At 40.8% G+C, this 72089-nt stretch overlaps 1 protein-coding gene and 1 pseudogene across 2 annotated transcripts in view; both read right to left on the reverse strand.

Moving 5' to 3' along the window:
- Positions 1-25306, reverse strand: part of YES1 (YES proto-oncogene 1, Src family tyrosine kinase) — a 48127-nt gene extending 22821 nt beyond the window's left edge. The window contains exons 1-2 of one of the 2 annotated variants that reach the window (XM_054724556.1): positions 25085-25306; positions 606-878 (exon numbers count right to left, since the gene is read on the reverse strand). In XM_054724556.1, the coding sequence (XP_054580531.1) occupies positions 606-870 (265 nt within the window). In that variant the 5' untranslated portion in view covers positions 871-878; positions 25085-25306. Of the gene's footprint in view, positions 1-605; positions 879-16474; positions 16655-25084 lie in introns of those variants that run through there. The other variant, XM_054724555.1, reaches the window with a different exon arrangement.
- An 8978-nt stretch (positions 25307-34284) lies between these two features.
- LOC129150957 (zinc finger and SCAN domain-containing protein 4-like) lies at positions 34285-35923 on the reverse strand (annotated as a pseudogene).
- Between the last annotated feature and the right edge of the window lie 36166 nt (positions 35924-72089).

Genomic DNA, 72089 nt, shown 5'->3' on the forward strand with positions numbered 1-72089 from the left:
CTGTGAACAACTTCGTGGAGAATCGCACTGTTCAAGATGGGAGATGTTCTAGAAACGAGGTTTGACCGTAATTATTAATAGAGGACAGCACTTTACAATCCTGAGAAATTGCAACATTCTTGAGGGAGAGGTATGTTTTTAAAATTTATTTTTCAATTACAGTTGACATAGTTTTAGGTGTACAACATAGTGATTAGACATTTATATATCTCATGAAGTGATCACCCCAGTTAAGTTTAGTATGCATCTGACACCATACATAATTATGACTATATTCCCTATGCTATATTTTACATTGTTTTAAATCTTTATATCCTCAGTGCCAGCCACACAGTAGGCATCTAATAACTTGAAAAATGAATTAATGAAATTCTTAATGGTGTAACCTAGTACATAATCACTATCAGTTTATTACCAGATTTCCCATAAAGATATCCATGTATACAATAACACTTTAATTTTTATGTTAAGAGACTTTAATTTTAACAAACTTATTTAAAAAGTCAACCAGTAAATTATTTTTCTTACAGCAGGCAAACCTTATGCACGTATTGCCCAAGGTCATATTCTCAAACTTACAACAGAATTGTCCATTTAAATCTCACCTGTTAAACCAGCAGGATATGAACTTGGCACCACTGAGAATGAGGAAGATGCTCCTCCAAAAGGTGTCACCCCTGAGGATCCTCCAAATGGTGTCATGGAAAGACTGCTAAAATTAACAGATGTTCCCTTTGCTGAAGATGATGGTGTTGCTGGAGTGTGTTCTGTTCCATAATGGCTTACACTTGTACTCACAGGTTCTGGAGTGTTTTCTGTTCTATATTTAATTGCTGGACTTTTATTCTCTTTACTTTTAATGCAGCCCATTATAAAATCTACAAAAGAAATAAGGTAAATACTTTGAGAAGCACTTAACATTAAAAGATATGTCAAAAAGATGCAATTCAAAAGTTAACTTTAAACAGAGCATTTTTCACCTGCAAAAAGTAACATAAAAAAAACAAACAAAAATAAAAACCAGACAGCTAAGGATGATATCTCTTCCCCTCATTATCTGCTAAGGCATTATTCCAATTATGTCATTCTCCAACGCAACCACTTTTAATGGTCCAATGAAAACATGCCTCAATGAACAGGGAAAATCATGGGCTCTCAAGCCAGAGAGACCCAAGTTTGAATCTTGGCCTTCTACTTACTAGTGGAGTCATTTAGATATGTTGCTTAACCTCTCTGGACCTCAGTTACTTGAAAAAGAAGGATAATAATATCACCTACTTCATAAGGTTTTCTGAGGAGTAACTCGTTTATTACGAGTTCTAGATAGCATCTGACACATAGTAGGTACTAGCAAATACTGGTTATACTCCAACCTAAACCAGCAGTATGTAACAGAAATATCATCTGAGTCACAATATAAATTTTCTAGGAGCCACATTAAAAATAATAAAAAGAAACAGGTAAAATTTTAATAAATTTTATTTAACCCAATACATCTAAAATATAATTATTTCAACATAACAATATACAAGTTTTTAATGAGATGTTTCATGTGGGTTTGTGTGCTAAATCTTAGACTCTTGTATGTATTTTAAACTTACAGTACATCTCAATTTGGGCCAGGCACAATAGCTGTATGTAGCTATAGGACAGTGAAGCTCCACATCTTTCACATCTTTCCCCTTCTTTATTGACAGACACTGCCCCAATGCTTACCCAATTTGACCCCAATCTATCCTTCCAACTTCATCTCCTATTTTTTTTTCAAAAATTTATTTTTATTGATTTCAGAGAAGGGAGAAGGAGAAGGAGAGGGAGGGAGGGAGAAACAGCAATTGGTTGCCTCCTGTACTCGCCCAGAAGGGGGATGAACTCGAAACCTGGTATGTGCCGACTGGGAATCAAATCCACCACCCTTGGGTGTACGGTACAATGCTCCAACCAACAGCTACATTGGCCAGGGCTTGAGAAGATTTTTCTATAGAGCCATGTTGGCCAGGGCTTGGGAAGATTTCTATATGAACTCTCGCCTTATTCCTTTTTTGGGGGGTGGGGGAATGGGGGGGGGGGGGCTTACTGGCCTAATTCCCACCCTACCTCCAAATTACTGGCAATACATTTCTTAAAAGCAAGAATTACTCGTTTCTTATACACTATACAGCCTATCAATGTGACATACATATAGTAGGTTTACTAATATAACAAAATCTGCATTATTTTTTTCCACTTCCTGGAAAGGCAATAATGGAGATTTCATTAATTCACTAACATTTTTTAAAATCTTTATTGTTCAGATTATTACAGATGTTCCTCTTTTCTCCCCCCATAGCTCCCCTCCACTGGGTTCCCACCCCACCCCAGGCCCTCGCCCCTCCACTGTCCTCGTCCAATCTCTTCCCCCTGAGAATTGTCAGTATGCTCTCTTTTCATGCCCCTGATTCTATTATATTCACCAGTTTATTCTGTTCATCAGATTTTTTATTCATTTGATTTTTAGATTCACTTGATAGATATGTATTTGTTGTCACTTTGTTGTTCATAATTTTTTATCTTTACCTTTTTCTTCTTCCTCTTCTTAGAGAATACCCTTCTGCATTTCATATAATACTGGTTTGGTGGTGCCGAACTCCTTTAGCTTTTTCTTATCTGTGAAGCTCTTTATCTGCCCTTCAATTCTGAATGTCAGCTTGGCTGGGTAGAGTACTCTTGGTCGTAGGTTCTTGCTATTCATCACTTTGAATATTTCTTGCCACTCCCTTCTGGCCTGCATAGTTTCTGTTGAGAAATCAGCTGACAGTTGTATGGGTGCTCCCTTGTAGGTAACTAACTGTTTTTCTCTTGCTGCTTGTAAGATTCTCTCTTTGTCTTTTGCCCTTGGCATTTTAATTATAATGTGTCATGGTGTGGTCCTCTTTGGATTCCTCTTGTTTGGGGTTCTCTGCACTTCTGGACTTGTAAGTCTATTTCTTTCACCAGGTAGGGGAAGTTTTCTGTCATTATTTCTTCAAATAGGTTTTCAATATCTTGCTCTCTCTCTTCTTCTAGCATCCCCATAATTCAGATGTTGGTACGTTTGAAGTTGTCCCAGAGGCTCCTTACACTATCTTCATATTTTTGGATTCTTTTTTCTTTTTGCTTTTCCGATTGGGTGTTTTTTGCTTCTTTGTATTGCAAATCTTTGACTTGTTTCTTGGGATCCTCTGGTCTACTGTTGAATTTCTGTATATTATTCTTTCTTTCAGACAGTGTATGCTTAATTTCTGACTGGTCCTTTTCTATGTTTTTGGCATTCTCATTAAGATCCTTGAAGGTCTCATTAAGTTCCTCGGAGGTTTCTAGAAGATTCTTGAGTAACCTTATAACTGTGGTTTTGAACTCTATATCCAGTAGTTTGCTTTCCTCCATTTCTTTCATTTGTGACATGTTTCTTTGTCTCCGCATTTTGGCTGCTTCCCTGTGTTGATAGAGTGGCCTTGTGTGGTAGGTGTCCTATAGGGCCCAGTGGCTCAGCCTCCCCAATCACCTGAGGTGGACACTCTTGGTGCACCCCTTTGTGGGCTGGGTGCACAGTCTTGTTGTAGTTAAGCCTTGATTGCTGTTGGTATCACTGAGAGGAATTGACCTCCAGGCCAATTGGCTGTGAGTAGCCACTTTGTCTAAAATGGAAGAACTGCTGTGCTGGAGACACCCTTATGGGGCAGGACTTGCTTCAGTGGGGCTTTGGTGCTCACTGAGTCTGACTCTTGAGTGTGTCACTTATGGATGTGAGGAGTTGCAATCTGGTATCGTCTCACACTGACCACTAGGTACACTAGCTCGTGGATCTCCAAGGAGGTGCAAAGTCAACCACTGCCTGAGGCCATCCAGCAGGAGCTACAGCGAGATCTGCAGATTTCTCCTCTTTGTTTGGGGCTTGGAAGTTTTGGAGCTCTCTGACCCAGCTGCAGTTTGTTAGGTTAGGCTGCGAAAGGACACGCCATTCAAATACAAAAGCTGCTGCGCACAGCTTGGGTGGGGTTATAAATGGGGTGGGGTGGGGTCTCAGGGAGTCACCAGGGCAGAGCAAACAGCGATGGCTGCCAGTCAGCTGTCTCCGTATCTCAGCGTCTCCGCGCCCCACACCCCCACGCAGTAACAATGATCCCTGCAAGCACCTCTGCGAGAAAGCCACCCTTACTTTATGACCCGATGCCAGACAGTCCAGTTTCTCCCCATAGGAGTCTGGCTCCCCAGAGTCTCGCCGGAAACTGGAGTTCAGAGCACTCGGGAGCTTAAAAACAGCGCACCCAGTTGCCAGCCCGGTTTGTGCACCTCCGTACTTCTGCTTTTCCGTGCCTCTGCACCTCCTACCCAGTCTCAATGCACTTTTTCTTTCCTTCTAGTTGTAGAACTTCTACTCAGCCAGCTTTCCTGTGGTTCTGGATGATAGCCGTTTTGTCTTTTGGTTGTAGTTTTGGTGTGATTGTGAGAGGCAGCACGTACAGGGGTATATCTTATGCTGCCATCTTGGTTTCTCCCCTCCTACAAGTCTCAAAGCGCTTTTTTCACCTCTCTGGTTATAGTACTTCCACTCAGCCAGCTTTTCCGTGGTTCTTGATGAGAGTTGTTCTGTCTTTTAGTTGTAATTCTGATATGGTTGTGAGAGGCAGCAAGTACAGGTGTTTACCTATGCCGCCTTCTTGGTTCTCTCTACTTCACTTACTTTTAAAAGTTATTCTTATTTTACAAATTTTCCCTTCTTATATGGCATTCAAAGGGAAGTGAGAAAGGGATAAGATGTGTGCCTCCTAAATTCTGAAAAACAACCTAGGCTATATAACATTAATAAAAAATCTATAATAATAAAAGCATAATATGCTAATTAGACCAGACAATCTTCCAGACGTCCTTCTGGGGCTGCCGCTGCGAGGGCCAGGGCAGCGGCCAAGGCTGCTGCCTTGGCCCTAAGAGCCCCTTGCACAAATTTCATGCATCGGGCCTTTCGTATAGCTATAAATGTTAAAATAGAATCTCAGAGTTAGGTTTTTTCAACTCATTATCTTAATGGGTATATTCTGAGGATGTGACAGCACTGAAACATGATTAGGGTGGAAATCTAAGTATCTACTGAAAACACCATGAGAGAATTATAGCTAAACATATGAAAGGGAACTGCTTCTGGAAGTGTTACTAGAAATTAAAGGTAAGTCATTTAATAATCTAGTGTTGGAAAACTCTATTAAAGCATAATGTAAAAGCAGAAACTTTAAAAAAAAAGATGAATACACATATGATTATTTAACTTTCATGTGGGAAGCAGAGGTGGGGACATACACTCTTAAGTGAAGCTAAAGATATGAGAAATAATTATCTGTACTTTCTAATGCTCTTACTTGCTCTCTCAACACACACATGAATGTGTATATATGAAAACTGGTTGACCTTCTTAACATAGACAACTCTTACACATGAAAAAAAAAAACAACCCTCAGAAAAATAGGAAAGCTTATCAAAAGGCAATTCACAAATTAAATACAAAAGGCCAATTAGCATCTCAAGATATGTCCAACCTTCCAAGTCTTCTAATAAATGCAAACTTTTAAAGGTACCAGATTGACAACTTCTGACTCAATACTCAAAGTTGAAGGATAAATTTTAACCAACCATCATTATATATCTACAAAATATGTTAAATGCAAAAATATTTAAAAATCCATACAAAGTACTTTCAAGATTACCTATATCCAAAGTCTAAATATTAATTGAACATTGTTAACAATTACATAAAATTAGCCTTTGAAAGAATAGCAGCTGTATGGAGGAAAAAATATGAAAACCAGTATTTTTAATTTGATAACAGGCCAACTGAAATACATCAATTCATAACACAGGGTACTATAATTATTCACTCAACCCACATTTCTATTCCTAGCTTCCATAATCTCTCCTTTTCACTTTTTTGTCCATTCAAGACCCTTGTTTAGGCCTTTCTCTCTGCAAGACATTCCTCCTAACTTCTTTTCCTTTAAAAGTCACAGTTTTTTTTTCCTCACCCTGCTAGTTTTTCATTATTCCTCTTAATCTGTCCTCCAGCTTCTTTTTCTTTCTTTTTTTTTTTCTTAATCTATTTTATTGACTTTTTTTTTTTTTTTACAGAGAGGAAGGAAGAGGGATAGCTAGAAACATCAATGAGAAACATCAGCTGCCTCCTGCACGCCCCCTACTGGGGATGTGCCCGCAACCAAGGTACATGTCCTTGACCAGAATCGAACCTGGAACCCTTGAGTCCGTAGGCCGATGCTCTATCCACTGAGCCAAACCGGGAAGGGCTTTTTTTTTTTTTTTAAATTGATTTCAGAGAGGGAGAGGAATAGAGAGAGATAGAAACATCAATGATGAGAGAGAATCATTGATTGGCTGCCTCCTACACGCCCCAACTGGGGATCGAGCCGGGAACCGAGACCTATGCCCTGATCGGAAATCGAACCATGACTTTTTGGATCATAGGTCGACACTCAACTACTGAGCCACACCAGCCGGGCTATTTAATTTTTGCTGAAAGACAATGGATTGTAACTTGATTCTAATTCTTTCCAATAACCTGCCTAATATTTATTTCTTCCCAAAGAGCCAAGTATATAGCAAGAGTTCTAGAAATACTTGCAGATTTTCTATTTCCTAAGTTATCAATTCTGTAAGTCAAATAAGTTTTTCAACTTTCTATCAAGTGACATTAGAATTTCCTATATTGTTATCAGTATAGGATACTTTGTAACAGTATATTTGGTAGTGCTGAGACAAATTTGAAATAATTTTTTAAATGCATCTGCCTCAATCATTAGCTGCTAACATTTTACACTGTACTGGGTGTTAAAGGTATTTTGCTTTTAAAATATTTTACACTTTGACAGTGCTTTGTTTCCAAAGTACTTTAATATTTGACCCCATAATAATCTTAATTTGTCAGAAGGAAAATTCCCTGCATATTATATATAATAAAGAACCTAAAGCCTGGGGAGGGTTCAGTCACTTGCTCAAGGAGATGAGGCTAAAAAGTAAGCACAACTAGGGAGCTGGGTTTTCTGAGTTCTATGCTGCATTATTCCCAGAAAGCCTTTAGGGAAGCCTTGCATATAACATTGTCTGTTCTTTAATAAGTTATGAAATATTAGCTCTTCAGAAAATGTTACAACATGATAACATTATTGGCAGTGGACTTCACTGCTCCACCTACAACACAAATCTAACTGAAAGCATCATCCTGTTCTTCTCCACCCTGACGATTTTGCCTTATCAGTAGTAACAGTGATTAAAAATTCTCAGATGATTTAATATACTTCTGAACTCTTAAAAAACCTTTAAATGTACTTTATTTCTATAAACTAACTCTAGCAAGCTAAATAATTGTGACTTTATATGCTGTATCCAGCAGGGAAGAAAAGGCTAGTTTGGCATTTTGCCCAGATGGCTCCCATCTAAATCTGTAAGAAATTCTAGAGAAATAAATTTATAGACTTAATTTCATAAGATACAAAATGATCACTCTCCATAGGTCACGGTACTCTATAGGCCATAAACACAGCCAATGATTTTTCTCTTTCATTTTTAAATCCCCTCCTTTTAGCATATAGCACAAAGGACAGGCAGAACTATGAAATAGAAAACAGAGCAGAGAGGAGGAAACAGCAGACTACTAAAGGGCATGCACTTTGTCTTGTAAAAGCAAACAAAGAACTTAATTTTCCAAGGATAGAAAGAACAGAAAATGTGAGCAATGGAAAACTGAGTTGCAGGACTCACTGATAGTAATTTAGTAATTTTCTATCATCTTTTCCTTCTTTTTTTTTTTTCATTTTTAGATATACAAACAATTGACCCCAAAGAAAAAGTAAACCAACTCATTCTAAATTCCTGGTGGTTCCTCATAGTTTTTTCAATGAAATCTGGTATAGGATCAGGCATATGAAGGACCTAATATAAATATGTGAAAAATTCTACGGAAAGCTTAAAAATTTATAGTTAAAAAAAAATCACTTACAAATTAAAGCCCAAGATTTTAAAAAAAATTATGAAATTCAACATAGAACAGATCAATTATGAAGATCCCAGGTAAAAGTTGATTACCTTTAGCCATTATAGACAATTATTAAAACCAGTTTGTTTATAGACAGGCACTTATAAAATATTTATTAAGCATAATTTCCTGTACAGTCAACTCTTGACAAAATTAATTGATTTTATACCTATCTTAAATTTTTTATCCTCTCAGATTTTCATACTCTGCCTACTTTCCTTTATCAAGACTTGACCTGCAAATTACAGTAAACAATTTACTGTATTACTTTCAAGTCCTTATGTCAATTGCATGCTCCTCTGACATTGTATGGGTCTTCTTTAGGTAGAGTTTTAAACCTTAAAAGCATACCATGCAACTGTTTCTATAATAATGAATATATCCCTTCTGTTTTTATAAAATTTCTTTAAGACTAAAAAGCAGAAGAAATTAGACACATTTTTAAAAATATCAATTTATAAAATTGACCCAACACTCTTTGATTTTTCCCAAATTCCTGTGGTGTTTACTTTATTTCCATCATACTTTTACTCATTATCTTGAGTTTCAATGTATGTTTTAGTCAATAGATATAAACTTAATTTAACAGTTTAATTGTTATATAAATCAAATGTACAACTCTAAACATGAAATTAAATGCAGAATATCTGTGGAGAAGGAGCTTTTGGCAATAGCAACAAGCAAGGAACAACCAGGTGTGTTTCAAAAACCAAAATAAGTCACATGATGGGGAGCATGGCTGGAGATGAGTTTAGGGAAGCAAGGCAAGAAGTAAATCAGTTTAATCTATTACAGCTTTCAGAGACTAGGAACCTTTCTGATTTTTTATACCTTTTGGTACAGGTACAACCACTAGCCTTTTCTCAGGAAATTAGCAGAACCTGTATCCTCATCTCTCATACTTAAGCTAATATTTCTAGTAATAGTAATAAGAAAAAAAATTTTTAAATAAGTTTTGATTGGTATCCAATAACTTAATTGTAACTTATATATATTATGTATGTTTAAAACCACTATCTTTATTCCAGTTACAAAAAAATTTAATTTTGAAAAATTTTAGATGTACAAAAGTTATAAACATTTTCTTTTAAAACACTGTCCTTTTAAGTTTATTTTGCTATCTAATATCCTTTCTCAAGTAAGAAGTTATATTACTACATGAAGTAAATAGATTATTGTGGTTTTGTTAGAGTTTAATACAAAGTCTTAAAATGTTTGTTTCAAAAATGTAATTGCCAAATATGTTAAAAGATACCTTTATTTTAATTTTTAACTTCAATTAAGAAAATTCTGTCCTGTCATTAATAATTTTAAAAGGCTTTGTTTTTGGTATACAGTAGGTACTTAGATGTTTATTATTTAACTAGAGGCCTGGTGCATGAAATTCGTGCAGCGGGGGGGGGGGGGGGGTGTCCCCTCAGCCCAGCCTGCACACTCTCCAATCTGGGACCCCTTGGGGGATGCCTGACTGCCGGTTTAGGCCCGATCCCGGCAGACATCCCTCTCACAATCCGGGACCACTGGCTCCTAACTGCTCACCTGCCTGCCCGCCTGGTCGCTCCTAACTGCCCCCCCTTGCTGGCCTAGTCACCCCTCACTGCCCCCCCCCCCCGTGCCAGCCTGGTCACCCCCAACTGCCCCCCTGCTGGCCTAGTTGCCCCCAACTGCCCTCCTGTCGGCTTGGTCGCCCTGAACTGCGTACCCCGCCAGCCTGGTAGCCCCCAACTGCCCTCCCCACCAGCTTGGTTGCCCCCAACTGCCCCCCCTACCAGCCTGGTTGCCCCACACAGCCTATTGTTCAGTTGTTTGGTTGTCCCTCACTAACCCCCCTTGCCGGCCTAGTCACCCCTCACTGCCCCCCCTGCTAGCCTAGTCGCTCCCAACTGCTCACCCTGCCAGCCTGGTTGCCCCACACAGCCTGCTATTCAGTTGTCTGGTCATCCCTCACTAACCTCCCTGCCGGCCTGGTCGCCGCATGCAGCCTGCTGTTCGGTCGTCCGTCTGGTTGTTTCGGTTGTGACGGCCCTGGTTTTTTATACAGTAGGATTTTCTTAGTTTTTGTTTCATTTAAAATTAATGCTAATATAACTCCCTGGATATCTATTATGTAAAAAGATATATGAAATATCAACTTTGCCTTTAAATAAGCCTGTTTTTCTTCTAAAAATAAAAGGCTACAGAATAATGGTAATTACACAATAGAATGGCAAAGACAAGCAATACTTTCTAGCAATTTGACGGAAGAGAGAATGATTTTACTTTTCAATTTGATGAGAAGTCTCTCAGACCTTTTAAAACATCTTATTACATATCTACAGATATTCTTTCCTAGAAACATAAAGGCTGAAGATGAACCTTGTTTTTCAAAATATCCACTCTCTAGAAGAGGCTCTTTTAGCTGGTACAGCTATTTATTGGTAATCCACTGGAACATCTTCTAGGAACCTCAAATTTACCAAGTCCAAAAGGGGTCATGTCATCTTTCCCATCAAAATCCACTCTTCCTTCTGCCACCCATGTCTCAATGAATGGTAAGTACAGTGTTCCCATCCACCTTGCTGCCTTAGTCTGAAACCTAAGAGTCATTCTGAACTCATACCCTCTCCCATGTCCCATATATCTAGTCAGTCACCAAGACCTAATTATATTATCCTGTAATTCCAAAATTCTTCTACTTCTCTCAACTAACTACTACTTCCTGTGACTACTAACCATTTTTGTATGGATTACTGAAAGGCTTTTTTAACTAAGCTCTATGACTCTAGTGTTATAGTTTCTCCAGTCTTTTCTAAAGGCTGTGGTGTGAAGAGTGTGTTTTTTTAAAAAAAATCTGATTAGGAGCCTTCAATGTCCCAGTCCCCGCTAGCTTCCAATATGAAGTCTAAACTCTTTAATGTGAAACAGAAGGCCCTGCATGATTTACTTTATTTTCCTCTCTTGGCTCCTCTCTTTCCATTCATCTTCTTGTATACTATGCTCCTTGCATACTGAATTTGAGATCTTCATATGTACAACTAGTGGCCCAGTGCACGGATTCGTGCACATTGAAAGGAATCAGGCTCCCTCCTCTCTGGTTCCAGGGTGCATCATCCGAGAACCGCTGCTGCCAAGTCACCGCAGCTTGGCAGCTCCTACGTTGAGCGTCTGCCCCCTGGTAGTCAGTGCACATCCTATGTATGGGCCAGTTGGCCGGTCACTTAGCCTTTTATATATATAGACTAGAGGCCCAGTGCACAAAATTCCTACACTCAGGGGTGGGGGGAGGGAATCCCTCAGCCCAGCCTGCATCCTCTCACAGTCCGGGAGTCCTTGGGGGATGTCTGACTTGACGGCTAGGGCCTGTTCCCCATAGGGAGCAGACCTAAGCCATCAGTCGAACATACTTAGCGCTGCCACAGAGGCAGGAGAGGCTCCTGCCACCACCACTGCGCTCACCAGCCATAAGCCCAGCTCAGGGCTTCTGGCTGAGCGGCGCTCCCCCTGTGAGAGTGCACTGACCACCAGGGTTCAGCTCCTGTGTTGAGCATCTGCCCCCTGATTGTCAGTGCACATCATAGTGACCAGTCGTTCCGCCATTCGGTCCATTTGCATATAGGCCTTTTATTATATAGGATGTTTTCAAGTTAGCCCAGAAGACATTCTGCATCATTCATTACATAAGAATATCATTAATAAATCTTCATTATCATGATTTCATATTTGCAAATTAGCCTGCTTACTAAGATTTATTTTTAACACAGCAACCCACACCACCCACAAATCAATGCTCATGGCACTTTTATGGTCATTTGCACAAAGCTATGAAAAATTTGAGTTGCTAGATCCACACATCCCCAGCTCAGGTCAAACAAGGCTCTTATACTCTAAACAAGTGTCCTTCCCACAATCTATCTAGTACCACTTTTTTTTCTTTTGCATTTTTATGCTTTTTGTTGGTGATGTCACGATTTAAAATGGTCCCCAAGTGTTAGTGCTGAAATGCTGTCTTTAGTGTTCCTAAATCAAGAACGCTGTGGTATGCCTTACAGAGAATATATGTTACACTAGAGGCCCAATGCATGAAAATTCATGCAAGAGTAGCCCTTCCTTTCCCCGGCTGCCGGTACTGGCTTCCCTCCGGTCCCTGGGCCCAGGGCTTCCCTCCTCCGGCCGCCAGCAGGCACCCGAGACCCGGGCTGCTTCCTTCCTCCAGCCAATGGAAGGCACCCGGGACTGGGGCTGGCTTCCCTCCAGCCCTGGCTTTACCTGGAAGGACGTCCAGTCTAATTAGCATATTACCCTTTTATTATTATAGATAAGCTTCATTCAGACATGAGTTATAGTGCCCTTGTGAGTTCACTGTTAATGAATCGACAATATGTATTAAATAAGATGTCTTTAAACAGAAGCACAAATAAAACAAGATTATGTATTGTTCAACTGATGAAAATGTAATAAACAGAGGCTTGCAGGAACCTGACCTTGTATTTTCTCTAGGAATAATGGTTCAGTATTCACTAATTCAGTATTCAGTGATTTGCTAACATAACTATGGCAAACAATGAGAATTGACTATATATGAATATTTTGATATAAAAGATTCCTATAAGTGAAGTCAAAGTTTACTTTTTGAAAATTGTGATTTTCACTGTCAAATTTCACTCTAATAATAAATTTTTAAAGAAAAGTCTAAAATGTACTTTTTAAATGTTTTCAAAAGTATAGCATTTTGTTCTATTTTAAAATTATACCTTTAATAAATTAATAAAACCCCTGATAATTTCTATACCATTTTTGCATTTTTAAGTGAATTAAAATTAATTCAAATGAATTATTATATATTGTTTTGTCCCAAATAGAAAACTATGAATTTGCTACTCATATATTTAGTTATCAATTACTAAAACAAAAATCAATGTGAGCAATTAGAGGACAAGTAGTTATGAACTTCATGTTTCATATACCTAATATTATGTACATTCACTACATTTCAAAATTTTTGATGAATAAATAATCTGAATAAGCATGTAGGGTAAAATAACTAACTGAATTATAATCTAGTAAAAATACATTTCTTTTAATTAGATGACAATAACTACAAAAATAGCTAACACTGAACAGTTAAATGGGACAGCCACTGTGTTTAGAACATAAAATGGGTAATTTCGCCCTGGCCAGTTTGGCTTCGTGGATAGAGCATCGGCCTGCGGACTGAAGGGTCCCAGGTTCGATTCTGGTTAAGGGCACATGCCCGGGTTGTAGGCTGGATCCCCAGTGTGGGGTGTGCAAGAGGCAGCCGATCAATGATTCTCTCTCATTGATGTTTCTATCTCTCTCTCCCTCTCCCTTCCTCTCTGAAATCCATAAAAATATTTTTTAAATGAATAATTTCATTAAATTCTCAAAATACTCTGAAAAGCAATTACTTTTTCCTCATCTACAGAAGCAAGAACTGATACACAGAGGGTTAACTTGTCCAAGGTGAGGCAGTTAAGACTTCAGAGCTCCAGTGGTTTACCACTGTGTCAAACTGAACACGTTTAAACCTTCAAGTTATAGAAATATGTCTCTACAATAGCCTGAGATATTTATTAAAAATGAAATACCTGGCTTTCAGTCCAAGACAAACTGAATTAGAATTTCTGGAGGTAGAACTTAAGAGGGTATATTTTAACAGACATCCCAGGTGATGAGCAGCCACAGTGAAGTTTGAGAGTCACCACTTTTAAGTATATATGACTGACCCCTTATTCCTATGCTCAATGCACACCTATTAACTACACCAGAAAACATCTTGCCTTCTCTATCTTTTCTTTCTCTTAATTCACATTATCAGCTACTCTGGAATGCCCATTTTATTTATTCTTCAAACCCTACTCAAATCCCACCTCCACCAAGCTTTTCCCGAATGTGCATTTCTCTCTTCTCTTGGTCTGCCACTGAACTTTAAACCTCCAATACAGTATTTCTTCAGGTTCTCTAAGGAAGCAACTTAATTGATAAGCAGGATAGGACAGAGTTTCCTTTTTATCTTCTAAAAAGCTTAATTAACATGGTGCCTTGACTTGAGTAGATACAATTTTTTAAAGGTTGAATTCAAGAATTGAATTATGAATCCTTTTATCCACCAATGTTTAGGATTTGACCCAAAAGATAAATATTAGTCAACAAATTAACATATGAATCTGGCTTCTTTAATACAATATACAGATGATGTGTTGCAGAATTGTACCCTTGAAAACTATATACTTTTATTAACCAGTATCACCCCAATAAATTCAGTAGAGAAAAACACACACACACACACACACACACACACACACACACACACCATGTTATAACCCCTCCAACCATCTGGAAGGAAGGTTGACGTCTCAATACTTGGAAGGAAAAAAAGGGTAAAGATCAGAAAAAATACAATGACTAATTTATACACGTTAATACTGACAATGGTTATCAGAATTGATGGTATTGTGGGTGATTTTATTTTCTTCTACAATACTTTCCTATGTATTCCAAGTTTCCTAAAATGAATATGTAGTTCTTCCAAAATCAGGAAAATAATCTCAATAAATATCTTCATTTAAAAAAAGACTAAGTAGACCTGGCTGGTATGGCTCAGTTGGTTGGAGTAGTCCTGTACACTAGAAGGTGGGGGGTTCAATTCCCGTTCAGGGCACATACCCAGGTTATGGGTCAATCCTGGTCGGGGCACATGTGGGAGGCAACCAATTGATGCTTGTTTCTCACATCAATGTTTCTCTCTCCCTCCCTTCCTCTCTCTAAAATCAATTTTAAAAAATTTTAAAAAGACTAGGTAGAATAAATTTTATCCATAGTAAATTAACATCAGATTAATTTCCTAGTTATCTACAACTTCTTAAGCTGTAAATACTTGATAATGCTTGATTTCAACATCTGCTCTAGCCTCAAAATGTCCATATAAGGTGAGTAACAAGAAAACAACAGCTATATAATAAAGGCAAAATGCATGTTAACCATTTCTGACATCATCTTATCAATTCTGAAATCATTTTATCAATTTAGAGTGGCAACAATTGATGCTATTAGTTTTATGCATTATTTATTACTTATTAACTGCTATATTTCCATTTAGAAATAGGTGGGAACCTTATAGACCAGGGATAGAGGAACCTTTTATCTGCCAAGGATCATATGAATATTTATAACATCATTCTCAGGTCATACAAAATTATCAACTTAAAAATTAGCCTGCTGCCCTAGTTTGACTCAGTGGATAGAGCATCGGCCCATGGACTGAAGGGTTCTGGGTTTGATTCCGGTCAAGGGCACATAGTTTGGTTTGCAGGCTCAATCCCGGCCCTGTTCGGGTACGTGGGAGGCAACCAATCAATGTGTCTCTCTCATATCAATGTGTCTCTCTCTCTCTCTCTGTCTCTCCCCCTCCCTTACACTCTCTAAAAACCAATGGAAAAATATCCTTGGGTGAAGATTAACAATAAATAAAAATGAAAATAATAGCCTGCTATAGTTGATCAAACATTTAATTAACTCACCCCTAATGCCTTGTGGCAGGGCCAAACCAAATGATTTCACGGACCTTATACAACCAGAGGGTCAGACGTTCCCCACCCATCATAGAGACTCAAATAAATAAAAATCTATGAAAAAATAGATTTTGGTACATACCAAATTTTAGTAGAGTTGTGTTCCTAGGACTATATATCATAAAATCAAGTATGTTCTACATGATCTATGTTCTGAAGGATTTCATTCCATTTATAATGTGAATCCCCCAAAAATATGAATTTGCCTGTTTTGGTTATTTTGGAATAAAAAATTAAAGTGCCAATAGTGTGAATTTTTAGTGAATTCCTTTCTTTCATGCCCATGGTAGGCAAACACTGCCAACAGACTGTTGCACCATCCTATATTATAAAATATTTAAAAAGTGCCTATTATGTGTTACTCTAGATACTTGGAATAACTTTCATAACCAAAACAAAGAGCCCTGCCTTCAAGGAACTTACATTCAAGCAGCAGATGTGGTCCCATCATTTAGACTTGGCACCACAGCTTTAAAGGTATTTGCCAACTCTTTTGTAGACTCAATAAACACAGTCAATGGCAGAACTGTTAAGAGTGATGTGTGCAGGAGTTGTACTGTAGATATCCTATGTGGGATAATAATGCTACAAAATCAAGCTAGTATGCCTACTAGAAAACAATGCTCCAGCTTATTAGAGAGGACAAAGGGTACATTCTTAGATACAACTAAAAAAAAAAAAAATCAAAGGAAGCCAAGAAGAAAAGCTTCTAAGGTGGTGAAGGAAATCACTGTCAATGGAATGTGACACAGTGACAATAGTAGCAAACAAAATTTTCATTTGGAGCTTTAGATGAGGCTCTTCATCCAGAGAGTACGATTTTCATGTAACAATAAGATTTATAGGAACACACCATTATGGAAGAATCCTACTGTTTCCTCCAGAAGGAAGTGAAGGCTGGTGAGTCTGTACCAAGGTGTAGGAAATTCCATCCTACTGACAGGGCAAATTAGCAAGGGTGCTCTCTTCTTGCAGCATGGGTCGAAATATGATGGAGGACCATTAGCCAATGCAGACCTTCCATTTATTTTTACTAACTCATCTAGGAATAAATGATGTCATTAGTAGAAATGAAAACAATATTGTACAGAAGTTTGAGCCAGTCTTTGAGCCAGAAAACTCACATTTGAGCATGGGGGTTGGGGAGCTGACTATATACAAACAGACTGTATAGACATCTTACAAACCCAAACTTACAAAAGGACAGCATTTGCTACAGTTTAGTGTAATAATCCATCTTTTGCATGCTCCTTTGTTTGTTTGTTTTTAATTAAATGTAGACAAAAAAAACAACAATGGGTAAAACACCTGAACACTGTCAATCTAGAATTAACATCTTATTTTATAAAAAGATAAATAATGCTTTGGAATTAGTATATCAATTTTCCATTATAGACCCAAACCTACAAAAGAAAAGCATTTGCTAGAGTTTAGGTAGTATAATAATCCATCCTTTTCAGTTCATATAATACCTGACTTTGACACCTATTAAGAAATATGCACCAGAAAGCTACTTCCATTAAAAGAAAAGTATAAGTGGTTGAAAATCCTCAGCTCCAATACAAATGTACAGTTTAAGGGAGAAGGAAAAAGAAATGCCCCTTTCTAGCATTGCTCCTTATTCCTAAGGAAGTTGTCTATAGGGAACAGGCTTATTGTCAATTAGCCTTAGATTCAAATTCAGTTCTACCCAATCATTTAGTCATATGACACTGGCAAATTACATATACTTTCTGATTCTGTCTCCTCATGTATAATTAAATACCTACCTCATCCACAATTTTTCTGTGTATTTTGGAAAGGCATTTCAAAGATTTAAGTTAACTTGATAATGCACATGAATGCGTACCATAACACCTGTCACAGAACAGGCTTTTTTCAAACTTAACCAATGCCTAAGAGAAGGAGTGACTTGGGTGAAAAATAGAAAGGACACAAAAGGGAAAATTATAAACTCCACATAGAGTCCTTCCCTCTTTTCCCCAAACCCTTCTCTACTTTCCTCATTTTTGTTTCTCATTCCTAATCTTTTGAAGCTTTCCCATTCTTTACAGAGTCCTATAGGGTTAGAGTAGGAAGCAGGTAGGATAAACTAGGGAAGCTCTGTACTTTAGCTTAACAGTAAGGCCTCATTGGGAGAGTCCTAGTATCCCAAAGTGGAACTCATAACAGAGTGATTTCTAGAATGAGACGCTAGAAAGGTGAGAAGGTATGGTGATTGGAAAGGCTATGAATTCACCCACTGTATAATCATAGCATCTATTTAGTAGGCCAAATATTTCATCTGTTCAAGAGCTAAGCAGGTTAAAAAAAAACAACACAAAAAAACACGAAACCTGAAAATCAGTTAGAACACATTTACCACTGAAACTGTTATACCTGTTAGGTTTTTTTTTTTTTTTTAATGTTTTTATTGATTTCAGAAAGAGAGAGAGAAAAATATCAATGATGAGAGAACCATTGATCAGCTGCCTCCTGCACGCCTCCTCCTGGGGATTGAGTCCACAACCGCCACATGTGCCCTGACCAGGAATTGAACTGTGATCTGGTTCATGGGTTGACAATGCTCAACCACTGAGCCAGACCATTAGGTTTTTTATAGGTAAACTCTAACAAGCTGCCTGGAAATCTAACCTAAAAGGCTAACCTTACAGAAAAGACTTTTTCTGGGAAAAGATTTTGATTTTCAAGTAAATGCCTGACAAACTTTGGGAACACAATCTGTTTGTTTTTACAAAATTATTTTGAAACCTTAAAAAAAGCTAACTATTTTGAAGTGTCCCATGCCTATTTTGTTCTAAATATTAACTACACGTTAAAGAAAAATATCCGGAACAATTACTTTTTGTCAATTAAAAAAATTAAATGTGTTAATGTGGCTATTTTCCTGATAAATTGTGGCAAAGCTGTCATCTAAATAATCATGATTCATAAATAATCATGATTACTGTTAAGTGACATCACAACTACCTGTGTTAATGAATAATTAAGTCCTTACCTTTCTAATATCACTGCAAAATTAATTGGAAATGGTTTTTAAAAGCCTTTCTTTCAAATGTGTCTTCTTATAGTAAAACTTCTAAATAGGTGTTGTGAAGCTTGTGTATGTGAGCCACAAATACCTGTAATGAACTATAATATCTAGAAAAACATCAAATAAAGTCTTTCTGCCCTGGCCAAGTAGTTCAGTTGGTTGGAGTGTCATCCCGATACACCAACTGGTTGCAGGTTAACTCCCTGGTCAGGGCACATAGAAGAAACAACCAATGAATGCATAAATGGGGACCAACAAATTGATGTTTCTGTCTCTCTCCCTTCCTCTCTTCTCTCTAAAAAATCAATTCCTTCTGCTTAGAGAATTAAATCAGTTTACTTGAGGCTACACTTATATAGTGCAAAGGGATTTATTAAGATTTCAGAGGAATCACCAGCTAATATGAAAAACCAGAGAAGTACTGCAAGGGACTGTCATAGTAAAAAGATCTCCAATCTACAAAATTTATAACAGTCTCATAACCATAGCCAGTTATGTCCAACTGTGAATTCTAAAAGGCAACAGTTATCTGCAATCATAACATCAAAACTAGCATAGTGTTTGTCACACCACATGTTTAATAAATGTCCAACTTAATGAATGATGTAATACTACATTTGCCTGAGAAAGGTCAATGCCAATTCTACATGTCAGGTTTTCACTATAACCTTTACTTACCTGTTATCTAATTTTATATCAAATACTAGATTCTAAAACATTTCCTTAAATTTTTTATCAATACAAAAACTTCAACTGTACTAGAACCACACATTTACATAAGGCTGAAAAGATACTAGAAACCATCTGACCTAACTACCTCCTATTTCAAATGGTGAAACTGAGGCCTATGGAATATACTGAATTGACAAAGGCCTCACAGCTCTTCATTGTCAGAAGTGGAATTAAAATACAGATGGTCTTCTGCCTTTTTTTAAAATATATTTTTATTGATTTCAGAGAAGTGGAGAGAGAAACATCAATGATGAGAGAGAATCATTGACTGGCTGCCTCCTGCACGCCCCCTACTGGGAACTGAGCCCACAACCCGAGCATGTGCCCTTGACCACAATCGAACCCAGGACCCTTCAATCCGCAGGCCAGTGCTCTACCCACTGAGCCAAACCGGCTAGGGCTACCTTTTAGTTTTTTTTCTTATTACACTACAGTTGGCTTCTCTGCTCCTTTTCAAATGCCTATTACTTTTAAAGTATTCTTATCCATAAAATACAAACTGCATCAGAATAAAATTTAGAAATCTATAAATTTCCCATGGAACAATTTTAAGTATTAACATATGCAGCAAAAGTCACCAACTAGTCCTGGCCAGGTAGCTTGGTTGGTTAGAGCATTGTCCCAATCCCTGGTCAGAATAATACCCTGCCATAGACACACACATACAAGAATCAACCAATGAATGCATAAATAAGTGGAACTACAAATCAATGATTCCCTCTCTCTCCCTTCCTCTCTGAAATCAATAAAAATATATTTAATAAATATATAAATCTTATTAAAATGACCCTAAAACTCACATTTGCAAGTGTTTAAACAGTTCTAGAAAATCTTTTTCTAGAACAAAACTTTGAGGGTAAAAAATATATATATCAAAAGAATTTGTTTTAACATTAGCTTATAAAAAAGCACCAAGCTAGTTTTAGAAAATTTTAGTAGAGGTGTTGTGTGTGGAAGAAGTCATATAACAGAACCAGATTTCTGTATACCATTAAAAAATTAAGTATTTATTCTACTAGGGACTCTTCTTAAAGACTCATATAAAAGAATTCCTTGCCACAGTGAGCACTAGATAAAATATATCAGTCATAGAAAGAAAAAAATGATAATGCAAGGAGAAATGCACTTTTACATCGGAGTTTTGTGGGAGCACAAAGAAGGGGATCAATACACAGATGTCTTGCTAAGTATGTGCCATAATGACAATGTAAACTGTTAATGTTTAACTGTGTAGTCTTCTATACCTCTTCCTTCCTTTTGGTTATACAAGTTTGAGTGCTGTTTCTCCCAATACTCTCTATCCCCCATCCAAAATTAGCCAGAACCCTGAACCACCAAGTTTCAAAGCCAGGATTAATATAAGGAATTGTCTCTGTAGATTTTCCAACAGTAGTGGTAAAAGAGAAGACAAGATAGGTACTACGGCTCTTTCTTGGCATGTTTATAAACTTAGCAACATTTCAGAAGCAGCAAACATTGCCTATGGCACATTCCAGTCTGCGGCTTGCCATATTTAGATGATATTTTACCTGCATTTATTGATGTCCATCTTCTCATATCCCATAAGTAAAAGAAGAATAACAGGAAACAGAATCTAGGGTTCCTACTTGCAAAATTCAGACTGCAGGGGATATGTAGTTCTAGATCTCTTTAAGGTCTTCTACTTCCTGGGAAAAAGTGGGGAATCCAAAGAACCTGCTTTATAAACTCTCCTCCCACCCTCAAACAACAGTAACAGTTACAGCATTTCTGAGAGCTTAAAGCAGCATGGAGTAAGTACATGATATATGCCTCATATATACACTCAAACAAGGGAAACTGAAGGGCAATGCTATCCCAGGCATAGAGGCTTAAACTCAGTCCTACGATACCTCACTGGTACATCATCCTGTACTCTGAAATTACTCTTTTCTGGAGTGAGCTTCAAGATCTTAAAAGTAACACCAGGTAAACCCAATCCAGACCAGGATATATTGCCATCAAGTCGGCTAGTTCCAAAACAGTAGTAGTGCTACTGCAGCCAATGATTCTTTGGAATACAGACATGTTAAAATTACACTGGCAGCAGCATTGGCTCTTCTCTCTCACCCTCTGCTGTTACTATACCTCCCTTTGCTAAAACTGCCTCTGAGTTTAGACAGGAGCTGGATGGTTCATAATCACCCAGCAGCTGCAGCTGAGCAATACTCGGGCTAATTGTGGCGCTGAAGCAGCTGAGAGGAAGAAAAGCGGTAATACATACCCCGCCATAGAAACACACAAACTACCGTACACACTACCAATAAGATAACGAAATACTTTAATAGGAACAGATTATTTCCTTTAAAGAAAGGCAGTTATATCTTGCTAGAGGAACTTGTATTTGTATTATAGACCTATTTAAATGTGAACTGAAGGTGACCTAAGCCATGTAGGGTTAACAATGGAAGATCTTAACTAAAACTTCCTGTAAATATTCATGTAACAAAGCCAGCACCACAAACATCACCTTCATAACATGACTGAAAGTTCCTGTGATATAAGAATTTGGCACAGATGTGATCCCTTCTTTCACTCTACATTACAAAATGCCAACAACTAAAAGCTATCAACAACTAAAACAGCAAGCCTTACATAAAACAAGAAAAGTAGCATAATGCAATGATTCTCAGCATTTTTGAAACTCCAATGCCATATTGTAATTTGCTTTCTTTTGAAACAAAACATACTCTTTTAGGTGTTATACGACACATCTTCATTTAACTTAAGTAAACACATATTTTATGCTCAGAATTTCATGACATCCTTACGAGTATCAAAACTAAGAATATCAAAACTGATCTAAAGTATTACTATGCCAGAAAACTGAATATGAATAAAAGTCAAGACTTTACTTTGATGCCATAGTTAATTCTGAGTTTTAACTGTTATATTATATAATTTTTTGTAAAATAAAATGTATTTAATACTTAATGACCCAACAGTATCCATTAGTTTAATAAACATATTTTGACACCTACTAATTGTCAAATATAAAAGCTGAAGAGGATTTAAAGTTAGTAAAAACCTGGTGTCTTCTCTCAAAATATTAACATGTTATTTATATGTCAAAGAAGTTGCATGCACTAGCTGGATATAATAGTTATTATTTAATAAGTCTAAACCTGTTTGCAAAGTACAATTTAAGAGTATTCTAAAGTCAGTCACCAAATGTTAAGTAATTTACCTAAATACCTTATATAAAATAGATTACACACAGGCTTTTTTTAAAAAGAAAAAAAGTTTTATGTAAACTACAACACAGATACAGACAAGCACACAGAACAAATGTATGGCTTAATGATTTATACTAAGGCCAACACCCTTGCAAACACCACCAGGTTAAAAGAACTTTGCCACCACTTAAGAAGCTGGGTCTCCAATCTCAACTTCCTCCCTCCTCCCATACATTTACTTCTGTAGAAATCACTTCCTTGCAGGTTTTAAAAAATACATATAGATTTATCACCCAAGTTTGTATTCCTAGGCAAAGTTTAGTATTGCTCTTTTAAATTTTTTATACTAGTATAATTAAGCTCCTTTTTAACATAATGCTAGTAGAAACTAATGATGTCTACACTGAACATGAGATTTGAGAGTTAAATATATTTATAAAGAAAAATTACTCACATTAATAAAATACTATCTAAAAAGACACAGCGTTAACCTTTGTATAAACAAGTCTTATACCAGGGGCTGGTAACATTTCTCTTATACTGGGTCATTGCTAGTCATTTAGAATATTTATTCTTCTAACACTACATACCACAAAGGAAATTTATTTGCATGGACACTGACTTTTGTTTGTTCTTTTGTTTTTGGTGATGAAACCAGGGAACAAACCAGGGATGCCCAGTCATTGATTTTGTAGCTTGAGAATTTCCGGAATTTAAAAAAAAACCCAAAAACTGAAACCATGTATTAACATTATACTTCAGTCACAAGACAAATTCCACCTATCCCAGGAAGATAGGTCAAAGCTGTAATTTCACTTTCGGTTGAACAGAAAGGATTCAATTTTGTGGTTTATGAAGTCAGCAAGAACATACTGCAAAATTAAAGCTAATATAACATTATGGTGGCTATAGCAGACTACATACTTTAAGAGCCCTTTTACCTTTATTATTCCGAAAACATAGATACGAACTGTCTTGTATTCAGATTCAGATAAAAGGCAAATGGTTTTGTTTGTGTGTTTCAAATTTAGGACCCTAGGAATTGTCAACCAGCATTCAAAATCTCCACTGAGGTTTAGCTAATGTCCAAAAGTTAAAATGGAATTAAATTTCCTTTTCTTAAGCATCAACTATGGCAGGGGTCTCATTCAAACACAACAAGTGTATGGTTTAGTGAGAAACAACTTTCTTACAGAACAATATGTGAAAATCACGTATGATGTAGACAAGATCCTTGGCTTCTAACATAAGGCGCTCCTTCATTACCTGTCCATTCAAAACGTTTCCTGGTCCCCTGTGTGCCAAGAACTGCAGCTAGTGAAGATATTAAATTCACCATGCTTGCCTTACATGCACAGTCAAGCGTACACATTGAGTAATATTTTCCTCAGCGTGTAATTTGCCGTTAGAAATTTAACTAGATGGTTTAAATACCCTTAGAGCTACCAAGACACCGTTAGTCCTGCGATCTCCCAGTTACCATACACAAATACACTATAATCATCATACATGTGCGTATGTGAAAGCACCTATGGGCGCACACACACACCGGTGGGACCTACAAACATAATAAACCGCAGGGACATAAAGTTGTGATCCCACTCGAGGCTTTTCATTTATAAATTGTCAGTGCATCATTCCAAGCCTGTTTCGATTAATTACGCAGGAAATAATGCCACCAAACCCAAACGGCGCTGTTAATCTCCTTCACTACAAAACCAAATCACAGCGGTCCCTACACATCGGGCTTGATTTTCGGAAGAGCTCCTTAAGCCCACGCTGCCCTCCCCCCAACACAGCAGAAAAGCTGGAAGCAATTACCAAGAAGGAAAACACACTTTAAAACAACGTTTTCTGTAACCTGTGGGCAGAGGAGACGGGGTGGCGCGAGAGACGGTCCGAGGGGACGCTGAATGGCAGACCTCCCAACCCCCCGCACCTAACAAAGGAAAACTTTCCCATGTTGTGGTTTTCAATCAAACCGAGGGAAGCGAGAGGCTCACCCACTCGCCCCCCACACACACACCCTCGTCGGCGCGCGGCTCTCCCGGCGCAGCTGCCGCCGGCGCAGGGCAGCCCCGAGCCCCCCGACCTCTGGGCCGCTACCCGGGCCGCTCACTCCGGGGAACGAGCCCGAGCACACCTCGCCTCACCTCGCCGGGCGGCCCACCCGACCCTAAGGACGCGGGGGCTCGGGGTCCGAGCGCTCCCAGCACCTGAAGTCGGACTCGGGTGGGGAACGGGACGGACTGGACGGGGCGGAGACCGAGGCTGGGGGCGAGCAGGTAGCGTCGGGAAGGAGACACGCCCGCCGGACAGGCCGGGTCGGGGGAGGGGAGAAGTTTCTCCTCAACTTCCCGACTCGGAGCCGGCGGGGGCGGGGAGCGGCGGCGGCGGCGGCGCCTCCGGGCGCGGGCGGGCGGGCGCGCGGGCGGGCGCCAGGGCCTACACTGCCCGGCCGGGGTCGGCCGCCTCCGCCCGCGGGGCCTCGTCCGGTCCTTACCTGCCCTCCGGTCGTGCTCGCATGGGTCGCTGCTCCTGGGGCTCCGGTGGTGGGGAGCGGGCGGCGGGCGGAGGCGAGGCCCGCGGGGCCCTCTCCCTCCTTCCACCTCCTCGTCCCGGCGCCCGGCGGCGGCGGCGGCGGCGGCGGCAGCGACGACAGCACGGTCGACCCCAGACTTGTTACTTCAGGAGGAGGGAATTCCCGGGCTCCCGCCCCTCGCCCGCCCGCTCCATCTCCTCTCCGCGCGGCGCCCGCCCCGCTCCTGGCGCCGCCCCTCAGGCGGGGGCGGGGCGGGGGCTGCGGCCACCTGCGCGCGGCCGCCCGCGACCGGAACTCGCGCCGCGCCCACCGGGCTCCCGCGGCCCCTACCTTCCGGCGCCGGCGCGGAGCCCCGCCGCGGGCCTCCCGGGTGGCGGCGGGTCGGGAGTCACTGATCCCGACCCAACATGGCGGCGGGGTCCGAGGCGGATTCCCGCGGCGGCGCGGGGGGCGTGGAGGGGAGGCTCTGGGCACGCGGAGAGCCGGCCCGCCGCGCTCTCCCGACCCGCGGACCCTGCGGCCGCCGCGGAGACGGAGCCGGGGCCGCAGATCCCGCCCCCTCCGCCTCTGTCCTGTCCCTCGCCCGGGTCTCTGAGGTGCCGAGGGCTTTGGGGCTTTGTGTGTTTTGGGGGGAGGCCCGGGTTGAGGGCTCTGGGTGGACGGTGTGCTCTCGGTACCGTGCTTCCTTCCATGTTGACAGTAAAACCTGGGCTCCGCCGGGCGCACGGGCGTGGCGGGCGTTACGGACACGCTCCTCACCGCCCGGTCGCCGTCCGACAGCGCTGGCGGCGGGCCTCCCCCGAGCCCGTCCAGCCCCCGGAGCTTCCTGTTGACTGGAGGCTGAACCGGAGCGGAGCGGAGCGTTGTTGGCGGCGCTCCCAGCGAGGAGCTCTCCGGCTCTGCTCGGGGCAGCTTATTTGTGCGGGACCCTGGCCGGTCCCAGGCCGGGCACCGGGACCGGCCTCCTCTCTCCTGCTGGACAGCTGTGGAGGCCGAGGCCGCCACCCGGGCCGCGGCGGCGGAACCGGAGTCCTGCTCCTCCGAACCCGAGGACTTCCTTCCTTCTTTCTTTCTTTTTTTCTTTTGTTGCCTTGTATCCAGTCGCTGGGGAAGGGAGAGGATCCAAGAGGAAATGGGATCAAGAGGAGGGTTAGTCAGTCAAGAGGGGAATGGGCTCTGAAGATGGAGGCTTTTCTGATGAAATCACTTCTGCGCCGTCACACGCTTGGATTAAGTTCCTCTTCTGTATTTCTCCTTCGGTGTGGTGATCCAAGCTATTCATGTGGCATTGTTGGTTTCCTTTGTGGTTTTTTTTTTTTTTTTTTTTTTTTAGCGAAATTCAATCATCTTGGACAGATAAGAAATAGCACGATCAAGTGTCAGTCTTCTGGTATTCTAGGAACTCGGGAGACGCGTAGAAGGGCTGGGGAAATGTTTTCCTCAGCTCACTGCCCCACAGGTAGGCAGAGGCTTTCGCGTGAGTAAAATGGTACACGTGACATGGAAAGGTGCTTTTATTCGGTTTAGCTGCTAAGACTTCATTTGCCATTGACTGTCGCAGACATGAAAATTTCCATGTAGGTTTATATTCAGGGTGGTTTGTTTTTTTTTGTTTGTTTTTTTTTTTGTAACTGGAGAATTCCTTGGGCTGTTTCTTTTCTAAACTAGTAAATAAAATAGAGGTAATATTTTTGTTGTTCTAAACTTTCAGCCTCAAAGAAATCAACTCTAAAATGCTAGTTAACCCTAGTCTATCCCAGATTAAGGGATAAAGTGGCTTTGAAGATGTCCTGGAGGTAGTTTTAAAGGTGAGAGAGTGTGTCAAAATCTCTTTTACATGTTATTTGTTATATTAAGTCACCATGAACTTTTCTTCTCTCCACCCTCATTTTGATTATTTTGATTACCTTATTCCCTGTTTTCTTCTTTTGGATATTCATCATGCAATCCCAAGCTTCAGTCTGTAAATCTTCGACTCAATAGCTCACCAAGGAACAAAACACAAAAACTAGAGAAAGAATCTTAAAATCTCACTGAGTTTGGTAGAATAGAAATTGTTTTTAAGTGAAAATCTGTTCATTCATGAAATGGACAAAAGAAGCAAATCTGTGTATGTCCCACACAGCCTAGAGATCTGGCAGGTATGTATGTATTAAAGGGTGATAAGGACCTAAGTCTTGGAATTCCTGGAAGAATCAGCTGGATGAAAAACGCAGGAGAAAAATTGAAACAAACAAAATGAATGAAATATGTTGTTCCTACAAAAGTGAAATGCATTATTTTAATGCTTTCAATTTTTTTTGAAAGTTAAAAAAAAATTGCCGTTTAGTTGGGGCATGCTTGCTCTAATCCTGGAACATGTGATTTTGCCAGGAAATGTTTGTGTTTAGGATAAACCTCTCCTACCAGCTGTCAGTGATCTGCTGCTTTCATCACTGAGGCTATGACGATTTCCCCTTCCTGGTAACTACAAAGTCTGCAGTCCTACACGGTGCATGCACTGGTCTTTACTCCTTCATGACTATTCCACCCCCAACATGCCTTCCACCCCACTGTGCTGACCACTCAAAGCCTGCATCTCCTCACTCCATTCAGTACCCGAAGTGATTTACACCACTGCAGCCTTGCCTCCTCCACCTGGCCAGAACTGCTGGTAATCCAGTTGGGAGGAATATGAGGACCCCTCTAAGCAAAGATTTGGAGGATCAGGCAAAAGGAAAGTATTCATCCTAGAATGTTAGGCTCATTGTATCAAGCTTAGTGGAGAGGTACAGTAACCCATTAATTTCTGAGTGTTCCCGATGCCTTCATTGCCTTAAGGGCTGGTGCTTGTGTATTGCAGTTTACTTCCTCCTCAACAAGGCTGTCTAACAACCAATTCATTGGATGTATAAGGACACAACCTACAAAGTATACATGTAACAAATGGCAATCTTAAACGAGCCCATCTTTTTGCTCTTTTCTTGTTGCACTCTGTAGTTTTTAACTTCATGGCCATCTGGTCTACAATCTTAGGATTTCACCTGTGCTTGTTGTGCCTTCCTAGCTCCAGGACTACTTTTTGAAAGTTTAGACTTTCATGTCTTCAGTTCTTTCTGGTTCTTCTGTAATTTGGTCCCAGCCCTGTTCTATCTAACGAAGTTCTTGATTTCAGTTCTAGCTCTTCCTGGTATCTATTTGCCTATTCCTAGGTAACCTTTCCCATCGATTCAAACTTTCATACTCTCCACTTGGTTCCTCACTCTCTTCTGGGACAGCAGTTTCTAAGCTGGATGGTACTTTGCACCTTCTCCCATGCCCTCTGCCTAGCAGGATATAGCACTCAATGGACACCTTTTGAGGGTGTCTGTTTAACGTGAGTTCCTCTTTGAAAATTGGTCCTGTACCAATAGCTGGACTGTAGCCCTCTGATCTGAGTATTGCTACTCTAAGGAATTTTGAATATTGAGGGAGTGGCACAAAGGTGACTCTGATTATTCCTGGTGGAAGGATAGAGTTGAGAGGCCAGTGGCGGAAGGTGAGTGTCCAGGCCAGGGGAGTCCAGTAGTAGTAGGCAAAGTGTGTGTTGATGGTGCCTGTGTCTCAGCAGACCATCCCTGTGGCAGAACCTGAACTCCGCCTCCCCTTCCTTGGTTCCTGCCTGAGCCTGCAGGCTCCACCAACCTTCCTGTCAATTCTCCGAACTCCCTCAGTTTGAATTTAGTAGAGACCGTCTCTTTTCTTTACAGATGAGAACCCCTACTTAGTTTTCTCTTCTTACTTGTACTGACATAAACACAGGTGATGCGAGGGCAGCATCTCCTGCACAGAGTAGGGGTAAATATGGGGTGGGAGGACCAGTTTCCACAGAGAGAATGAAGCAGATGCACAGCAAGAAGCAAGGCTATGAGATGGTAGGACCCCAGTCCTGAGACTAAAACAGAGCTGGCAAGTCAGTCCCTCTGTTACTGAACCCAAGGGGTTTGTTGCTTGGGGTGTTCTATTCAAGAATGAAACATGGTTGTCTGTCAGGAGCCAAGAGTTGGTCAAAGGATTAACTCTGACCTTCAGTTAGTTACTGAAACTAGGCCCACTTCCTCTTGCCTGAGGACAAAGCATTTCTTCTGTAGCCGCCCTTCAACTGCCACACCCTTTATCTATAGTTACGACTTTAGCCGATTATCTAGGTCAGCCCCCACCCCTCCTAGGCATCCACCCTTCTAGAAATCACATATAAAGAATGCTGTAAAAAATAAAATTTCGAGGCTTGATCAGAAACCCCTTTGTCTTGCCTCAATTCTTTGCGTCCCTTGTCTGTCTTTCATTCTCTTAGGTGCGCCGCCTCGGTACCCCCGTTAGAAGACCCCGCTGGCCGGGGCAGTTGTCAACAAGGTGTTTTGTTTATTTGCAGCAAGTAAAGGAAACGGGATTCATATCCAAAATTCTGTCTCTGAGAATGGAGGTTTAGCCACTGCTTATACATACTATTTGGCTAATTACACTTTGATTTCTAATTTGCAATTGGCTACCCTTACCCTGTTTATTTTCTGTGGAGCTTTTCCTGTTTACACCCACATCTGCAAAATACTTTGCTACATTTTAACGTTTAGCAAAAACAGCATTTAGTAAGAATTGACCACACTTGGAGACCTTTGTCTTTGTAACACCTCTGCCTCCTTATGGTAGTCATTGCATTTAGATCACAGCATAGTACACACTCTTTCTCTCAGAGCAACTGACTTAATCCTCAAACTTCTCAGTACAACAATTCAGCCAGCAAACATCTAAAATTGGTTTTATAGTGCCCATCAGTAGATGAGTGGCTAAAAAAGCTGTGGTACATTTATACCATGAAATATTATGCAGCAGTAAAAAAGAAGGATCTCTTACCCTTTGAGACAGCATGGAGGGACCTGGAGAGTATTATGCTAAGCAAAATAAGCCAGTCAGAGAAAGACAAGTATCACATGATCTCACTCATATGTGAAATCTAATGAACAAAATAGATCCAGAGACAGAAGCATAGAACAGACTGCAGAATCTCAGGGAAGGTAGCGGAAGGTGGGTGGGTGGGAAATGACCAACCAAAGAAAGAACTTATGTGCATACTAGAGGCTCGGTGCTCAAATTCCTGCATAGGTGGGGTCCCTTGGCCTGGCCCCCTTCTCACCTAGTCCTGATGGGGGCCGGCCGGCCGGTGGAGGGGAGGTATCACAGGAAGTTGGCCAGCCAGGGGAGGTTGGTGGTGGGAGTGCACTGCGTTGAGCGTCTGCCCCCTGGTGGTCAGTGCACATCATAGTGACTGGTCATTTGGTTGCTTAAGCTTTTGTATGTATTCTAGTAGATATGCATAATCCATGGACACAGACAATAGGGTGGTGAAGGACGGGGGCAGGCGGGAGGGGCAGATTAGAAAGGGTCAATGGGGGGGGAAAGAGGACATATGTAATACTTTCAACAATAAAGTTTTTTTAAAAAAATAAGATGCCTTTAAACAGAAACACACATAAAACAGGGTTATGCATAGGTCTGTTGTCAAAACTGTGATTAGAGGCTCACAGGAACCTAACCCTGTGTTTTCTCCAGGACCAGTGACTCATACTTGCTAATTCTGTATTTGTAGTGAATTTATAGAACATAACTACCATGAATAATAAGAACCAGTTGTATGTCATTTTTTAAAACGATGCACTAACATTGTTTGTCATTTAATAACTGGCAAAACAGTTTGTTGCACTAAGTACAGACAGCCAAATGCATTTTGACATAACAACTTTTAGTTAATTGTAATAAACATTCACTAACTACAATGGTCAGATAACGTACAAATACAATGAAATGCATCCCTGCTTTAAACAGCTTTATACAAAAAAACCACCCAAAACTCAAACATAATCACAAAAGTTATTACAAAGAGAAAAACTTTAGATAAAGGGAGAAAGGCTTCATAAAGAGCAATCAGCCCTAGCTGGTTTGGCTCAGTGAATAGAGCATCATCTTGTGGACCGAAGGGTCCTGGGTTCGATTCCTGTCCAGGGCACCTGCCTGGGTTGCAGGCTTGATCCCCAGTAGGGGGCATGCAGGAGGCAGCCGATCAATGATTATCTTTCATCATTGATGTTTCTATCTCTCCCTCTCCAAAATCAATAAAAATATATATATTTTTAAAAAGAGCAATCAGCCATCTAATTTCTTTGGCTTACTAATATATCTAATTTGATCAGTATAGTCAATGAACTGTAACCAGGATTCTATGCAAGGCTCTTTACTCATATTACCTTACTAATTATCACAACTCTATAAGATTAAAAAATAAAATAAAATTGGTCTTATGTTGACACCCATTTGATATCTTTGCCCTATAGCTTTGTAATTTCTGCCCAAGACACTATTTGCAATTCCTGCAGCCATTGCCAAGTGTTTGGCCTTCACTTTTCTGATATATTAAACTGATATGTGGTCATAATACGTCAGTGTCTCTGACATTGAGTTTAAACACCACTAAAATTGCTATCAGATTGCTACTTCCTGGAAATCTTTACAACTGGGTTATGAAAAGTAGAACGTAACTTTGCTTAAAGGCAAGAAGTTAAAGTTAGAATGTTTACCTACATCAAAGGTTTAGAAAAGAAACTATAAATCAGTCATGCTCTTATCTTTTAAGGTAACTGATGCCAGATCATGAAATATAAACGGTTGGTATTAAAGAACTTTATTATATTCTGCAGGCTAACATTGTGGGTGGGGTTTAAAGAAATGTGTTTAGAATAAATATATACTTTTGAAAACCCATGTTATTCTCCCTATTCAAGCTAAACCTATTTGTATTTTCAGTGATATGGATAATTATTTTTATGTAGATCATTATTTTATTATTAATATTCAGTGGTATAGATCACATTTGTGTTTAAGCAAACTAAAATCTGACCAGATCTTATTATGTGGTATAAACCATAATGCATTTAATTATTTAGCAGTATGTATTTATGTTTCTTTGACTGTATAAAAACAGGTCTTTTGATTACTTGAAAGAGCCACCAGATTTTTCTTCATTCTAAGGGAATAATATAGCAAAATTATTTAACATAAGATTCATGCTTTGATGAAACATTTTAGGTCATCTGAACAAATTAATAAGATTGGCAATACAGAACTAGGATTGACAGCAATAGCTATCTTTTCTTGAGCCCTTACATTTCAGGTGCTTTACCTACATAATTTAGTGAATCCTCATAATAATCCTGGGGTTGGTAGTACTATCCCCATTTACAGATTTGATTCCTCAAGGCTTGGATAGGTTAAGTACTGAAAGTCATTGTGACTACAGGAAAGACATTGTTTTGAAATGTTATTTCAATGGCCATGTGGAACAGCATTTATTTGTACAAATTTTGGAATCATTAAAATTAATAAATTGCCTTTATAATTAGGAATACATAAATAAAAATGTGAATTTCTAAAATTTACACAAAATTGTTTACTTTATAATTTATATTCCTAAAAAGGAGTTGCAGCAAACTTAAAAAGATATATGAGAGCCCTAACCGGTGTGGCTCAGTGGATAGAGCGTCGGCCTTCGGACTGAAAGGTCCCAGGTTCGATTCCGGTCAAGGACATGTACCTTGGTTGCAGGCACATCCCCAGTAGGGGGTGTGCAAGAGGCAGCTGATCGATGTTTCTAACTCTCTATCCCTCTCCCTTCCTCTCTGTAAAAAATCAATAAAATATATTAAAAAAAACAAAAACATATATGAGATATGCAGTTCAGCTGCTTGCTGGAATGAAAGCCAAACTGGAGACAGGTGCTGGCACAAAAGGAAAGAGGTACCGCCTGGGAGAATGGTGGACTCCTGTATCAAAGACCATCCCCGCTTCCTGCCCAAGCTCGTGGTTCTTATAGGAAGAAGGAGGGGGAGGGTTTTTTAATCCAATTATCTTGTTAGCTTGGGCCCTATCCATTCCTTTTTCTAGCTTTGGGCGCATGGGGTCCTATTCATGTGTCTTTCTAGCTTTTGGTGGGCTCAGTGTAAGACCCTCCCCCTGTGACCCCTTGGCCAATGGGGGAGACTCCCTGGCATTCCAACGAATATATTTTTGCAGCCCAGCCAATATAATGGTGTGAGCAGTTATTTACAATTACGAAAGGAAATAAGTCTCCTGTCAGATCCAGAATTACTGACATTCACCTTGGGTCAGTTTTGAAAGTAATCACTGCGAACATGCGAACAAGATTTCCCCCGAAGTATAGTAGCAGAGAAAAGATGCCAAATGTCAGGAAGAAAACATTAATTTTATCATTGCTCTTGTTCTTTTTTTATACTACACTTTTCAAAATAAACCTACGTTTCTATGAAAATTAAAGCTTTTGTTTTTTTTGTGGCCCACATAAACTTAAACCTTGTTTATTTGGCCTGTGTTAGCCTTTGAGTTTGACATGCTTGTTCTACAGTAACTAGACTAGGCTAAAAATAATTTAATTTAAAAAACCCAGCAAATATTAAATATAACACCCTGGAGATTGGAATTTGGCATCTATCAAGTCAGTCTTTCAATGACACCTTCCCTAATACATGGTCTTTAGACAAAGACCAAATATCTGAGAAATGACTATACATATGAACAGCATAATACCTTGTTGAATAAAACGTATTTAAGTCAATTAGGTAATCATAGTTAAGGCTTCCATGGTAATCATCAGTCAGTGATCATAAACAGTTAATAACTCAACACTAGGTAAGGTGATTTAATATTTATTTTTATACAGCAAGTATTTATTGGTCATTTGAAATGTGTCAGCCACTTTCTTTTTTTTAAAATATATTTTATTGATTTTTTACAGAGAGGAAAGGAGAGGGACAGAGAGCTAGAAACATCGACCAGCTGCCTCTTGCACACCCCCTACTGGAGATGTGCCTGCAACCAATGTACATGCCCTTGACCGGAATCGAACCTGGGACCTTTCAGTCCACAGACCAATGCTCTATCCACTGAGCCAAACCGGTTTTGGCATGTGTCAGCCACTTTCTAGGCATATGAGTTACTTTGGAGAACAAAACAGAAATTCCCTGCCCTCCTTAAACATACATTTTAGTGGGAGAGACAGTGAATGGGATATAGGGAAGTTATAAAGTGTGTTCTAAGTAGAGAAGTACTATGAAATATATGTAAGACATTTATATGCATTACACCGAGGAAGCTTCTGGTGTGGAGGAAACACGTCTGAAGGCAGTCCTCTGGTGGGTCCTCAGGTGGCGGTGGTAGGTGGATGACTGGTGGTAGTGTCTCCGGCACATGGAACACACATAGGGCTTCTCTCCCATGTGGGTTCTCTCGTGAGCCAGAAGGTTGGTTCTGTGGCTGAAGGACTTGGCACACGTGCTGCACCTGAAAGGCGTCTCTCCTGCATGAATCTTCTAAGGAACGTGTAGTCTAAGCTAAGGCCTCGAAGAAGCCTTTGTCACCTTGGCACAAATACATGTTCTTTCATTTTATTATTGTTTTTTTTTTTTCTGATGGATTTTTAAAAAATATGTTTTTACTGATTTCAGAGAGAAAAAGGGAGAGGAAGGTCTCCTGCACACCCCCTACTGGGGATTGAGCCCATTACCCAGAGACCTGGATCTCCTGGTTCGTGGGTCAGTGCTCAACCACTGGGCCACACCAACTGATGAACTTTTAATGGAGAAAATTGCCTAAAACTGGCTGGGTAGTTGGTTAGAGCATCATGACAGTACGCCAAGGTTGCAGATTTGATTCCCTGTCAGGACACATACAAGAATCAATCAATGAATGCATAAATATTGAACAAGTTGATCTCTCTCTCTCTCCTCTCTCTCTCTCATCTCTCTTCTCTCTTTCAAATCAATAAATGAAAATAAAAATAGAAAAAAAAAACCCCACAAACTGGAGATCTTGGGACACTCCTTACATTGGAATGGCTTTTGGGCTCTGTGGAATCTTTCTTGGTGTCCCCCACATGAGGAGTTTCCCTCATTGTTCTGGTGGGTAAGCAGGCTCAAGGGTGATCTGGTCTCACCTGGAGAGAAACACTGGTCCCACCTCCATAAGGAGATCTTGATTAGAGGGTCCTCTTAGGGCCTTACTGAGACCTGGAGGTGCCTAGACATGCTCTTCTGGAGCTGAGTGGATTCTCCAGAGAAACACCTTCCTCTTCAGGCCTCTCCCTGGATAACGAGTAGGGAAGGTGTTTGATTGCCTCGACTAGTAATACTGTCATTTACTTCAGTAGTTTTCAAAGAAATGTTGCCACCATTTTCTTTATCTTCATCTCCTTGTCCTTCATACTTTGTAGAGAAATATCTTGGGAGTACAGGAGGGTGTTCCCACATTTGCCTCTGTTGGGATCCTATTGGCAACTGTTTTGTTAGATGAATAAGGATTTCTCTTTAGGGCACATCCTCAGAAAAGAGGACTTCCTGTCCCTGCATGTGCACATGGACCAAGCCAGGGGGCTTCATGCAATCATCACTCACATCTTCCATGAATGTCCCCAGGTTTCTGCCACATGATTCCTATTCTTCCGTCAATGTGGACCTGTCACTGCAGTACCTGCTGATCATAAACTGTTCCAGGACCACTTGGAAAATCATTTCATTCTTGCTGTTTTTCTGGCTGCAGCCATGAGTGAAACGACTTATAGAGTCTTTGCAGTTTCTGCCTTGCACACGAGTTACTGCTGTTTTGAAATAAGCTGAGCTGAGTGATCTGAAACCCGGATACACCTCCGGCCCCCACCTTTTGGAGAGCAGGTCTTTGGCTAGGTTGAAAGTCCATGTTTTCTAACCGATAGTCATCCTGCATGATTCAGATAGAAATGAGGTTCTGAGGTCTAAATACATTCTAAACAATATTTCTCAGAGACTCAATTTCCAAGATTCAAGTCTTTAACTCCTTTGTTGATCGTGGTGGATGCTTAGAAGACCGTGAGCTCCTCGAGAAGAATGAACTTCAACTGAGTAATCCTGGAACAACAAAGGCTGAGCTGCTATATGACTGGCTGTCTGCACTGGGTTCATCTGACGGTTGTTTAATATTTTAAAAACCAGCTTATTTATTCATTCATAAAACACTTATAGACTATCTCCTGACAAATTCTGTATATTTTAGTTTATATTGTATTGAAAGGGATATGTTGACTTTTTTTAAAGTAAAGAATTGGCACTCGTGTTCATTTTATGTAATGTTAATTCCAACAAGTTAAAATCAAAACAAAGCTAGAAACCAAGGAATGGATGTTTGAAAACCATGGACTGGAAAATTTGTTTTATGCTATGGTGATGAACTTTTTTTTTTTTCCAATTTTTTTTATTAAGGTATTATATGTGTACATATTTTACCATTGCCACCCCCCACCCCACTCCCATATATTCCCTCACCCCCCAGAGTTTTGCATCCATTGGTTATGCTTATATGCATGCATACAAGTCCTTTGATTGATCTCTTATCTCCCCCACCTCTCCCTAACTTTCCCCCTGTAATTTGACAGTCTGTTTGATGCTTTACTGTCTCTGTATCTATCTTTTTGTTCAAGTTTATAATGTTCTTTATTACCCATAAATGAGTGAGATCATGTGATATTTTTCTTTCATTGACTGACTTATTTCACTTAACATAATGTTCTCCAATTCCATCCAGGTTGCTGCAAATGATGAGAATTCCTTCTTTTTTATGGCAGCATAGTATTCCATTGTGTAGATGTACCACAGTTTTCTGATCCAGTCATCTGCTGACGTGGTGATGAACTTTTAAAATTTATTTGAACTCTTGTTCAGGAAAATGTTTAGGTTCTCCTTAGATGCCTTAAGGACCAATTGTCTAGTTGTGGATTTTATTTGAAAACCATGGAATAGAAAAAAAAAAAACTTTCCTTTTGTAAAAGTCTCCAGAATAAATAACTTCTTTAAACTTTTCTCTAAAGTCTCACATATTCTCTGTAAAAATTACCAGTGTCATTTCTTTTGAGATGATGAGCTATACATCCAAAGGACAAAATATTCCCTGAGTCTGTTTAGAGTTCATAAGATCTGTTCCTAAGTGTTTGCCATGTATCCTCAAGAATCTGGTAGAGCCCTAGCCAGTTTTGCTCAGTGATAGAGCTTCGGCTGTGGACTTGGGTCTTGGGTTTGATTCCGGTCAAGGGCACCCTTGCAGGCTCAATACAGACGGGGTACCTGTGGGAGGCAACCAGTGGATGTGTCTCTCTCACATCGATGTTTCTCTCTTTTTGTCCTCCTTTCCATTCTCTAAAAAAAAAAAAAAAACCAATGGAAAAATACCCTTGGGTGAGGAGTAACACCAACAAATAACAATCTGGTAGACATTAAAAAACAAAAAATACAGAAATTTGTATACAACCTTGAGATGGTTAACAGCACAGAATTATGCCAAGTCCTAGCAAGTATTTCATAAATTTGATCATTTGGACATATAAACACTTAGTAAACTTACCTTAATATAATCAGGTTGAAAATCCACATAAAACTATGAAGTGGAAAGATCTTTGGTTAGGAAGTAAATATTAGTTCTGATTCTACTGCTAGAAGGTATTGGGTTTCTTTTTAGGGTGATAAAATGATTCTGTAATTAGTGGTATAGTTGCACAACTTTGTGAATATACTAAGACATAAAGAATTAACTCTTTGGTATGTAAATTATGGGACCAGAATTTTATGTTCATCGAGATATTGGGGGGTGGGGGGTTGGTCCCTCAGCCTGGCCTGCGCCCTCTCGCAGTCCCGGCTCTCCCAGTCCGGGACCCCTCGCTCCTTACCAGCTGCCTGCAGGTGAGGCGGGAGAGGCTCCCACCACCACTGCTGCACTCGCCAGCCGGGAGCCCGGCTTCTGGCTGAGTGACGGTCCCCCTGTGGGAGCGCACTGACCACCAGGGGGCAGCTCCTGCATCGAGCGTCTGCCCCCTGGTGGTCAGTGTGCGTCATTGTGACCGGTCGTTCCGCCATTTGGTCAACTTGCATATTATGCTCTTACTGTATAGGATAGTGTTGTTGGTGTGCGCTATAGGTCCTTTTGCAGCAGCATGAGGAAAGAATCCCAAATGCACACGTGTGGAGAAGTCTAAATGTGATGTAAGATTTTATTGTGAATTAAGGGGAATTAATACACCCTAGGGGACCTAGAAGGTGGGCAGACTCTAGAAGCACTGCCACGAGGCTTTTGTTAATCCTCCATATATCTTCTTGGTTTAGGTAAAGGACAAAGAACCATTGAAATTATCCAACACAAATACCTTACTTTTCGAGGGCTTGGATTGGGCTCTCCTCCCAGTAAATTCTATTGGGGTTTCATGCCCTCTATCCAACCCGATTACCTTTCTGATTGTCCCCACCCTAGGCCCTACCCCTCTATTTCGGCACCCTGACTCCCATTGCACATGTGCCCCAGCAGAGGAATTCCTCCCCCACCTCCCCCTCCTCCGGTACAGGGCTTTTAGCATTTCTAAGGTTTCCTGTCCCATTCTGGATGGTGGCAGCCCACCTAGAGTGTGTTAATGGGTCTGTTTATAAGTAAGCTAGATGGAAATTCTGTTCTGTCACGTGTTCCTTCTTCCCAGTTTATGAAAATTATTTTATTCTCTTTTGCTTTCTTCCTTATATCAATGACTCTAACTCTCTATGCTGACAATATGATAGCTCTTTTAATTTTTGAGGAACTTCCATGCTGTTTACCAATTTACATTCCCACTAACAGTGCACAAGAGTTCCCTTTTCTGCACACCCTTGCCCACATTGTTATCTTGTCTTCTTGCTGATACTCATTCTAACAGGTGTGAAGTACTATCTCACTGGGGTTCTGATTTCATTTCTCTGATGATTAGTGATGTTGAGCATCTTTTCCCTAGGGCAGGGGGTCATAATTCAATACACCTGGTCCCGAGGTCAGTCATGGGGTCACTGGTCTGGTTTTGCTGCTTCTCTGGACCTGGAGCTGAAATACAACTGAGGCCTAAATGTTATCTCTAGGGAGGAAAGGTCAGGGGGTCCAAACCACATGACCAGCGATATGCTACGGGAAGGAAAAGCCACCCTGGGGGCGAGGTCCCACCCTATAATTGTCCATTGCAAGGCGCCTGGGGCTTTCCACCCTCGTGACCTTCTGGACCTGGCCCATCATCCTTGCTCTGCCTATCACATATGAGCATAAAACATTTTTTCATTTATTTGTGTCTTCTTCAGTTTCTTTCATCAATGCCTTATTGTTTTCAATGTATAGATGTCTCACCTCCTTGATTAAATCTATTCCTAAATGTTTTATTGTTTTTATGCTATTGTAAAATGGGGTTGCTTTCTTTGTTTCTCCTTCAGATATTTTGTTAGTGCGACTAAATTTCAGGCTGATTTTGTGTCCTGGGATTGGATAAAAAGTAAGATGGAGAGACACACACTTCTTTTTCATTGGTGGGTACAGGATAGTTAATAACTAACGTTTACAGCACACAGAGATGTTATTCAGGGCAAGAAAACAATGAGGGGTGCGGGGGGACTCTTGCTCTGTTGTGGTGGCTGTACCCTAAGGGGCCTCGAAAAGGTGAATACGCTGATATTTCATAGGTCCGTTACCTTAGATGCAAAAAGACAATAGACAGTCTCACTTACGGTGCAGATTGACCTTTGTCAGGGAAGCTACACCCTCGGACAGTGATGGCGAACCTATGACACGCGTGTCAGCACTGACACGCGTAGCCTTTTCTGATGACACGCGGACGCTGAGGCGGCCACATGCCGAGGATGAAACATTTGCTGCTCCTGAGGATGGAACATTTGCGAAATAATGTTTTTTCCTCAAAGTGACACACTACCAGAGTTATGCTCAGTTTTTTGGCGAAGTTTGACACACCAAGCGCAAAAGGTTGCCCATCACTGCCCTAGGATGTGACTATCCTCCCTGACTCATTTATAGTTAGGAATTTTTATATTTATTTTTTAAAATATACTAGTATTTTCATTGATTTCCGAGAGGAAGGGAGAGGGAGAGAGAGGTAGAAACATCAATGGTGAGAGAAAAATAATCGATTGGCTGCCTGCCACTGGGGAACGAGCCCGCCACCTGGGCATGTGCCCTGACCGGGAATCAAACCGTGACCTCCTGGTTCATAGGTCAACACTCAACCACTGAGTCACATCGGCCAGGCAGGAATTTATGTCTAGACCACGCTGTGTGGTTACTCTCAGTCTCTGAGTTAGTAAGGCACATCATGCAGGCCTCCTCTGAGCTTGTCAGGTTTAGAATTTGGCCCCTTTTTCATCTACATTACAAAATGGGGTAGTTTTGCATACTTGTCATGAACAGAAAAATATTTAATCTCAGTTAGATGTTGATTAATTTCTTTATAATTATAAACAAATAATGTCAATCATTCTCATAACAACATTATAAATGACTTATTTGTAACTTATTGGGCTAAGTTTACCACTTGGAAACCGAAAATATTTTACACAAAATTTCCATTCTGAGGTATTTACTTCATTGTGTAGTCTATGAAAAAATCAGAACAATGAAACTGAGGCAAGAATGAAGAAACACAATGGAGGTGGCATAGCTGAGCTAACAAAGTTACTTAAGTCAGAATGGGTTGAAACATGAAGAATGGGTTTTATTTTACCTTACCTAGCCTGAGGACTTAAGTTTTTGAACATTTCAGTTGTGTCTCAGTGCCCGGAGATATGTACAAATCCTACAGATAGCACCCTGAAGACCCCTGGAAGGTCTCCGTCTCAGCCATTCCAGCAGCTGAGGTGCAGGACGGCTTCTTCTCAGGAATGTGCTTTTTACTGTCAGTGTTAGAAGTGCGAGGAGGAGACCTCAGTTCTTGTCTTCTGGAAGGAAAGATTTCAATCAAGAGACAAAATGTAGCAAAGTAAGTAAGAATTTATTGGCCACAGCAAAAATAGGTTTAGGACAGTGAAACAAGGAAGCAATCGGAGAGCCTAGCTGGGCTGAAGGTAAGAGTGCGGATCAATGCCAGAAGTGGAGGGTTTGTGCTGGGGTAGGGTAGGAGATAAAGGTGCCTGATGATTCAGCATTTACAACTCTTGAGAAGGAGAATTTTTCTGTGAAATGCCTCTAGCTTTCATTCTACTGGCTTTTTAAGGGTGGGGCCTTACTTACTCTGATATTTTCAGTGCCTCACACAGTGCTGGGATAGGGAATGTGGCCAAACAGCTGTAACCAATGAGGGCTGCGGGGAGGGCTCTATGCCTTAGAACTCGCAGCAGATCAGCTCCATCCAACACGGTGACTAATTTTACCTTAAGGTAACCCCTAGCCTCGCTGTAATACATTAGCATAGTAAACAACACCACCCACAGCTGCCGTGATCAGAAAGGGAAAGCCCGTATAAGCATACAACTTGGCCAGCAGGTCTCTTCGAAGTCTCCACCCTTGTCCTGGAAAAATCCTGACTATTCCTCCCCCTTATCGAATACCCTACCCCTCGATGACATCAGTCTGAATAAAAAGTAAATCCCACCAGGGAGGGGCTGCTCTGTCTGTGCAGTAGCCCCTCTCTGACTCACTGCTTCACTAGGGAACTCCCTTTCTCTTTAAGCTCTATGCTGGCTGGCATGTGAATTATTTCCTGTGCAAAGCTAAGAACCCACAGTGGGTTGCAGATCTTCTGGTCCCCAGACCTCCAGAATACCTCCATCAGTAATTTCTGAGCCTGGCACAGAGAAGGCATCCTGTATTTGTTGAATGAATGAATGAAATTCATTCATCAAGTGAATTACTCAAGATCAAACAACTACTAAGCGTTAGAGTTATGACTGGAACAAATCATTGTTTTTACCCTATTCAGACATGAACTATAAAATATTACAGAACCATAATTTCTCCATCTTAGCTTTTGGGTGGGTCTTAAGAAATTGGTATTAAGGCTCTCCAGAGAAACAGAATCAATAGGATGTGTGTGTGTGTGTGTGTGTGTGTGTGTGTGTGTGTGTGTGTGTGAGAAGAGAGAGAGAGAGAGAGAGAAAGAGAGAGAGAGAGAGAGAGAGAGAGAGAGAGATTGTAAGTAATGTAATTATGGAGGCTGACAATTCCCAAGATCTACAAGGTGAGTCTGAGTCAGTGAACTGGAGACTTAGAGGAGCCAATTGTGTAGTTCCAGTCTGAGTCCAAAAGTCTGAAAACCAGGAAGAGATGATGTTTCACTTCCAGTTCAAAGATAGAAGAAAGCCAATGTCCCAGTGTGAAGGTAGGCAGGCAAGAGGAATTCTCCTTTACTTGGGGAAGGGTCAACTTTTGTGTTCTATTCAGGCCTTCACTGATTGAATGGGGTCCACCCACATTAGGGAGGGCAATCTGATCAGTCTACTCAGTCTACTCATTTAAATGTTAACCTCATCCAGAAACGTCCTCACGGACTCATGGTCTATACACCAGTTCTAAGCATGTACGTATACACCTTCCTTTCCTTGAGATAGTGTGGCATGGGCGTGAAGAACACCTTTGCTCGGGTTCAAATTCCAGTTACCAGGTGTGTGAACCTGACAAGTTTCTTTTCTTAGTGTCAGTTTCTTTCTCTATAAACTGGGAATAAAATTGGCTGCTATTTGTAAAAAATAATGTAAATGGAGCCACTCAGAAATGGAGCCAGCGCTGCCAGGCCAGAAGAACTGACTTGCACATCTTATGCCTCAAACCTTCGGAATGTGAAAATGGGGCGAAATGAACTTTGGTCTGGGCCTAAAGCAACCCTGTGTCCAAAAGAACTGTTTGGAAGGGTAACAGGAGAGTAGACATTATGACTGTGGTACTAAGAATTAGAAACAACATGCTCCCCCTTGACCAGCATCGAACTTCAGTCCGCAGGTGGACACTCTGTCCACTGAGCCAAACCCCATAGGCCACGCTTCTCTTTCTTACAAATACCCCTTGCCTTTGATCTAATCAGAACACTTGGGTTTCTGCCTGAATCAGTGCTTCTCCAACAGCTTTTTCTTTTTAATCTCAAAGAATGCCTGTCGCCTCTTACTTTGGATTATGTTTAGGTTATCATATCTAATAAGAAACATTAGTACAATTTAATAAATGTGGCATACCAATACTATTTTATTTGATTCTATAGTCATTTAAAATATCAAATCATGTTTTTAATTTTAAACACTCAAGTAAAATAATAATACTCTTCTATGGCAGGTACCTTTCATTTTATTTCCATTTCTTTTATTTCCTAGTTTAATGCCTGCTACATAGTAAGCACATAATAAAAATTTTAAGAATAGTTAATATTATTGTGTCAGGAAAAATATGACAGAGAATTTGAATTCTATAATCCTAAAAATATACACATTTTGAGAATAATTTTTTTCTTATGCACAAATATTAACTTGATTTGAAATGAAACATTTGAGGAAGTTATAATTAGCATAGTAAACATTATGACTGTGGTACTAAGCAGAGGCAGATCATTTCATTTACTTAATATTATGTTGCCATTTAAGCCTGTAAGTCTAAAACAGTTTCCATAAACAACTAAAGATGGCATGAACTTTTAGTTGATACCCAGTCAATAAAGTATATAATTTGCACCACAACATCTTTAATCTCAGTGGCACAAATATAATGACAATATTGCCTTACTTTGAATAATACTTTATACTTGTCAAATTATTTGAGTATACTATCACATCTGATTCTTACAACAATCTTTTTTCTTTCTTTCTTTCTTTCATTAGATTCTTACAATAATCTTAAAGAGTGGGTAAGTAGATGTCACTATCTCCACTTTACAGGTGAGGAAACTGAGGAATGAGAGATGCAAACTAGTACACCAAGCACCAAGCACCAAAATAATGACTGACTTAGGAACTTTTAACTTAGTATGCTTTCTAATACACCAAATCTAATTAGACTAAATTCTAAACTCTTACATAAAAAATATCATCCAGGTCTTCAGTTAAGAAGTGATTTTCTTGCCCTAACCAGTTGCTTCAGTGGATAGAGCATCAGTCTGCAGACTGAAGGGTCCCGGGTTCGATTGTGATCAAGGGCACAGGCCTGGGTTACAGGCTTGATCCCCAGTAGGGGCTGTGCAGGAGGCAGCCGATCAATTATTCTCTCTCTTAATATTGATGTTCTCTCTCTCGCCCTCTCTCTTCCTCTCTGAAATTAATAATAAAAAAAGAAATGATGTTCTTTCAATACATGTGATTATTAGGCATTTTAAAATCTCAAAATTTTACATTAATAGGAATGCAAAATGGGCTTTGTATATATCACATCAATAACAGTAGGTTATAACCACAGTAACTAATTTTATACTCCAGCTTAGTTCACTAAATAATATCATATACTTTAGATAATAACTTTTCTCATATTAAAGTTAGAATCTTGGGTTTGACTCAGCTGCCTTTTTCTAAGGTACTATAATAAAATTTCTCTGTTGATATGATACTGATACACTGTCTTAAACTCACTCAAAAATATTTTTAAAGGCGTGTGATATGCAGTGGAAATAATAGTTTTTGTAAGTTGGTGTAGGATTTATATCTTTAACACCAACTTAAGACTCAAATCCTTTTTTTATTGAAGTTATAATCTTGATAAGATGATAAAATAATTAGAATTACCCCAAATCTGCCATTCTGATGGTGTAGTTATTTGATATTGAATAATTTTCTCCTATTTCTTCCATCTCTAAAGAAGAAAACATTCCAGTTGGTCTCCCAAAGCCCCTACTTGAATGGCTTGCTGGTAACTTTGAGTTTAAGGACCACGCCCCAGGACAATGCCACGCCTGTAAAAAGAAGGTGCTTAATAAGTTCTAGAGCAATGAATATACACAAGAAGTTGTTTTAGAAGAGACCTGGGGAAGTCTGGGATAGACACAGGAATACTCCCTTTGTTCAAAGTACAGATAAATAAGATACCTCAACTCTGAGACATCAAAAATAACCATCCTGTGCAGCAGTTGGTGAGAAGAAGCAGGTATAAGGGGAAAATGACATAGAGGAAGGCACAGCCACAGTCCAAGGAAATGAAGGCAAACTTTGATCATGAGACAAGGGTGAGCTAGGGAAGGGGATGATGTCATCAGAACAACAATAGAGGAAGACAGTTTTGGCAGCAGCTTTTGAATAGACTTTGAAGGAAAAAAATGGGAGAGAGGGGAAAAAGGAAACAGGAAAAGGAAGTCTGCTCAGAACTCAGCATGACATTTGCAATGGGTGGGGAGCTTCCTGTCACAAGTTGATGTTTGGAACATCTGGTCACCTTTTATAATGAGACCTTAGAAACGTCAGCTTTCTCAAGTGATCTGGTTAGAATATGTATGGATTGCGTGTCCTCACAGTCCCTGCCCGTAGATAAGCCTATTTGGAGAAAGAAAAGCAAACAAACAGATGGAAAACAAACTCTTCTCTTAGAGAACACTCCACTAGTTTTAAGATGTAAGTAATCATGTTTGTAAATGTATACGCATGCTTTACGTGTTTTTGGAATTTATTGGTGTTGTGTCAAAATTAAAGTATTGCGAATTCTTTTTTTATTTTAATGATCTCAAATGGCGAAATGTAGCTAACAGATTTACTAAAATTCCTCACCTTGCTTCATTTACAATCCAGGCCAAGGTTTTCCATAGCCCAATTGTGCCCTCTAGCGTTCTCAGTATTTAATGTAGGCTACTAATAATTTCTACTTGATCATCACTCTATGTCAGTAAAAGTGTGTGGCTATGTGAAGGTAACAAATAAACCCTCACATCTCAGTGGCTTAAGAAACAAAATTTTATTTCTCAGACAGTCCAGAGCAGGCTGGCAGGGTCTGTGGCCAAGCAACCTCTTGGGGATCTAGACTTCCTGTATCTTGTGATCTCTATCACCGTCTCACCTGCCAGTCATCAGGACAGGGTTATGGAGGGGGCCAGGCTCACTGGCTTTTAACTGCTTCAACCAGGAAGTGGCACCTGGCACCCTGCTACTTCCTCCTGGCCAGAACCAGTCAGGCAGCCCCAGCCCAAACCCTTGGGAGCCTGTGGGGGGTGGAGAAGCACATGGATGTTTTGGGAACACTAACTGCTCCCGCTAAAGCCTCTTCAGGAGGGCTGGGGAAGAACACATTGGACATGCCAACTTCGTTATTTTGGGAAATATTTTTGATTTGACATTTTCCAGTAGAAAGGAATTCAATCAAAAAGAGATTACAATGCAATTTTAATATTCATAGTTCTTCATTTTTCCATATGACACTCAAAATTAAATATCCCATTGGTATAATGGCAGAGGTGTAGGGACAGGTTTATATTAGAATTTCTGTTCTGATTGACTTTTGTGTTAAAATAAAGTGTCCCTTATTTCCCTGTTTGTTTTTTAAAAAGAACTATCCTCCTCCTGCTGCATCTATTTCTTAGATGTAAGTTATACTTCTATTTTTAATTATTTCTTTCCAATTTTAATTTCGATATACTTGAAAGTTGTTTCCCAAACTGTCATCCTTACTGATATTTCAACCTTGAGAAGTATATTACCTATATATGAGAATTTATAAATTATACCTATTAGTAGGGAAATATAGGGTGGAGCAATAAATAATAATATAAGGATAAACTCTGTGTTTTGCAACTGTAAAGCTACCTTTGCCCCACCCTATGTATACTTAAGGAAACTTTATGATTGTCTATTAACTATTGAGCTTAATCGGTCTTATTTTATTTTTTTTTTTTGTGGTAAAACATACATAACATTAAAGTTACCACCCACCTTAACCATTTTCAAGTGTGCAGTTCAGTGGCATTAAACACATTCACACTGTTGTGGAATCATCACCATTATCCATCTCTGAAGCTTCTTTATCTTCCTGAACTGAACCCCTGTGTCCATTAAAACTAACTCCCATTCCTCCCCCCAGCCCCTGAGAACCACCATTTTACGCTCTGTCTCTATGAATGTGACTACGTTAAGTACCTCATAGAAGTGAAATCATACAGCATTTGTCCCTTTGTGACTGGCTTATTTCACTTAGCATAATGTTTTCAAGGTTCTTCCATGTTGTGGCAGGTGTCAGAATTTCATTCCTTTTTAAGTCTGAATAATCCATTATATGTACATACCACAGTTTGTTTATTCATTCAGATTGGCTCATCTTTGGGGCAGTATTACACTTATTTTGTTTAGTCAGTTAATCTTAGCACTTAATTTGAAAGACATATAATCTATAGCACATCCCGATTAGAGAGACATCAAGTTGTTCAACCTTTGGCCTCCTGTGTCTTCTTAGTCTATATATCTGACATACATGCTTTAGTATTTCTATCTTTCATCGCACTTTCTGGCAAAGCTCCACTTTCCAAAGGAAGTTTTCTTCCCTGTACCAAGTGGTGCTCTGGGGATAATCTATTACAGTATGTATTTGGCCCCAAGCTACATTGCTAAGATTACCTTGCTATTCTGAGAGACTGACTTTTTAAATGTTATTTTAAATATGGAGATACTGTGGAGTGGTACGTACTTCATCACCAGTTTTACCATGTTTCTAAAAGTTTTTTTTAAAATCATATTTCTTCTGTTATAATTCTATCACTATTAATGCTATTAACCCCCACATTGTTGCAGAAGACCGAAGAAAACCAAAGACGCTTCTAAGAAAAAGGAGGGACACTCTTTAATACACCGGCGGACTCAGGGAACAGCCTTCCAGATCTGAGTGAAGGAACACGCGTGGGGCTTTCCTTTATATCTCCCTCCCTGTGGTCTTTGTCCCACAAACATGGATTATGCTTCCGGTCCTTTTCGTGGGCCTTGCAAGAAGGCCCCCAGGTGTCGGGGGTCTCCAGGCCATATCTGATGGCCCGGCCTGGCGTCAGCGTTAATAACCCTCCCTCCAGGGCAGTGCACTGTTCCCAGTAACAGGTTCTGCAAGACCAGTATCTGGGAAGGAGAGAGGGACTTAATTATAGGTTATCAGGAACGTACACTGAGCTTGCTGGCTTGGATTCAGATCACTAGCCCCAAATATCAGGGTTACATTGGAATTAGCCCCTTTTTGCCTTCTCAGCATAATAACAATAGCTCTAGGCACCATTCTAAGTATTTGACATACACAATACATGATGATGCTAATTTTTGAAAAAGAAAACACAGGAGAAAAAAGCAAGGTAGAAAGAAGGAAAAATGATAGATAACTCAAGTTTTGGACATGTTGGGTTTGAGATGCCAGAGGAAAGAGGGTGTCTTGTGTAGGAGAGCTGGTGGGACATGTGAATTTGAGTCGGAAGTCAGGAGCACTGCCAGGGCTGGAGGTGGATTGGGAATGAATGATATGTCTGGAAGAGCTGCAACTGTGAACAAATGAGATTGCTGAGGGAGAGAGAGAGAATGCAATGCCCAATTAGCCTAGCATCAGCCCCGAGCTGAGCCCTAGGGAGGAGTAGGGATAAATCAGGCAAGGCAGGAAGGCAGGAAAAGACATTTCAGGTGAAGGAAACAGTGATGGCATGGCGTCTGCATGGTCCTGGGAACCCCTGCTCTACTTCCCATCTCCATGAACTTGACTATTTGAATGCCTCACGTGAGTGGAATCATGCATACTTACCTGCCATGTCTGGTTTATTAAGGGCAGTGGTTCTTACCTTGGCTGTGCAGCCAGATCACCCGAGGAACTTTGAAAAAGCAAAAATGTCTGGGCCCCAGAATGAGATTCTGAGTTACGTGGTCTGAGGTGGGGGTCAAACTTCTGCATTGAAAAAACTGAGTGCGAACACCTGCCGTGGAAGGAGAAGACCAGAGGAGGATCGTGTTTTGTTAGGTGACGGACGGAGGCCGAGGGCCAGGGGACTGGCCAACAGGGAGAAAGTGCCCTGGGAGAGGGTGAGAAGGCAGAGGACTCGGGGCAGCCACTGCGTTTGTCAGACAAGTTTTCATTAGAAGCTTCAATGGAGCAGTTTCCGTAGAGGGGTAAGGAAAAATAATTGGTGGAGCAAGTTCTCTGGGGCACTGGAGAAACCGGGGTCAAAATTATGGATAGAAAAGGGAAAGATTCAAGGATGAGTGGAGCTGCAGATAAATTACTAGCTAGAAGGGATGCCTATGGAGAGACTGGCTGCCTGCTTGTTGCAATTTTCTTTTCTTTTTTTTTAAAAATATATTTTATTGATTTTTTACAGAGAGAAAGGGAGATAGAGAGTTAGAAACATCCATGAGAGAGAAACATCGATCAGCTGCCTCCTGCACACCCCGCACTGGGGACGTGCCCGCAACCAAGGTACAAGCCCTTGACCGGAATCGAACCTGGGACCTTTCAGTCCACAGGCTGACGCTCTATCCACTGAGCCAAACCGGCTTCAGCTTGTTGCAATTTTCTAAGCAAAGCTGCCAGCACACTCACTCACGGGAGGCCACAGCTTTGGGGATTAAGAACACAAGCTTTGGGGCCAGACTGCTGAGGCTCCAATTCCAGCTCTTCCATTTCCCCGCCCGCTCTGTGATCTTTATGCTTCAGATTTCTCATCTATCAATAGAAAGAAACATTAATGAGATGAGAAACATCGATCTGCCACCTCCTGCATTTCCTTCCCCCTTCTCATTGTATCAAGCCCACAACCCGGGCATATGCCCTGAATGGGAATTGAACCGGAGACCTCTTGGTTCATAGGTCAATGCTCAACCACTGAGCCACCCTGGCTGGGCATGGACAATTCTTTCAATTAGAGAGAATCTATTTTCTTTTTAAAATTTATTTTATTGATTTTTTTACAGAGAGGAAGGGAGAGGGATAGAAAGTTAGAAACACTGATGAGAGAGAAACATTGATCAGCTGCCTCCTGCACACTCCTCACTGGGGATGTGCCCGCAACCAAGGTACATGCCCTTGACCGGAATCGAACCTGGGACCCTTCAGTCTGCAGGCCGATGCTCTATCCACTGAGCCAAACCAGTTAGGGTGAGAATCTATTTTCATTTATCTACTCAAGGAAGGGTTGGGTGCGGGGAGGGAAAGGGTGTGGAAGAAGTATGTATTCTTTATAAAATTTCGTTGGGATAAAAGAGAGTGTTTCTGTTGTTTGTCCGTTTGTTTGTGTTTGATTGAAAACCATTGCCTCTTGGTGAATGAATTTGGGGTTGACGACGTGGAGAGCGGACTTTGATCCTGCCCTAGCCAAAGCAGCGTGTGGTTCCGGCTGGGTCGCTTATTTTCTTTGGGTCTTAGTGTTCCCACTTGTGGAACGTGTGGCGATCTTAGAGGATCCTTTCTACTCCAACACCCGCTTCTGGCTCTGTGGAGGCTGGCATTCCGCAGCACAGCTGCGCCACATCTTTGGAGGTTTGCGTGCGCCACCTTGTGGTAGAAACGGATAGTGCTGTTCATTGGCTCAGGGAGACTGAAGACCCAGGGACTCAGGCAGCTTTTATTTATATACGAAAAAATCTCTCCTGGGACAGGGGGACCTATTCATGGTAAGAGTGCTCTTTTGTTAGAAGAATTTGAGGATGAGCTGGACATGGAGCAGTAGCCAGCATCTTATCATGGCAACCAGAGTAACTCATCAACACGTGTGAATAATTTATGACACACGCAGCCTGTGGGAGAGAGGCCAATATTAGCCAAAACTTACTTGGAATCTGTTTACTTCAATTAGATTTTATTATTATTATTATTATTATTATTATTATTGAAACAGTGACCTTGAAAATTAATCCATCTTCATATTCAGGCTCATCTCTTGAGTTTCTCAGGGTAGCCGTAAAATTGCTCTCTCTGTGTGCTGTTTATGTCATTGCACCTTTGGACGGAAATAAAGTCAGGCTCACTCTACTATGAGCCACAACAGCTTTTGACCCTAAAGTATTTTTAAATGACTGACTAATAATATTGGAGATCCAGGTAAAATTCAGAAGGTTATCATAACACAAGCTTCTGGGAATAGCCTTGGATTATGAATTTCCTACCCATGGGCAGAGAGGGTGTCTGCACAAAGGCTGCCAGGAAACAAATACAATCTGTATATATAAAAAGCCAGCGACTGGAATGCCGTAATGACCGGAACGACAGGTCACTATGATGCCCACTGTGGCCAGCAAACCGGCCCTATCAGGGTTGAGGGGGTGGGAGGTGGGGCCAGCCAGTCAACCTTCCAAAGCTCCTCTCCCCACCTGGCCCCACCCCAGATTGCCCCCCCCCCACCCTGATCAGGGCGGGCTGGCCAGCCAACCTCCTGCCATCTCCTCCTCCCAACAGGCCCAGGCCCTAATCCACCCCAACTGGGGCCGGGCCAGCTGAACCCCACCCGTGCACGAATTCGTGCACTGGGCCTCTAGTCCTACATAATAAAAGGGTAATATGCAAATAGACCAAACCGCAGAATAACCAAACAACCAATCAAAGTGTAATATGCTAATGATATGCTAAGGCTGCTCAACCGCTCGCTATGACATGCACTGACCACCAGGGGGTAGATGCTCCGACCAGTAGGTTAGCTTGCTGCTGGGGTCCAGCTGATCAGGACTGAGCGAGATGGGCCAGACATGCCCTGGCGCCCTCCCACGGTTGCTCCCCAGCTTGATTGTGCACTGGTGGGGTCCCTCAGCCTGGCCTGCGCCCTCTCAAAGTCCGGGATGCCTTGGAGGATGTCAGAGAGCCGGTTTCAGCCTGACCCCACAGGCCACTCTCCTTGGGAGGGCGCCAGATGCAAGGCTCATGGCTGGCAAGCGCTGCTGTGGCAGTGCGAGCCTCTCCCGATCAGGACTGATTGGGCATGAGCCTGTGGCAGGCACAATGGGGCCGGGATGAGTGGGAGCAGCAGGTAGGAGCTGCAGGCTGCGTTGGACTGGGGGTTTCGGCCTAATCCTTGCAGGCCACCACGAGGGACCCAACCTGTGCACAAATTCGTGCACCAGTAAAATGATAATAGAGCAGAAGAGAGAGGGAGTTTTTCCATCATTGTGTTAATCCTTGAACCCTTGAGGAATGAGATCCATGACTCCAGTTTTTGACTACACATACCCACTCCCTAGGTCCGTGGTCAGCAAACTGCGGCTCGCGAGTTTGCCGCTCTGTTGAGTGATGAGTTTGCTGACCACTGCCTTAGGGAAAAACACTTAAAAAACATTTTAATAATGTACTAATGTCTTTAACCTGAAGTCAGAACTTCTGGGTAAGGGTAATGCCTTAGCAGTGGTCGGCAAACTCATTAGTCAACAGAGTGGCAAACCGCGGTGGCTCGCGAGCCGCAGTTTGCCGACCACTGCCCTAGGTTAAACACACTTGTTTTTTTTGTGTGTTTTTTTTTCCAGCAAAGCTTCAGACTAAAATTTTACCCTCCAAAGAGCTAGTTTCAAAAGCTCAGAAGAGCTCCTGTTCCTTTATAAGTATGGTCATTTAATTGACTCTATGAAGAAGTTTGTGGGTTTAAAGCTATCGTAACCAAAATTTATTATATGCTGATATCAAACCAATCACCTAGTTTTCTAATTCCATGCATCAATCTTATATACCTTCCCTTGAACTTCTTGCCCCTAAGTCTCAGATCTGTTCATAGCAAATGTAGTACAGTACACCATGAGAAATTTAAACTCTCTACTCTCATTCTTCAAAGTTTATGACATTTATGCTCATTCATATTTCCTCCTCATTTTACAGTAAAAAGTGTGCACCCCCCACTTGTATTCTGGATTCTACAACCTCTTACCTGATATACCAACTATCATTCTCTTCTATATTTCCAACTTTTCCTCCTGAGCATACACTTTAAACAAAGAAGCAAACTTGATCCTATTCTCCACTTTAGTTACTGTTTTGGGTGCCGTCTTCTGGTCCGAGCCAACCCTCTAACCGAGTAGGTAATTTCTGTATCTCTATTCTCACAGGCCATAATTCCTCAAATGATAGCAGTAAGGCTTCCGCCTCACCCATGCTACCGAAACCCCTCCTCCAAAGTTACCGCTGCCAGACGCCATGGATGCTTTTCAGGCGCCTCTTTCTTATTGAATGTAATGATGCCGGAACAGCCAGACTCTCATGTTGTGATTTCCTTTCCTGAACAGCACTGAGATCATTCTTCCTGCTAATTACATGTCTCAAAGGGTGATCTGATGTCTCTAATGACATCACATTAATGAAGGTCAGAAGGCCAACTGTGCGAGATGTCAAAATGTAGAATTTAGCTAAAAACAAACAAACAAAAAACAAAAAACCCACACAACCCCACAAAGACCTCTTTGTGGCCTTTAACACCACTGACTTTACCTTCATCTTCTAACTGTCTCCTCAACGGACACCACTCTCCCAGACTCTATCCTTTCTGCTTTAGAACTTCCTTCTCAGTCCCTTTTTAGGCATGAGTGTGTGTGTGTGTGTGTGTGTGTGTGTGCGCGCGCGCGCGCGCACTTGACATGTATTGGGTCCCCACTAAGTGCCGGGCACTGTAATAGTTTGCACACATTATCTCATTTAATTCTTAGAACAACCTTATAAAGTACAGAGAGATGCTTTCCTAGGGGCCATTTCTCCGGGAATACTTGCCTGAACCAAATGGAAACCATCTGGCCAAGTGACATCATTGTCATGAGCTAATGACACTGTGTTAGTTCCATGCAGATTTAAAGGGCTAAGGTTTCTTTGAGGAGGGAAAGGACTGTAATAATAAGGTGTTCTTTACTTATTTCAGCTTGAGGTCGATATTTTAGATCAAATTAAAAGTGATCCGTTTTTCTCTTTAAATACATTCTGCCCCTCAAGATGGTTGCTATTTGCTTTTCAAAAGTGTATCTGACTATTTTTAATTCAAATAGTAAGATAATGATTATACAGATGTTAGAAAAAGTAGGCATCTTTCCAATCCCATGAGTAACTTTCCACCCAAAGTGGTTTTGGCAGAGGATTTTATTTTATATAGCAACACATTTTAGACAGTCTGGAAGCAGCCTGGATTACTCGACATAATAATAACAACTACCCGTTATTAAGCCTAGAACATATGCCCTGCTAAATATATATGTTATGCATTTAATCTACAAATTATCAATAGTGTAAATGTTACTTTTATTTTACAGATAAAGAAATCGAAGCCCAGAGGAACTGAGGAACTTGTCCAAGGCATGAGGGGTGTGAAGCAACAAAGTGGGACCCGAACTAAGGTCTGTCTGATGCCAAACACGGAGTCGCGTGCCACTAGTATGTGCAGTATAAGCAACTGTGCTTATTTTGTTTCTTGGCTCAAAACTGCCAGGGAGCTTAGATAAAGTCAAATGCAAATTACCAAGCTGTAATCCTTTTAAAAATGACTTACTATTCTGGAAAATTTTGTTTATAATGAGATAACTTGGGCTTAGTTGTTGGAGATAATACTATTTGCATACTTAGACAACAATTACGCATAGCCCAGCCCATCCAAGAGAATTTTAGAAATACAAGTCTTTTTGTTCACTTTAGAGTCTTTCTCTTCCTTTGGCGATCTCTGTATTTGGTACTTCCCAGGGTTCTTTTAAGCTAGAATTTAGAAAATGTATCATCTTAATCACGGGTCCTCAAACTTTTAAACAGGGGGCCAGTTCACTGACCCTCAGACCGTTGGAGGGCCGGACTATAGTTTAAAAAAAAAACCTATGAACAAATTCCTCTGCACACTGCACATATCTTATTTTGAAGTAAAAAAACAAAAGGGCAAAAACACCGCATGTGGCCCGCGGGCCATAGTTTGAGGACGCCTGATCTTAACAATACCAATCCATTAAAGCCAAAATAAAATACGAAATTCACCCAAAGAGTTTTCTTATAGCCAAAATTGTTTCAATTGTAGTTTGCATTCGTCTGGACTCTTCAGTTAGCATGAGATATATCCAACTCACATCAGCTTAAAGAAAAATAATTCCAAGCTCATGCAGCTGGGAAGGATTCCAGGCTGAGTTCTGGAATGAAAAGTCGAGCTGCAGGAACTGGGGTGTAGAGCCCTGAAACTGGGGTGCAATGCCATGAGGTCTGTTCTCATGGATGTCTGTCTTTCATCTCTGCCATCTCTGCTCAGCTTCCCTGCAGACAGGCATTCTCCACCGGATGGGAAAGGGGGTCACCGGGAGCTTCAGCTGCACTCCAAGCTAGGGAACCCCGGGAAAGGTCCTGGCCTGCCTCTTGTGGATCTCCTTCCATCACTGTGTGCAGTTACTGAGATCGGCCTGGCTGCGGAACATGCCCCCCCTGGATCCAGGGATGGGGGCGAGCCAGTTACTTGACAAAAAGGAATGGGCAAAATATGCTGAGCAGCCCAAAGCAAGAGTGACCACAGGCCATTGTGTCCCTGTCTGGTAGACCATGCTCCCCACCAGACTAAGTCATTTAGCTAATCAGACGTAATTCCTTTAGAATGGAATCTAAGTACTTTTGTACCAGTCAGATTAGATTACATGATGCTCCCAAAATAAACAAGATCTTGGTAGCTCAAGACATTGAAGATTTATTTCTCCTTCACATTAAATGTTGGCGAGGTTCAGCTCTATGTCTCCTTCTATTGTATTTCACCTGCAACTGGGTGTACTGCCATACATTTCTGATGTTTGCCACCCAGAGTAGGGTCATACTCCACAAGTTATGGGCTCAGTTTTCCATGTGACTGTCCTAAATTCAGACACTGCACACACTTCAGGGGTCCCAAGGCCACTCACAGTTTTGACCAAACCGGCGAGGGCCACAACCACTTTTTTTTTTTTTAATACATTTTTATTGATTTCAGAGAGGAAATGAGAGAGAGAGAGAGAGAGAGAGAGAGAGAGAGAGAGAGAGAGAGAGAGAGAGAGAGAGAGAGAGAAATATCAATGATGAAAGAGAATCATTGATCGGCTGCCTCCTGCATGCCCCTCACTGGGGATCGAGCTACAACCCCGGCATGTGCCCTTGACTGGAATTGAACCTGGGACCTGTCAGTTCGCAGGCCGATGCTGTATCCACTGAGCCAAACCAGTTAGGGCAGCCCACAACCACTTTTAAGAAAAATAAATCTATATAAGCATAAACAATGGACGCAAAACTCTGGGGGGGGAGGGCATGTGTGGGTGTGGGGTGGGGGGGTAATAGTAAGATATGTACACATATAATACCTCAATAAAAATATTAAAAAAAAAAGTTACTAAAAAAAAAAAAAAAAAAAAAAAAGAAAAATAAATCTGTTTCACCAAAATGAAATTTTATTAGTTTTATCAATCTTTTCAAAACTTTCTACAAGTTTTCTTCTGGGTAGGAAATCAAAACTTTTACTAAGTGTCTACAGAATGGCAATTGTTTTACTTATGTCGTGTAATGATCATACTGATTATATAAGGTGTGTATTATTATGACCATTTTACAGATATGGAGTCTGAGTCTCAAAGATAACATCACATAAAATTATTGATTGAATCAGATGCAAGTCCAGATCTGTCAGATAAAGTCTCTTCCTGGGAGCTTGTTAGATGCAGAATCCCAGGGCCCCTTCCCCGACCCTCACTCGCTGACTCAAAACTGCATTTTAACAATATTCCCAGGTGATTAGTATGTACATTTAATATTTGGAATTAGATTACACAGAGATTTCAGAAGCTATCTGAGGTTTTTTATCCCCTTCCCAACCTGATTCCCCCCACTCCCACCTCAGTTTGTTCAAGTAACAACAACAACAACAACAACAACAACAACAAAATATCTGCTTAGTTGCTGTCTCTCACCAGTCCTCCACAGTCTCACGTAAGCCTATAACAACAATAATTTCAAAACAATTCCCCACCTCTACAGGCAAGGAAATGGAATCTTTGGGAGATTAGAGTGCTAATGTAGGAATTGGAAGATAAAAATTGTTCTTTTCAGGTGAAATTTAAGCTCAAAATGGTGTAAAATATTGCTGCTTTTAACTAATGTTTAACAGTCAAATAAAGCCAGTAATGGTAGCAAGAAAGAATATTGTAACTATTTGTCGAGTGCTCACAATTTGCTAAGCACTGTAAAAAATGCTTTACCTTATCTAAATATGTCAAACTGTTATATAAATGAAATTTATCCTCTCTGACCAGAACAAGTAGAAAGTGTCGACAGAGTGTAAATAAATCTGGAGGCTTCACTAAAAGGAAACGACAAAGTTTTATTCAAGGGGCTCAAGACTTGCAAATCTGTCAACACTACCAGGTAAACATCCAGAGTGTTCCCAAGGAGGAGAAAAGCTAAGAGTTTTTGTAGGAAAAAGTACATTCTTGAGAAGACCCTGTACTGCGTTCCTAGCCTTTGGGTTGGCCTGAAACCCTGCTCTTCTGGGTGGCAGGTGGTCTGGATAATGGATGTCAGGCAGCCTGGATTTGTGAACATTCTTTCCTCAGTTCCTCCTGTGGGTTGTCTATCGGATTCATATATATCTCCAGGCAGTGATGCATAACTCAAAAGTTTAAGTCCTCAGACTAGTTAAAGGAAAATACAATTGATTCCTCGTGTTGCAGCCCATTCTGATTTACGTCGTTTTGTTAGCTTGGCTATGGTAACTCCATTTTGTTTCTTCACTCTTTCCTCAAAAGAGAAATATCATGAAAGCGTTTGGCTTTGTTTATCAAAAACTAACAGCTTAAAAGAAGGAATGATAACTGCTGATTAACTATTGTCAGCAACACCATCTGACCATCAGCTAGTGATTCTCAGTGAACTGTGGGGCACTCTCCAAGGGACATTTGGAACCACAGAGGGGCTCGTTTTGGTTGTCACAACGAATGGGAGGTACAACTGGCATTTAGTGTCTTGGGAGCAGGTATGCTAAATGTCCTGGCGAGTATGGGATCCCAGCACAACCAAATACCATCCCTCCCCAACCTTGGCCTATGGGGACCACGCTCTAACCAGCTGACCTACTCAGCCAGGGCTCTCCAGCCCCGCTCTTTTTAAAAATATATATATTTGTTATTGATTTCAGAGAGGAAGGGAGAGGGAGAGAGAGATAGAAACATCAATGATGAGATAGAATCATTGATCGGCTGCCTCCTGCACGCTCCCTACTGGGGATAGAGCCTGCAACCTAGGCTTGTGACCTTGACTGGAATCGAACCTGGGACCCTTCAGTCCATAGGCCATCGCTCTATCCACTGAGTCAAACCAGCTAGGGCTCCAGCCCCACTTTTAACAGAATTTATATTAAGGGCTTGTTCAGCTATTACCAAAGAGCCGCTGTCTTTCCTTCTATGTTTCTTTCCAGGGCGCATGTTCTGTCCATCAGCTGGCCCAAAGGATGGAAAAGGAGGGTTCTGCAGAGAGGGGGTGCTGCAGCGAAGAGGGGCTGACGTGGTGGTGGGGGGTCGCTGGGAAGGGGAAAGCTAAACCTTGAGCATGTTCATTAGCAGTAGTAGCGCCATCTATGAAGTGCTTACACTATGCTGAGCACTTTATTTACATTATTTTCTTAATTCAAAACAACTCTGAAAAATGGGTTTCGTTCCTGACGTGGAAGCAGAAACTCTGAGACAGTAACTAGTCCAGGGCTATTAGCAGATACCAGAGCTGGAATTAAAACTGTTCTCTCAACTCCAGAGGTGACTTTTTAAAACATGTATTATGATACAGATTTATCAACAAAGCACTTTCTTTTTCTTTTTTAGTTTATGAATAGATCCAAAGCTGTTTTTTGAGAAAAAATAATGTGTTTCTGGTAGCTTCCCTGAGAAAGTAGGATATGCTCTGTCTCTGGCAAGAATAAAAACGAGGTTCCTAAAATTTCCCAACACTTTCAATTGTACCATCTGCATGTCTGAGATCTAAAACATATGTATTTTCTTCCCCTCAACAACACATGAAACTGGCATTTTAGTATTTGTCAGTGTGATTTGATTGCAATTCAGCACTTGCTGGAAGTTTGCTTGCAAAATCTGTTAAGGGAGAAAAAGAGAAAGGAAAAATGTGAAAAAAGATTTGTGGGCATTATTCTACTGTTCTTCTACTGTTTCTAAGTTATTTGACTCTATCATATTAGGTGATCAGAAAATAATGTTCTTGATGGTGTGTGTGTGTGTGTGTTCATAGTTACTTTAGAAATACCTTTATGAGTAACAAAACAATACCGTTAGGCTAACCTGTCATTTTACTAATTTCTAGAGCTGCTTTAATTAAACTTGTAGGACTCACAGCTGTCCCTTTCTTTTCTCATTGTTAAGGGTCTGCCTCATAAAATTGGATTTTTGAGGGAGGAAAACCTTCTAGCTTTCTATTTAGATTTAGAAGCTGGCTCTTCAGTCAGAAGAATTTATGTACCCTTTTCTATTTGAAAGTGAGATCTCTTACTAAACTTTCTTTGCTTTTCTGTTTTGGTTTCCAGAAAACTCATGATCATATGAGTGTTCACTTATACTGTTTAATTCATGCTAAGTACACATATTGTTCTTTAAAATATTACATTTATAATTTTAATTGTCACCTTGTGTTTTAATATTTTGTCAGTTATCTAATACTAGTGTTCCTGTTGCAGGAAAAATCCTGCAATAAAATTTCCTGCTGCACTCTACCCCGCCTCCGCCTCCGATCCTCCCTTGTCGCCCGCCCCGCCTTCTCCACCAGCCCGCCTGCTTTTCCCTTCACCCCCGGCCCTGACTTCGCTCCTCCCTTCTCCTCGCCCCCACCCCCCCCCCCAGGCTTGCTTGCTTCTTCGAAGCTTTACTCCCTTCTGCAGCTCTTGGCTTCTTCTGACGCTGTCTTGATATGCAAATTAGCCTTTGTTGGGGTAATTTGCATACTCGTCCTGATTGGCTGGTGGGCTGGTGGGCGTGGCTTGGGTGTAGCGAAGGTGCGGTCCATTTGCATATTTGTCTATTATTAGATAGGATATCCCCTCCCACTTTTTTTTTTTTTTTTGCAATAGGCATAGAATTACTCTTGCTTAGTCCCTTCATAGACATGTACCTTCTCAGGTCAAGGAGCTCCTTAAATTGTAGGGACAGACACTGCTTTCACTCTTTTGGTACCAAGACCTGTGTACACTCCCTGACAGACACATAGCACCTTGTCATGGCCATTGGTTCACAGTGACTTTACCCTTTCAACATGGGTAGGGAAGAAATACTGCAAAACCCATGCTGATAAAAACAGATTGTTTGCAAGGAACAAAACACAGGCTTACGGAACTCTGTGTCAGCAACTGAGGTAAACAACCATATATTAGAACCAAGTATGCTCCTAGTGCTCTTATCACTTAGAAAATCACAAGGGTTTTGGGAGCTCTGTGCCAGGGACAGAGACCTACAGGAGTCCAGGCAAGTTTTTGTTGGATCCTGTGCTTAAGGTCTCACAAGGCTGAAATCAAGGTTTTGGCTAGGGTTTCAATCTCCTCTGGAGATTGGGGACCTCTCCTAAGTTCATTGGTTGTTGGTAGAATTCAGTTCCTTATGGTTGTAGGATGGAGGTTCTCACTTTCTTGCTGTTGGCCAACTGGGGTCCCTTCTCATATCCTAGATGCTGCCTGCCTGCCCTGCCACATGGTCCTCTCTTTATCCTGGCAGTGTGCCCCTGCGAGGCCAGCAGGAGAACCTCTCTCATCTTCTGAATCTCTTTTTCAGGAAGGGCTCAGTGACTTTCAAGATCTTGTCTGAGCCCTAACCAGTTTGGCTCAGTGGATAGAGCATCGGCCTGTGGACTCAAGGGTCCCAGGTTCAATTCCGGTCAAGGGCATGTACCTTGGTTGCGGGCACATACTCAGTAGGGAGTGTGTAGGAGGCAGCTGATCGATGTTTCTAACTCTCTATCTCTCTCCCTTCCTCTCTGTAAAAAAAATCAATAAAATATATTTAAAAAGAAAAGAAAATACCTCGTCTGATTAGGCCAGGGCCATCTAAAATGGCTTCTTTTTTGATAAACTGCCAACTGATGAGTGACCTGAATTGCATCTGCAAAATCCCTCCTGCCAGGTGATGTAATATAATCACAGGAATAATCCCTTCATAGTCACAAGTCACACTCATACTCAAGGGGAGGAGATTGTACAGCGCATGCACAGTAGGAATCTTGGGGCCATCGTAGAATTCTCCTTATAAAAAATTTCTTCTCACTGGTTAACCCACAACAGGTTTTCTCTCTGTCCCATAAACACATTTGTATTTAGAGCTTAAGGAATGTCACATCAGACTTTCTTAACTGTTATCCTCTGGCCCCTTTGGGAAAGTGGAGTGTGGAAAAGAACGGAGTAAGAACGTTTGGGAAGACCTCTCAGTGAAGTCAAGAGGATCAGGATAAAGCCAAGGAGCTCTGTGCCTTGTTTTCAGGGTGGGACTGACAGCTTGAACTGATGGCAGAGCTTGTGTCAGACATTTGGCTGCCTAGTAATTACACAGGTGAATACCTTCTAATTAGACTTCCTCATTCAAAGTTGAATATGCATTTGTTCTCTTTAAGACCTTTGGAAAATTAGATTTTGGAATTATTTTTTAAATTTAAATTAGTTTTTTTTTCAGGAAGAAGGAAGAGAAATTGTCATAGAATTTTTAATGGGAAAAGTAATTTCAGTATTCTTTTGGGGAAGCACTTTTAAACATGTTATTCATAGAGTTCCCATGATTATTACTTTAAATATGGACCTGAGTGAAGAGAAGCTTTTTGTGTTTGAGATTCATGAGGCACAGGGAGTGTTCAATTTATTTGTAATACCATCAATTATGTATTAGATTAACATTTTTTGGTGATTCATTTTCTCACTTATTAACATAATGAATACAATTTTTCAAAGTGAGGTTTAATATTTTTAGTAAAGTAGGGGCAGTTAGGAGAGGCAGACCTATTCATCCTGGGTTAAGTGAAACACCTCCATTTTTATAACATAGCGAATTATCCCTTTTATAGAGAGATTGAACTAAATGCCATACTTTCTGTATTTGCCCAGGGAGCTTATCAGGATTGTGTGCTAAAAGACATTTTGGCTGAAAGTAGCAATTAGAATAAAATCTCAGGAAACTTTTAGGGACTGAATTGGTTCCACGCTGCTAAGAATTCATAAATGATCTAACTATGGAAATGAAAAAATGGTTATAAAGATTATTTCACAATAAGAAATAATATGCATTATTGATACAGTGTCATCAAGAATGTAGAAACCAGTTTGGATGATATATATGGTAAACATGAAATAATAAACTTATGTTCTATCTTTTATTCTAAGTATCTATCAGTATAGAACCCACTGTCAAAAATATACCTAGCTCACCATGAATCCATGAATTGCTGGACTTTATGAAAAATAAAATTCATCAATAAACTTTAGGAAAAAGAAAACATGTTCAACATCAGATGCTATGATATAATAATATTACCCAATACTTATGTTAAAAATGAAGTTGTAGTATGGTGGTTACCAGAGGGAAGGGAGTGGAGGAGGTAGGGAATAAAGTGGGCCAAATATTTGGTGACAGAAGATGATTTAACTTTGGTGGTAGACACACAATGCAACATACAGCTCATGTATCATAAAATGTACACTTGAAAGCTACAAGATCCTATTAACCGATGCCACTCCAAAAAATTTAATAAAAATAAATAAAAATTTAAAAATTAAGTTGTTTAATAACATTCCATCCTCAAAGCATTTACCTCAACACAACAATCATATGTGGATACTTCCAGGTGGAATGAGTTTTTTCTAGTTTTTGGTAGCTACAGCTGTCAGGTTGCTACCAGATCTTCTCCTTTAAAAAATGATTTCATATATGTATATATTTGAATTGATCACCACAGTAAGTTTAGTTAACATCAATCACCTTATATAGTAACAAATTTTTTTTCTTATGATGAGAAAAGAACTTTTAAGATTTATTCTCTAAGCAACTTTCAAAAATGCAGTACAGTATTGTTAATTAAAGTTGCCATGCTGTATATTGTACCCCAGGACTTATTTACCTTATGACTAGAAGTTTGTATTTCTTGATCATTTTCATTCATTTCATCCCCCACCTTTTCCACTGTTTCTGGCAATCAACAATCTGTCCCCCCCCTTTTTTTTTTTAAATTTCACATATAATCATGTTGTATTTGTTTTTCTCTGTCTGATTTATTTCATTTAATATAATGTTCTAAGGTCCATCCATGTTGTTGCAAATGACAGAATTTCCTTCCTTTATATGGCTAAATATTTTTCCATTGCATATATACACAACTTCTTATCCATTCATCCATTGATGGACACATAGGTTGCTTCCATGTCATGCTATTGTAAATAATGCTGCAGTAAACTTGGGGTGCATATATGTTCTCAAGATAATGATTTTGTTTCTTTTGCATATATACTCAGAAGTGGGATTACTGGGTCATATGATAGCTCTATTTTAATTCTTTGAAGAACTGTCATACTGTTTTCCATAGTAGCTGCACCAATTTACATTCCTACCAGTAGTAAGCACGTTTCCCCCCTGTCTTTGGTAATAGCAAGTCTTAACAGGTGTGATGTGATATCTCATCATGGTTTTGCTTTGCATTTCCCCAAAGGTTAGTGATGCTGAGCTTTCATGTAGCTGTTAGGCATTTGGATGTCTTCTCATTTTTAATAGAAGCAAGAAACCTGGGGTCTGTTTTGTTTGAGATTTTCCCGTTTTTTTAAATGTTTGCTCTATTTTTATAAAAAGTCTTGTTGGACCAAAAGGAAACCTCTGTATAGCCCACTGGGGAGAGAAATCCGTGTGGGGCATTGATATTGATGTGAAGTAGAATTTCAGGGCCCCTGTATTCCTCGCCTGCCTGGCACCTTAGGGAAGCCTCTTTATCTTCTGAACTCCAGCTTCCATCCAGAACCGCAGATTTGAGGTTCCCAGAGGCAGGGGGTGAGGGGAGGGGAGATAGATTCGCTGATTCTGGGAATTATTTCTGAACAATATGGGCTTGTTATGCTGTCTAAAAGCCTTATACCACTTAAAAACAACAACACTCAGGTGTGAGAGAAACAATAACAGGCAGCCTCATTGTAGAATTCTATTCAGCATCCTTAACCTTTTGTCAAGGTCTCGCTACATATTTGTTGTGAAAAGGTATCCTTAGCAACCAAGATCATTGGCTTGTTATATAAAAGAGACCCCAGATCGGTCTTCTAACATCTAAAGATTCAACTGCTTGCCACTGGGTTTGCTCTCCCTTCCCAGTGCTAATCAGCACGCAGATGGCAAGACCTGACAGCAAGAGCACACAGCGCTTTCATAAGAATAAAGTAGGATGTGCTTTGGGCCGCATACATGGTGGTCTCCCCTTCTCCATTCTCTCTTTCTGTCTTTCAGCAGAATCTCTTCCAGCAAGGCTGCTCCACAAAAGGAAATCTGGCATTTCGTTATGGCCCTAGGGAAAATAAAAATGCTCATATGACATCGAAAAATTCAAAATAAAAAATAGTCCTATCGAGGCCTACCTGAAAGAAACATGTATATACGTACAAGTTGCCATTATCAAAAAAAAGGATGATAATGAGAAAAGAATGACGCGTCCCTAGGATGGTCATATTTGGGTGAACTTGAGAAGAAATACCATGGTGCTCTTTTCTAATTTTTATTCTGAAATCGATGATTTCTTCAATCAAAGGGAGTTCCCTGCTTCTATGGTAGTTCTTTTCTCAGACATTAGGTGGGGGAAATTTCCAGAAAGAGGCTCTTATTTCCGAGAGTCCTTTGAGATAATAAATGCCCTTCTCCTTTTATTCCCATGGAAACTGCAGCAAATGTTTCAGTTTGAGAACATGAAAGAAACAGGGTCTTCCTGACCATAGGGTAGCTCTGACGCTAGTTAACTCCCACCAGCTCGGAGCTATCCACTACTTTTGTGAATAAGAAAAGTGGGATAGGAACATTAACCATAAAAACCAGGCCCCTTCCTTCTTTGGCCCTCCTGTTCTGGGTTTTCGTTCTCTTTAGCTCCTTTTTCACTACAGAAATTTTTCCTAGAATTGGTCGTTCACACTTATGTTAGAAACCTGGGCACTAACAAGTTATTTAAGATTTTTCTTTTCACCCTTTTCTTGGCTGACTGACCATTATATGAATGCTAGGGAAATCCAGCATTCCAATCCAGGCAATGCTTTGTGTTTCTGACCTGCCACTCTCCAGGTGGAATGTGGACCAGCAGCTCGGGGAATCTCATTCTGAACAAGGCTACCCCAGCTCTCAGGAAACACTGTTCTTCCCTGAAACGCAGAAATAAAGAATTAGCCCAGGATGTGTGAGGAACAGTCTCAGAACTTCTCCTCTTGTAGAATTCAGATATGGCTTTATAAATCTTCCAGTTCCTGAAAACCCCAGGTGACTTTGAACAGGACTCACCTGGGCATATTCAAATAATCATGGACAATTGTCAGAAAGAGACATATACACAGGGGAAATGGGAGATGCCCTGATTGTAGCAATTTTATTTGCACCCATGGTTTTTGGTTTTTAAACCTTGACAAGATTCATTGGGTTTCTTTCTTATTAATGAACTCCCCTGGCCTAACCGGTTTGGCTCAGTGGATAGAGCGTTGGCCTGCGGACTCAGGGGTCCCAGGTTTGATTCTGGTCAAGGGCATGTACCTTGATTGTGGGCACATCCCCAGTGGGAGGTGTGCAGGAGGCAGCTGATTGATGTTTCTAACTCCCTATCCTTCTTCCTTCCTCTCTGTAAAATATCAATAAAATATATTAAAAAAAAAAAGAACTCCCCTTAAGGTACTCAAGCAGTGCTATTATTATCTTTTTCTGTCTGAAATGATCAAGTTCATTCTTACATTAATTAAGTAAAAGATTGTTACAAGTTACCTTTATGTTTTTTGTTTTTTTTTTCTCACGAGGAAATTACTTCTTAGAGCATGGCGAACTTCTTTTATTTGGAATAGAATATATGCACTACCCAGAGATAAAGTGTGTAAAGCAAAGCAGCTTGGCTGTCGATTTGCAATTTACCATCCAAAGAAGGCTCCTCCAGGCTCGATCCCTCAACAATCATTCCTTAAGGGTAAGGGGACTCACTTTCGTAAAATGTCATTTTGCCTTGCATCAAAGAACATGAACCCAAGTAAACACACAGCACAAGAGCAAGGGCTCTCGAGATGAATGTCAGCATGCCCTTGATAGCCAAGTAAACCTGGAAAAAAAATCTGATATTTTTTCTTTTTCTTAATTACTGTATCTTTAGAGATAATCAAGTACTCCCTTGTGGCTCAAGATACTAACTTTGGTAAATAAGTGAATGCTATATATTCCCTTTTCATTTTTGTGTGCTCGTTTCTGTCCCATTGATGGTTTTTGTGAAGTGGTGCACTTTAAATTGCTGCTGTCGATTTTAGTTTTTGCCTTCTTTTACTTAGGGGAAAAAAGTGCAATTTAAAGAACTGAAGCATTTATTTAAAATAAAAGAGATGAAGACTGAGGTTCCTGCTCACCAATATAAATTGTTTCTGGTCTCAGTTGGCTTTATGATAGACTAGTGACCTGGTGCACTAAATTCGTGCACATTAAAAGGGGGTTAATTAGAGGAAATAATTTAATATTGCTATTTGCCCTTTCTCTATAATAGAAGTGTCAGAGATGAAAGAAAATTAGTAAAATATATATGAAAACCTTCCTCCTGTCAGAGTCTGGGGCACACCACGGGACCCAGAGTCAAGTCCCTGCCCACCCACATGCACCTCAAAATCGCATGAGACCCAGACCCGGTCTGCCCCCCCCATTGGGCTAGATCCAGACCTGGCCAGTCCCACCCTTGTCAAGCCCTGCCGGGCAGAGGGCGTAGCCTCAGGTCCCCTGGCCCGGTGCCAGGACCGGGGGAGTGGCCTGAGGTCCCCCGGCCCAGATCAGGGTTGGGGGGTGTGCCTTGAAGTCCTCCATCAAGCCCTGCCAGGTGGGGGACATGGCCTGAGATCCCCTGTTAAGCCCCGCTGAGTGGGGGGCATGGCTTGAGGTCCCCCGTTAAGCCCCGCCAGGTCCCCCGGCCCGGCACTGGGAGGGGTGGTGCAGCCTCAGGTCCCCTGTCAAGCCCCACTGGGCGGGGGGCGTGGCCTGAGTTCCCTCAACCCAGCACTGGGGGTGCACCTTGAGGTCCCCTGTCAAGCCCTGCTGGGTGGGGAGAATGGCCTGAGGTCCCCTGTCAAGCCCTGCTGGGTGGGAGATGTGGCCTGAGGTCCCCTGTCAAGCCCCACAGGGGTGGGGGAGGGCATAGCTTCAGGTCCCTGCTGATTGCTCGTTAAGGCTCCTTAAGGGAGCTTGGCCTCAGCTGTGGGTGCAGCCATCTTTGTGATGGAGTGATGGTCAATTAGCATATTCCCTCTTTATTAGATAGGATGATTCCTATTTGCTAGATGAATTGTAATCTGTGAATGAAAGGATTTCCTGTAATAAGGTAGAAACAGTTTTAGGCTCTACCACCTGGGAAAGCCAAGGGCTGTGGTTTTGGCAGGGAGAAAGAGTCCTTCAGAAGAGACACTAGGTGGCGCTGCTGCACCGTAAGTGCTAGGACATGGTCTGCCCTCTGTACTTGCCGGGTTGGAAATATTTCTGTGGAGAGAATTCTGATCACAGATGTTTGTGCCCAGGAACAACTAAGGTGGCCCATGCAGAGGCAGCCTTTATAGGTTGTATGTTGGTAACCAATTTCTGTTACGGTTTTGTTGAGGCTGTGATTTGTTCAAGTCAGCAGACCATTGCTTGTCTGAAGGCCATCATGGCTTTTACATATATTTTTTAAACTGGAAAGAAACTTAAGGGCAAGATTCAGAATTTGTCAAGGTTTATAAGTAAGATTTCATTCTTTTACATTAATTTACGTTTTCCATCGGGTGGTTAAGATTTCCCTGAGATTGAGGAGTTTTAGCGACTGAGTGGAAAAGTAAAGACCTGTTGGCCAGAGTGGCAGCAGGTGGCAGGACATGGTTCTGAAGAAGGAGCTGGAAGGTTGCTGTGGGAGGCTCCTGTTTACAGGGCCTGCTCTCAACTGCAAGGGTAGAGAGTGGACTGGAGACCACTGAGGTCCCTTGTAATGCTAATGGTCTGTGATGACCTGATTTTAAGCATTTGCAAAACCATTGGATTCCAGTTTACTGTGAAGGCATCTGAAATCTTGCTCTTGTTTTCATTGATTGATTTTTTTTTAGAGAGAGTGGAAAGGTGGAAGGAGGGGGGGCAGGAAAGGAGGAAGGGAATGAAGGAGGGAGGAAGGGAGGGAGGGAGGGAGGGAGGGAGGGGGAGAGAGAGAGAGAGAGAGAGAAGAGAGACACATCAATTGGTTGCCTCCCACACATGATCGAACCTGGGACCCTTCAGTCCATGGGCCAAGGCTGTAACAGCTGAAAAAAACTGGCCAGAACTGTTGCTCTTGTTTAATGTTAGAGGTCATGTCTATTCCTGGAATTCCAAGATACAGAATGAAAACTTTGAAGTTTTAGTTAAAGAGATAATGGAATTGTCTATCAGGATATTATCTTAGTGCTTTATATTTGTTTTTGAAATGTTTTGAAACCACTGGCCTTCTGTTTGCTACTATTAAAATCACATTAGAAAGTCAGACAGAGAAAGACAAATACTGTAGTTTCCCACCCATATGTGGAATATAAAAAAGCCAAACTTGAATAGAGAGTAGAATGATGATTACCAGAATGGTTAATAATCATGCATTATACACTTGAAAGTTGTTAAGAGAGATCTTAAAAATTATCACTGCACAGAGGAAAAAGGTAATGATGTGAGGGGATAGCGGTGTAACTAACCTTACTGAGGTAATCACTTGAAAATATATACATGTGTCAAATCATCACCTTGTACACTTTAAACTTACATATGTCATTAATATCTCAATGAGGCTGAAAAAAATGAAAATTACATTAGAATATTTGAATCATAGATCTGACATTAAAGAAATATAAAATTTTCTCTTAGGGACATGATATATTTTGTATATGTTATATATATTCCTTTTGAATTAACTTATCAATTTTCTTTTACCCAATTTATTCATTTATTAAAGGAACCAGGAATGGGCTCTGCCTTCAAGGAGATTACATTTTTCCGGTCAATTAATTGGACAAGCAATTACAAGAATGTGTACTAAGTGATCTGAGTGGAGAGATATATCTTCTGATAGGACATAGCAGTAGAGATGAAAATTACTATCTGTAGCAAACTCACAAGGAAAAACTAAATGTTAGGTTACATGTACAAGGATGTTTATAGAAAAAAATAATTATTTAATAGGGGAGACAGAAAAGAGCATTGTATGTCTGTGTCAAATATTTTTTCTTTATGAATTCTGGAAACATATGTAAAATTCTTTCAACGATTTGAACCTAGACACTATAGAAAGCTATAGAAATAATTACTAAGGGAATTTTTTTAGTTGTATATGAAAAAAACGTTGAATATCAGTAGTTTTCCCATTCTCTGTGAAACTTCTTTTATTTTTCCCTGTTGCTCATATACTTCCTTTATGAGCATTATGAACTCCTAATTAGAACTGCATAGTTACCCAACATTTGAAATTAAGAAGCAATGGTTTTCATTTGCAATACAGAACATTTTAGGTTAATGACAACTTTTGCTTATGCAAGAAATAAATACACTGAAATATGTCATTCATGCTGTGAACAAAACAAAGGGAAAAAACTCATAGAACCAGTGATTCAGAGTTATTTTTGTTTGGGTGAAAAACAATCTTTTGAGAAGGACATTGGTTCACTGAACAAATGCCACAGTGCACGGATGACACAGCTACACTCACAGCTGAATGGAGGAGGAAATAAGATTTTTTTCCACAAGGCCAGTTTTGATGCAATTGAAACATTACATTTATAAAACCCTACTCTTGATGATGAGTAATCTGATTTTTAAGGGTGATCCTTTGTTTGAGATATATATGTTCTAACAACTAACTCCCCTTCCCACCTCCCAAATAGAATGCTTGATGTTTGATATTATTCTTTATTAATGTTTTCTGTACCACGTCCACAACTTGGGCTCCTTCTAAGTGCCACATCCAATCCTAGCAACCAGAAAGCATTGTGACCCCTTCTCCCAGAGACAATTTTCAGGGTGTGTATATTGAATCAGAGAATGTTAGGGATGCACATGGCTTTAAAGATCATCTAATCACTTATTTTACATATGAAAGATCAGATCTTGAGTTTAGTTACAGATACCACAGGTTGTGGAACTCCAACAAGAACTCAGAGAAGAGGAGAAGGCATGAGAGAATTTGTTATGTACTGTATGAAGAACTTACTGCAATAACCGTGGAATATACCTTATTTAATTTTAGTTCTTAAGGCTAGAAAAGTAAAGGATACCAGTCCAAATCTGAGTATGCCGGCATTTCACTCTCACTCACTCAACTCATTTACTCACTCATTAAAAAACAAACAAACACTATTGAGAGACTATCTGTGTCAGGGTGTGGGGAACCCCAAGGATGAGAAGAAAGGAAACCATGGAGAGTAATGGCCTCAGTGGGAGATTAGTCCCACAAAAATAGAGCTGCTAAGAAATTCCTTATAAGGGGATGGCTAAGGAACAGTAAGGTTTAGTAATACACAGTAGGCTGATTCCTGTTCTGTGTACCCTGTTATGATCTGTTCTAGAATATAGTGTATTAATAGAAAATTTGAGGTATAGTGAGAACAACAGCAAATGATTGCCATTGAAAAGATAGTTTGTTATTCAAGTTCCCAAGGAAAGTGGGCACACTATGCCACCTGGAACCACATGAGGGAAGAGCAGGGTTGGCCATGAAGCAAAGGAAAGGGAGGAAATATAGGCAAAAGTTTATTATTATATTTCAGGAAGCAACAGTCGAGGTAGGATAAATAGGCTTAGATTGTTAGTTTGAATGATTTTATCAGACTCTGAGAGAAAGGGGCTGTTTTGAGTTACCTGGGGTGATTAGTGCAGGTGGATAATGGCCAAGAGTGTGAGAGACCTATAAAAAGGTGTTTGGGCCCTAGCCGGTTTGGCTCAGTGGATAGAGCGTCAGCTTGTGGACTGAAGGTCTGGGTTTGAGTCCAGTCAAGGGCACATACCCGGGTTGTGGGCACATCCCTAGTAGGGGGTGTGCAGGAGGCAGCTGATCGATGTTTCTCTCTCATCGATGTTTCTAACTCTCTATCCCTCTCCCTTCCTCTCTGTAAAAAATCAATAAAATATATATATTTTTAAAAAAGGTGTTTGGGGGTGTGGACCCTATATTGGCTGGTTTGTATTAGAAAATCATGCCCCCCAAAGGAGGATTCCTCTTGAGGGGGCTGGGGTCAAGGCAAGGTAACTCAAGCAAATTATTGGGTTGTCCAGAAGGAGACATACCCAGCATATGCATGTAGGGCAGATATGAAAGCACTGAGTTTACAGAAGCTAGAAACATAGTTAATATATGGTCCTTCACCATTTTTTAAAAAAAATTGGTAAAATTCTGTCATATGTAACTGTTTTATGTTAATAGTACTTTGGAGAATAAAGGAAACAGGGCTAGTTTCCATATTGCAGATGTTGTTACAGGAAGTGAATAGAGTAAGAAATAAGAGTGAAAGGCAACCAGGAGAAATATATGTTCTTACCACCAAGAATTCTCAGAAATACTGAGAAGGACTATGAACATCATGTGGGATGGAGGCTCAAGTCAACTTATTTGAAAAATAAATACTTCAAGAAGGTGGAGGGGTTGGAAGGACCCAATGGTAGGCCCTTGGGTTATGATAGTAGGAATGATCAGTTCTGGAGGCTTTAGTTTTGAGGGCTGGCCAGTTCCTAGAGAAGGGTTCCCTTTCAAAACTCATTCTTAGGACTTTTAGACTTTATTCCTTTCATCTCCATTTGCCTGGAACAATAGTGTGATTAATCTATCATTGGCTGAAAGTATGTTATTTCTTTTTTTAAAAAATATATTTTTAGCTCTAACCGGTTTGGCTCAGTAGATAGAGCGTTGGCCTGCGGACTGAAGGGTCCCAGGTTTGATTCTGGTCAAGGGCATGTACCTTGGTTGCGGGCACATCCCCAGTAGGGAGTGTGCAGGAGGCAGCTGATCGATGTTTCTTACTCTCTCTCCCTCTCCCTTCCTCTCTGTAAAA

The sequence above is a fragment of the Eptesicus fuscus genome, chromosome 12, assembly GCF_027574615.1.
Source record: "Eptesicus fuscus isolate TK198812 chromosome 12, DD_ASM_mEF_20220401, whole genome shotgun sequence".
Taxonomy (NCBI): Eukaryota; Metazoa; Chordata; class Mammalia; order Chiroptera; family Vespertilionidae; genus Eptesicus; species Eptesicus fuscus.